A 50828-nucleotide genomic window follows, 5' to 3' on the forward strand; every position below is an offset into this window, starting at 1 on the left:
TTATTTTCTCACTTTCCAATTTAGTCCTTTTCTTTTCTTAAATTTCCATGGATGAATCATCATAAATATCTACTAACTTCTCTTAATGGTCTATTTGCCTTATAAGGACGTCAAATTTTGAATTCCATAGCTATTTAATCCCTCTAGCTACTAGAATTCAACTTTTGCACTTTATACAATTTGGTCCTTACTAACAATTAAACATGAAATCGATAAAATTTTCATACGTCTTTCCTATTATAATGCATACCATAAAATAATATTAAAATAATTTTTCTTTATGACACAGATTTGTGATCTCGAAACTACTATTCCAATTTCACTGAAAATGAGCTATTACATCACTTGTCTCTCGTGATTAAAAAAAATAGATTTTTCTTAATGGGTTGATGATTATGCAATTTGGTCTTTGCTAACAATTAAACATGAAATCGGTAAAATTTTCTTATCAAAATTTTCATACGTCTTTCCTATTATAATGCAGACCATAAAATAATATTAAAATAATTTTTCTTTATGACTCAGATTTGTGATCTCGAAACCAATATTCCAATTTCACTGAAAATGGGCTGTTACGTCACTTGTCTCTCGTGATTAAATAAAATAAAATTTTCTTAATGGGTTGATGAGTTATATTACCTCATATATAAAAATTGAGGGAAAAACGAACAAACATTTCTAACCAAATAATAATAAATAATGAATTCGTCCCTAAAATCAATCAATTTAAAAACAAATTATTCTTCAAAAACCAATACTTTAAATCTTTTTGTGTAAATAAATCTAATTAAAGGATGCTTCTTTTTACAAGGGCATGGCATTGACAAGCCCCATGTGTCTAGATTTAAAAAAGAAAGAAAAAAAGACAAATGAAAAGGACATGCATTAAAAACATTGCATGATTTACCTAAAGTATTCTAAACCCACATGGAGGGGTCATGCCTTCTCCATTAAACTCCAACAAAGCAAAAACAAAAATTACCAAACTAAAAAGCAATCTAATTGTATGGATGGCAGCCTAAATTTGGTCCCCATTTAACATATCTCTGTTTAATTAATACTTAAATTGAATTTCAAGTTTCATCTGAGTTTTTTTTTTATAATTATTTTTAATATATATTATTTTACTTTTAATTAATATTGTTGTAACACTTTTAAAACTATTATGTTATATAAGTGGTACTAAATTGAGAACTTGCATGGTAAAGAAGACTGATAGATGTAAAATATAAATTGAAACAAATAATATGTTACGAGATATTAATTTAAGGTATGGACTAAATTGTAAAAAAATGAAAAAGTAAGAAAGTGTTACAATTATTGAAGAGCTTAGAATATGGCACTTAAAATAATGAAAGTGGTTTTGAGGGTTCATTTTCCTAACTAATCCCACCATAAATCATCTCACTTTGGTCTTTTTGGGTTGGATTCTGTTGCCCCTATGCCAACAAAATTACAGAAATTTGTTTTTTTTTGTATCATCTCTTTCTTCATTTGTTATTATTGTATCTCATTTAGCGAACTCTGCGGACTTTACAGTGTACTCATAGAGAGCTAGGCACGTGTCTTCCAATGGAATTAATGACATTGTGAACTTTAATTCGACGAACTTTGGAAAGGATAATTGATTGCTAATCATCTTAAAACATCACTCGTAGCGCCACCGTCACTACCCAAAGTATTAAATCAGACTTCAATACCGATAACATTAGAACACATATCCAAGTTTATTCCCCATTATAAAAAAGTCATGCAAACAATTCACAAGAACTCATGTAAACATTTCTTCTTTCTAAATCCCCATACTTTTCGTAAACAATAACCTCTCTCCCCACTTTGATCTTTCCTCTTCCTATAAATTCATTATTTTATAAATAAATTTTAGATTTTCATAAGGTGAAAGCTATTATCTTTCGAGAAGAGACTGTATTGAAAATTCTCTTTTAAAAAAACCAAAAAAGGAAAATTGGAAAACTTAGTGAAATGAACCGGTCTTGTTAATGTCTCCTCGCAAGATTTTGTTTCGTTCTTCTTTATATATTTTTTTATAGATTGCTAAATTTTATTTATATAACTTTTTCCAATCTTTAAATTGAAAATTTTACGTCATAGACCGCATAAAGAAGTCTGCGACCAAGTCACACTCTAATGTTTCCTTTTTGTTTATTGGGGGTCATTTGGTATAATGGAAGTGACTCAAGTCCTACTTAGATCTAGCTAAATTGTAAACCTTGTATTTTATCAGGGGTAATTATTATAAATACTAAATAATAAATCTGTACGGAATTTGAATCCTTTAGGACTCTCTTATTGTAGATGAGAATTAATCTCAACTATTGTGTAATTTGACCTGTACCGTTGGATCTAGGGAAGCTCAGCTATAAATAGAGTCTTTCCCCTCCATTTGATAATTGAGTTAAAGAATATATTAAGAGTATTTACTCAAACACTTGGTTTGCGCTGTTTTCCTTTGGCTTTTTTATTTCTTGTTGCTCTGTTATGTGAGTTTGCTTCGGTGCCTTGGAGAATTTCTGCAAGAATTCTCATTTTTCGAGAGTAGACTGATTTAGGTAAATTTGAATCCAAAAAATTATCTAAGGTCACGTGATTTACCACATTAAAATTCTAGTCCCGTGACATTTACACATGCTTAAATTCATATAATTCTTAATTATTACAATAATAATATTATTAATTAAGCTAATACGTAATTAACCCTTTTTTTTCTCAATTTAGATAATTTACTACAAATTAAATAGGAAAACTGCAAAATTAATTGCTTCATGAACTTTTATTGAGTTGAGGATCGGTTTCTCAAAAATGAAATTCCATTGTATAATTGTTCTTTTTTCTAATTAATCACCAATGGTTTAAGATTTGTCCTCAAAAGGATGTGGTTTAAGATATTGGCATGAAAAAGTTCCTCAAACATGAAAAAACATATATTTATGAAAGTTTGGAGAATTTAAGAGGCAAATCTATGTGTGTATACTCCCACCCACTAATGACATTAAATTATTGCCTAATTGGCAGAGCTATTCCCATGCTGCTTCTGCACCCATTGCCTGCAATTATTTCACATTCAAAGGAATTTTTGTGTGTGGTTAATACCAGGTTTGAAAGCAACTTAATTAAGCATATAGCTTCTTCCACTTTTCATAATTTCGCAACTTTGCCTCCTTCTCTATAACCAATTTTTTAAAATTAATCTAGTTTTCGATAAGTTCATCTGATACCCCGACCCATTTTTATTTTAACTCCTAAAAAGCAACATGTTGTGGCTCGGTCAACTTTAGAGGCCGAGTATCGAAGTATTGCAAACACAGACTGTTGACTTAACCTGGTTTGTTGTTCTTCTCACTGAACTTGGGGAGCATCTGGTGTGACAATAGAGGGACAATTCAGTGCATTTTGTGCGTGAAAAGGTTGCTCAAGGTGATCTACAAATCAATCATCTTCTTCTTTATCCCTAAAAGTTAAAATAGTTTATGACACAACCTTATTTCTTTATGTTCGGAACAAACTTAGATAAATGGTCGAATAAATTTCAAAAAAGTTTTTAAAAAAACATTAACAATTTATTTTGACAGTATAGAGTAATTACAAAGAATTGTAATTCCTTAGACGTTTGGCTGATAGAGTGTAATTACATCGTAATTTCATATGTCATGTTTGGTAGTACAAATTGTAATTACAGAGTTACATAATTTACATTTTAAAAATATTAATTACTATAAAAATTATTAATATGATAAAAATAATTTGTAAATAAGTAACAAGAATTAAAACCAAGTCATCATATGTATCGTGTTAGTCTATAAAAGTAGTTGATAATACGATTACTAATAAAAATAACAAGAAAAGTAAACATCATATGCAATTTTATCTGATTGTTCTAATGCATATTTGTTGGATTATTCTCTCTTTAATATTTAACATATGCTCAGTACCATCGTCTGTTGGTCTTTGACCGAGTTCATTATCATATGAATTTGAATATGCATCAGTAAGATTATTAAGATATCCTTCTTCCATATTCTCTTCGAAGTATAGGTTATCTCAAATTCCACCTAAATTATAGTTATGAAATATGCAACATTCTAGTACAATCCAATCTTCTTCTTCTTCTTCTTTTTTTTATGCTATATTAAGGTAATGTTAACATAGGAAATATTTTTAGAACAATAAATGTCTTTTCAACCACATTAGGATTGACCTTATAATATAGTCCAAATGGTTTGTAGCTTTAATTATAAAACTTATATAAATTTAACTTGGAGAAAGAATTATGTTAGGTTATATCATTTTTCGCAATACATAAATTAAGTAAAAATAATATATAATTTTATAAAAAGTTTTATAAATTTCAGTAGCTTTCATAACACTTTTATAAATAATATATGATCAAAAGAACAATAATATTTTTCTTTATGAATAAGTATATAATTTTATAATATATGGTACGGACACATAAATAAGTTATGTCCATACTTCTTGGCAATATTTTTTATAAGTAAATATATTATAACATTTTTATAACATGCAATTTATGTTTTATAATAAACTTTTTTACCATAACTTTAGAAATTTTTAGGATTTAAATAAAATAGATAAATTAGTTTTTACAATATAAGTTTTAGGATTTACAATATAAGATTTTTTATCATAACTGTTCCAAGCATTCCTACATGTTTATGTTTATAATATATATTTTATAACTTGTATAAAAATATTTTAAAAAATTAAATTTGAATATAATTATCTATGTAATTACTCCAATTCTCACCCTGTCCTAAGAATTAAAAAATGTAATTAAAGTATTCCAATTACACCCAATTCGTTGAGACTCGTCAATTACAATAGTTACACAAACATACTACCCTGGCAATTACTACCAAATCCAATTTTTAAGACACATACATGCTTAAAATGTCTCTTTTATAATATGGGATTATTATATTTACTTTAACAAACCAAAAGGCCCAAACACATACATGATTTCAAAAAACAGGCCCAAAACTCAAATTGGGGTTTGAAGCAAAAAAGAAAGCCTTTTAATAGGCCTTGTCAAAGGTCAATGACCCAAATCAAACAAACAACTAGAACGGATCCAATGGAATCCATTTAAAATTCCACCTATAAATTTTTCAAAATTTTTTTTATTTTATGCAATTAAATTAAGGATAAATATTTGGTTAGTGCATTTTTTTATTCTAAAAAAAATTTTAAGAAATCGAAATATATATTTTTTTAATATTGTACTATATTTTTATAGTACTTGTAGAATAAACACAACCCAAAATTGTTGAAGCAAGGTAGGGGTTAATGTGAAAGAGATTGATGGTGGGTCAAAAACTTGGAGTGACAAAGTCTCCCTTAAAACAGCATGTGTGTCAGTCACACCTTTATAAAATGATGTCAACATCTAGATGCTTTTTGAAATTAGTAAATGTTTTTTTGAGTCAGAAAGGAACATGGGATTGGTCTTAGGCCTAATCGGGTATGGTTTTAGCCGATTAGATTTCAAAACAGAGATTGTGTTTTGTGTCAGATTTCGGCTATTTTCTACGCATGAATTGGGCTGCCGGATTGCTTTCAACTTCGGCCCAGGTTTTCACATTACTCCTCCTCACCCAATCATGTCGGTGGGATTTTATTTATTATTTAATCTTGGTGTGCGAAAAACGAATAACAAATCAGATTTTTATCTCTTTCCAATGGGAGAATGACAAATCAAATTTTTCTTCTAACTTTCAGCTTCTTTCTGTTGAAAAAATTTATATTCAACTAAAAATACTGAAAATCATGAGAAAAAATCTGATTTGTTATTTTCTTATTGAAAAGGGATAAGAATGACGAGAAATCACAGTTTCATATAATCATTTCTCATGAAAACACTTCAATTTATATTAAATTTTGGAACACTCGAGTAACAAAAATATATTGAAATTTATAATGTATTAAATTCAAATTTTATTTTATTATTTTATATTTTTATATAGAATATATAAAAAAATAATATTTTAATCATTATTCAATTAAATTGATGCGAGATCAATTAAGTGATTACCATAATTGAAACACTAAAAAGATAATCAAAATTGATGGAAAAAGTTAGCTTAATTTTGCAAAATAACATGTTCTCAACTGGGAAATACCCTAACTATGATCCATGAAAATTTTGAATCTGGATGTAACAGGAGATTGAAACTAATAATAATTTTCCCATGGGCCATGCAATATGTAGCAATCAAACAATTAATATTTCTTGAAAGCTTCTTCTTCCATGGTTGGACCTTTTAAATAAAAAAGCTTGAGTTTGACAATGGCAATTGAATGTTGAAATGTCGTCCAGTGCAGAGGCAACAAAGTGGCCTCCTTGTTGACCATTTGAAACCACACCCCCCATTCAATAATTGAATGCCAACTCCTAACATAATCCCATGTGCCATTGACACTTTGTTTTAGTCAGCTGCTTCTCTATTTTATGAGTATTATATATTCAAATTGGGTGGATCTTATTCTTTCTCCAACACTTCTGATCTTACATATATAGATAGATTATGCTTGTTTGACTTCCTGTATGCCAACAGTCTTCACAGGGTTTGATTTTTTTGTAAAAGGTTGAAGGTTGCATACACATTAAGACCTGAAAATGACCTACTGAAAACACTTGTGTTATAAATCAGTTGTATTTAATTTGGGATCTTTATTCGAAATGAATGGATTAATCGATTAAATCGAATTTTTTATAATAATTAGAAAACTTAAGATATATTGCACGTTTAAACAGTGATTTAGAAATGGTAGAACGAGTAGGACATGTTGTATTCTATGTACTATGTTTCTATTGTCATATGCGTCGCCTGAATTATATATAGACGGCTTTAACCCTCAAAAAATAATTAAAAAAATATTATAAAATAATTACGAGCGAAGTTAGAAGATTGTTTTAGGAGACTAAAAATGAACAAAAATATTTTAAGGACAAAGTGCAATTCATAAATATTAAGGGTAAACTATAAAAATAGTCATTTTTGTTTGCCTTAATTAAATTGCATTTTTATACGTTACGTAGTACATCCAAGTTGGCATTTAAAACTTATTTAGATTGCCACGTAGGACTGTAGTTAGGGAGGCAACGAAACTTACCAGTAGAGTTACCATTTCGTAACAAAGTGATAACGTAAATGATTAAAACGTAATATTTCAAACATAAATAACTAAAATGTAATTTGGGGCAAATAAAAGTGAGTTTACCCAAATATTAAAGAAATTAATAGATAATTATGCATTTTTTGAGGCCAAGACTATTATATGCTCTTCTCCCTCCGACTTGATTTGAATAAAAGTATTATCATTTTTTTCATTCGATTCGGTTCGAATTATTATTTATTAATTAATATATATTTATTTTAATTTAATTATAAAATATATAAATTTTTAAAAAAAAAAGTAGAAGAGGGGGAGGGCAAAGTGACGTGCACGCAAAGCGAGGGTGATATTATGTACTGAGGGGTGAGTGGCACTTTCTTAGTTTTTTAATTAATTAAATTAAAGTGATTTTGTCTGTTTGTGTTTGAGAGAGAGAGACGAACGCGTTTTAACGTTTGCCAGTTTTATTTTTTCTTTTATAAGTCGGGATAACTGTTGACTTTGACTTCTACATTTCTCTTTTTTTAATTATTTATTTATTTTAGTTTTCAAATAAATAAATAATTAATTGCAAACAAATCTCTGACTCACATTGCTAACTGCCCCATTGCCGCAATCTCCGCTATTCGTTTCCCATTCTAATTCCATTTTCCAGTCTTCCTTCCTCTTCTTCTAGATATCTTGTTTTTCTCTCTCTCTCCCTCTGTTTTTTTTTTTTTAATAATTAAGAGTGTTTTGGACACCAGAGTTAAACACGGCATAATAAAGTATATTACTTGTATTTGATCTAATTCGAATATTATTGAGTTGAGCATGAGTAATTACACTAACAAGCTTCGGTTAATAGTAGCAAGCATGTTTCATTGAATATTAATGAACCACGTGTTTGTTGCAGGATTAAGTATTTAGTTTGGCAAATCACCTAGTTTTAGGTGATTTTTTGGGCAGAAAGTAAAATTCTTGTAAAAATTTTGTAAGGCACCGAAACAAAACAGAAGCAAATACGAAAGATAACACCAAGTGTTTACTTAAATGCTCTTAATAGTATAAAGGATTACAATTAAGTGAATACGAATGAGGGGAAGACCTTTATTTATAATTGAGTTTTTCAAAAATCAATGGTATAGATTGAGTTACATTCAACGGTTGAGATTAGAGCTTATTTACAATTGAGAGTCCTAAAGGGTTTAAACTCTATACAATCTTATCCCTTTAGGATTTAAATTATTTACTCACGTAACTCTTGTTTTACTTTCACTTGGCCACCAAAACTTCAAGTAGATAGGTTTCTTCATGAATTCCATAAGTTAGACCAACTCAAGCGGGTTTAGTAAGTTAACCTCTATAGAATGTTTTGTACGCAATAATCATGAGATTTGATTCGCAACTCGTGACACATACCGTTACATTTAAGGAACCCAAACTTAAATAGGCAGCAATTACCAAGAATTTCTAAGTATTAACTTTGAGATTAAAAAAGAAGACCAATTAATATATATTAGTTATTGACTTGGTCCAAATATAAACAAGACTCTTGTGGATGTCTAATTCAAGTTGTTGGATTGACTATGCAGTCTAGTCTAGAATTTATGGTATAAAGATAGAAAGAGACTAATTAAGAAATAATATTAATAAAAAATATAAGTGGAGTATATAATAAGTATCATACAGATTAGTTGATTATTATGTTTATTTAATTTAAATTTTATTATATGCGAGTTCAGTTAAAATATTTTAATTATTAGTCTTATCATATATGTAATAATATGTTTCAATTATAAATATTCGGAAGTATATTATTTGAAATTGTAACTATACAAGTAATTGAATAAATTAATTAGAATGAAGGAATAAATCATCAGATCTCCACCCATACATATTAATATTTAAAATATATATATTAAGTAAGACGTGGGTTCGAGAATATTGGAGCGCACTATTCTCCTATTTGTGAATTGAGAAAATGGATATGATCAGAACCTACTACGTATATTATCATTAAAAATATACGTTTATGGATTATTGTTTGTTTATTTATTTCTAGAATCTAACTTTCGTATAATAATCTGTAATCAAGAGGAAGAAGTTTTCTCTTACAGCCTTCGTTAGTGGGATAATGATGTCAACATTAATCTAGAATCAGAATCATGGCACATGAAGAAAATTATTGTACAACCTAAGATTAGTTTCTTTTAATATTTAATTAATTATTTTAAAACAACAAAACAATGAATCCAAACTTGGGTTTCGCAATTCATGGATGAAAATAAATTATATTTTAGAATTAATTATACAACTCGATGAAATCACAAGAAATAATATTGAGTATACTGTTAATGAAATTTTTAGACTTGAGTTAAAGATTATAGCAAGTTTAAACCCGGATTTTTTATGGTAACATCCAACAATTTTACTATCCGAGGTGGAATAAAAAAATATTTTGAAAATCCAAACTACCATTTTAATTAAAAACTGAAATTTTACTAGTTTTACTTTCTTGCCTTGCTTGCCACGATGGCAAAATCAGTGCAAAAGCATATCATATCATATCATAAGTGGGGTATGATTTTAATTTAATTTTTAATATAATCCCATGGCTAAACCAATCATTAAGCTATGAATTTTTTTATTTATGATTGATTGATTTTTGGTAAAACTAACTTACCTTTTTTTTTTTTCAATTCAATGGGAAAACCTAATGTTTTAAATATATGAATATAAATATAGGTGTTTTATAGGAGATGATAAAAGGCTACACACTACATTTCCCTCACTAAATACGGTCCATCGTCTACATCTTAGCCATTAATATTATTGCTAAACTCATTTAATTAAATAAATAGATAAATAAAAGAAGAGAATAAAACATATATATAAAAGGATATGTTTGGGTAAAGATCAATCATCAATTAATACCATCATTAATACACTTCAACCTCTCCATGTAAGCTGGATTATAATTGAGGTACATTCAGTTCTGAAAAAAAAAATTATGAATTTGTACTGTGCTAATATGATTTAAGTTTACATACGTTAATACAAGTCCCAGCAAGAGAGAGAATAAGAATGAAAAAATGGTGGTGCAATGAAAACCGGTTTACCTAAACAAATGTGGAAGCCAAGAGGAAGGCAAGGAAGAAGGAAAGATAACAAAAGAGATTGAGAGTTAGTAAATGCTTAGGGTTGTTGAATGGCTCAAGATCCCTATTTCATCGTTCTACATGGTATTTATAGGGAGGGAGGTCTAGTGCTCAATGATGTCATGTCATTGACAAATCTGGGACATGGTGGTCGTGTGGTTGGCCAGGTGGCGGGGCCATTGTACATGAGTTTTCGTCAAGTGTGGTATAGTTCTAATATAGTATGAGGTTGTTACGCCTAGTAGTCACCTCTTGAAGTGAGTGCGTTCTCACCAAAAGGCGGGGATGGGGTCCTGGGCTATGTAAGGTGGTAGACCAACTTGGCATTCCTTGGTGGAGAGCTAAGGCTATGTTTGGATTAATAAATAAAAATTCGACAAAAAAACAGAACAGTTTTATGGTTAAAATGTACATGTAGTCCTTATACTTTTTTAGCATAGAGGTTAAAAGGAATTAAATTAAATTTATTAATATTTAATCAAAGAGGCCAAGGCTGCCTAGTGCCTATGTCCCTAACTAGGCCCTGTATTTTATTTTTGGGTAAATGTTGATCCGTAAGTGATAAATTTTCGTAAAAAATAATACATTAAATGCAAATTTTATTTAATTAATACCTAAAAAACCAACTTTTTTTTTATAAAAAAAACTATTATTATTCAAAAGCTTTGACCTTTTGACCAGGTCATGGCGTTAGCGTCTCAGAATTCAAATGGGTTGTATAATTTTAGATTAGACTTTTTGGAGCCAATGGTCAACAATAACGCAACATTAATTAACTTCATTGTCTTTTGCCCGGTCGGTGTTCGATGTATCCTAGAGTCTGATTCCCTAACCAAGCGCCCAAACTTGTCCGTCATTCTCACGCTCCTTCCTCCGTGATCCCTTTTCACAATCCCATGCACGTGAAATCAGTACCTGTTTTCAGTTTTCACACAGACATTTTGCGATTGGAAAATTTCCAGTTTTCCTTTTCTCTTTTTCGTTTCTCTGATATAATAAAATCAATTAATTTACAACATAATATTAAAATAATAAAAAAATCTGATCTGGAATTTGTTCTTAAAAAATCCCCGTAAGTGTTTCACAATGTGAAGAATTTATTTGCAGGAAAAGGAAAAACTTATTTATTTAACTTAATTTTCTCTCAAATTAAATAAATTTTAATCAAATAGAAAATGAATGAAAGTTGAAGTAGTCGTAGTTGTTTGTCGACGGCATTAGCTTGCCGGGAAAGAGGTGGGCGAGTAATTATGTGGAGCTGACGTATATATTGTGTCAGCATTTACAACGCGCTTATTTTTATTTTTATTATTTCAAGTACAAATTACTTTATTGGAAAATGCCAAAATTTGAAATTAAAAAAATGCCAAACGGACGTTTCTTTTTATTTATATATTATTGAAAATTTGAGAATAGTAATAATCAACTAAAGCGCCCTTATGCTCTTCTTTTGTTGAATAAAAAAATAAAAGATAATGAAAACTAATTTTTTAAATAAATAATTTAGATTATTAAAAATATATTAAATAATTATTAATTAGTCCCGATTATGGTAGTATAGTATAGTATATAGGAGTCTATAAATATTATGTTGCACATGGAGGCTTAAGAGTGGAAAAGTTTCATAGATTTATCTTTTCCTCTTGTCTTTCTAGGAAATTATTCTCAAATGAGTCAACAAAATGTTTAGATGATAAATTTACAAATGGGTAAATTAAAACTAGATTATCAAAGAGAACAAATTAACTCAGTTTTTAATTTAAAATAATTAAAAATCAAGTTATAGGCCTAGGCCTATAATGGTTATAAATGTGCTTCTCCCCCCTTGCAAATCGAGTTCGAGCCGCTTAAATTTCCCCTATTCAGCAATTACCGGATACCATTACTCGAAGTCGATGCTCTCACCTTTGGAGGTCTCTTTCTAGGGTATGACCCTTGTTTCGTGAGAACTTAGCCTGGTCAGTAGGAAATGACACTGGTATTCGTTGTTTGAAAGATTCTTGGATTCTGACAATAGGTCCTTTAATAACGCAAAGTCCTGCTCATGCTAATCTGGATTTGGATTGCACTCTTAGCAAATTGGTTATGCCAGATGGAGTTTGATATCTTGACATGTTTCGTGTCTGGTTGTCAAAGGATGTGGTTAAGCAAATAGGGGCTGCAGAGAGTTAGATTTTTCCTTTGGTTAACGTCTAAGAAAAGACTTCTAACTAATGCGAAGCGTACTCGACGGGGAATTGGACATAGTAGTTCTTGCCCTCTTGGTGGCCACGAAACAGAGGATACTCTTCATGTGCTTCGGAATTATTCGGCAACAAAGGAAGTTTGAACTCATATTGTCCCAATTGATCAACAGCACATATTTTTCTCTTGGACTCTTCAAGATTGGTTGGCTTCTAACCTTTATTTTCACACGAGGGGTTATTTGGTCTTGTCTTTTTGGATTAATTATTTGGCGCATCTGGAAGAATAAGAATAACTTCCAAAATATTACATGGTCAACACTTGAGATTGTCAAAGCTTCTTTTAGTTGGGCTCAGTAGTATGAGTTAAGCCATAATGGATACCTGTACAATTCCATACTTCTGGTTCTTGAGCACCCTAGTAGGTACGTGGCTACACTTATTCACTGATGGTGCAGTGGCTAGAGATACTGGAAGTGCTTCTACTGGTGGTGTGTTGTGTGACCAGCTTGGAAATCAGATCTTGGGGTTCAATCACTATTTGGAGAGATGCACACCTTTTGAGGCTGAGCTATGGGGTATTTTAGATAGTTTACTCCTTCTGCTAAGTAAAGATTTTAAACGGGCCACGATTCAGACTGATAATCCGAAGGTGGTCAGGGCCTTACAAGATAATGGGATGGAGGATTCAGGAATCAATGTGATTAGGAGGGTCTAACGGATTCTGAGATCTGAAGAACAGTGGTGGATTAGGTATGTTCCTAGAGAAGTCAATATAGTTGCTGATCGGTTGGCTAAATTGAGTTTGGTGTGAAAGACAAGTCTACAGGTTTTCGATGATGCTTCCAATGAAGTTTTTGGGATTCTACAACAAGACAAAGCCAATAGTGCTTTTGATCAATTTAATTTAATATTATCACAAAAAAAACTAAAAATATTTATGATGGAATTTGGAATTTTAATGTTAGGGTTAACGTTAACTAATCACTGATTAAAATTTATATTAAATGGTTGGCCGAAAATAGAAAAAGAGAGTCACATAAGTTTAGTTATAAAATGGTGAGACAGAAGTTGTTTCTAACATAATGAAATACTACTTATGTGAACTTACAGATTGACATGAAAATTAACTTGCAAATAATTCAAATACATCACACAAATGTGAAAAACACATGTGTATAATATATGATATTATAATGCAAACATTAGTAATCTTTGTAAAAATTATATGAATAAACTTAAAAGAAATGCTAATTATAAGGATTATTATCTTATACACTACAAGCGAGTGTAGGATGATGTCATTTTGTTTTTAGGATGTAATAAAACAAGGAAAATTATTTGATACACTGCCTATTGAAATTTTACAGGGTTAGGGGTTAGCAAGTGCACTACAAATATATAGTAAAATATTAAAAAATAAACATGCATGCCAAATATTTACCCATACAATAATGATTAAATAATTAAGAATGACACTTGACATTATTTTAAATCTGTATAATTAAGAGAATAATTATTTTAAATGTACTAATATTATATATCAACTCACCCGATTTGGATAAACGCCTGATTAGCTTAATTAATTTTTGAAAAAATTTAAAAAGTTAAAAAGCAGAACCGCGAAAAGAGACGGGCCCCGTCCACACACATAACCGGTTAAACCGGTTAGGAATACGCGTACGCAAAAGTGGACCCAAAAAAGAAGAGAGGGCGGTCCAAAAGCAATAAATGCCCTCCCAATACCCCGCTCTTTAAAATCGACACGTACCGTATTCATAATTAACCGGCAAATGGCGGTCACCTTCTTCCCAAAAATTCCAAGCTGTTATCCAAATTATTAACCCAAAAATCCATTCACATTTCACACTTGAAAAGAAACACACCCCCCCAATACAATACTCCCCCCACCATTTCCTCCCTAGTTTTGTTCAATAAAAAAGGAAACAGAATATGTGAATAGTTTTATGGAGAAGAAGAACGAGAATAATCCCATGGCGAATATGAGATTTTCCGATGAGATTCCGTCAGTCTTTGGTGGTGGTGGTGGTGGGAGCATCTTTGACATGGCAGGAACATCATGTGAAGGCAGTGGTGGAGATAAGTGGGGGTCATTGGGTTTCATGGATTTGCTAGGTATCCATCAAGATTTTGTTGCTCCTTCTTTATTCGATTCTTTTCAGCCTTCGATTCTTCCACCATCCTCACCTCCATTACCAGTGTTTCACCACCATGATGATGATATATTACACGAACCCCACACTGACTCTAAGCAGCAGCACCTCAATCATCAGGCTGGTCTTTTGTCGCCGGCTTCCACCGTGCCGGAATCTTCCGAGGTCTTGAACAACCCCGCGACGCCAAACTCTTCTTCCATCTCTTCTTCTTCCAATGAATTAGCTGCAAATGATGAGCAAACCAAAGCTGAGGATGATGAAGACAAGACAAAGAAACCGTAAGCTTTTTCATCTTTTTTTAAGCTATGGGTTTCATCATGACTTACATACATACATCATGTATATGCATATACATATACATATTTGTAAGTGGTGGTTTTTTAAGTAAAGTTTGATGGGGTTTAGGTTGAAACCCAAAAAGAAGAATCCAAAAAGGCAAAGGGAACCCAGATTTGCCTTCATGACCAAGAGTGATATTGATCACTTAGATGATGGCTATAGATGGAGAAAATATGGGCAAAAAGCTGTGAAAAACAGCCCTTATCCCAGGTATATATATCAAATTTGTTTTTCTTTTTTAAATTAGTATATCAATTTTGAATATGTTCCTTGCATACCAAGAATTCAAAATTTCATAAAGAAAAAAAGTACTTTTGAATTAACTTTTTTAATTGTGGGGTTCTAATGTATGATTGAAAAACAGGAGCTACTATCGTTGCACTACGGCAGGATGTGGGGTGAAGAAGAGAGTCGAGAGGTCGTCCGACGATCCGACCATCGTCGTCACGACGTACGAAGGCCAGCATACGCATCCATGTCCGATAATGCCTCGAGGGGCCATCGGAATCGCACCGGACTCCGCCGCTTTCGGTGCTCCATCTTTCATTATTCCTCAACCTATGTACTTAAACCATCAACAGCAGCAGCAACAACAATTACAACCCTATATATATAACTCAACCCCTTCTTTGAACATCACCACAGCTAGCTCAAACATAATCCATCCCCCGTTCCCTGGTTTTCTTCAAGAGAAACCACGATTCAGTAACCCAAATCCTTCAGCTTTATCACATAGAGACCATGGGCTTCTTCAGGATATTGTTCCCTCACCGATGAGGACAGAAGCAAAGGAAGAAGATCAGTAGGAAAAAAAAAGGGTTTTTAATTATGTGTTTACTACTGGTATGTCGTTTTTCTAACCAACTCATCATCAAGAAAGAACCCCCACTTTTCACCATTTTTATGTCGCTTAATTATATGTTAATTATCTCTGTACAATTATTAGATCACTAGTGCTTTTTAGGAGTAGTTTTTTGTACTATTGGTTTTTCTTGTGGCTATTCTTTGTATTTAGGGAGTATTCAATCATATGGAGATATATTGTGTTTCTTTTACTTTTTTGCTTTCTTATAGCTTCAATGTGTGCACCCATGCATATATGATCATCACATATAGATTATTATTAAGCTAGAGAGAGAAAGACTTTAGGGTTAGGGTTTTTCTTGATGAGAAAAGTAGTTATAATTACTTATAGTTCCTTTTTGTATGGGGACATATCAAATTGTTCAACTTTATGGGGAAAGAAAGGGGGCATTTCTACAATAATCAAGATGAGAAATCGACCCTAAAGGTAGGAGATGGTAGGGCAATGAAATTGAACAGATAATGTGTTTTGAAAAGTTTATTATTATGATTAGTAGACTCCAACTTTGATATTTTTCAGAGTGTTAATGACTACTACTCTAGTAACTAAGCCAACCCATATCGGGTATTCGGGTGTAATATAGCAGGTATTGGAGTACATACAATGCATGGAGGGTTCAAAGACATGAATACAACAGTATAACTTTTAACCATTCCTCCACCATTAATTAGCTTTTTGGATCTTCCTTTTTAAGCTAATTAACAGGGAAGAGATGGAGGGTCAATAAATGATGGAATATGAACAACTTAGCAAGGAAATGGATAGTGCTATAATCTCTAGATATTACAAGGAATGGCGAGAGATTTTTCCCATATATCACTGTCTCAGCAATATTAAGCTCTAGGAACAAGGTACAGTACTCCTCAACATGCTAAGCTACTTATATATATGTATATATATGTGTGTGTGGTCATACGTATAAAGATATTGTATTTAAAGCAGAGTTATGAAGAAAGTTAAACTTTCGGAATACAAATAGCAATAGCTCATATATATAATATAGGGCAATATTCAGTTTGCATGCATACCTTTGGATTTCATTTAAAAGAATATTTCATACCCACCATAAGCTTATATTCTTTTGTTGAAATTATATATGCACTAGCATTATATATACATATATGTATATGTGAGTGTAATGTATGTATGTTTACATGTGTATCATTGCATATTTGCATTATATACATAATTTATAACATCAGTTTTGAATTAAATCACGGAATAACTCTTAATTGTTATTCTTTATCAAATAATCTTATTATCATTACACTCGTGAAAGATTAAATTGATTAGTTCAAGTTGTGTGAATAAAAATAATAATTTGGTCTGTTAGAGCATATTGTGGAAACATGTATTATATTCATCATGTAAGAATAAAGATAAGGTACGTGAAAGAATGATTAAACTTTTTCTTTCAAAATTGTCTTATCAGTATCTTTTATTTAACGTCTTCAAATGTGGGATCCTTTTGGAAGATTTTTGCACATAACAGCTGGATTGAAATGTTGTACACTTATATATATATATATATATATCATTTCTGCTTTGCATATACGTATATTTCAAGCTTTTTAGAAATGCTTTGCATATTGATACGTGTATGCACTTTACATATAATACGTAAAGAAGTAGTATAATTAAATTTAGAATTATCACTTTAAAGCACTTTATGGAAAATATATACGGGTAAACTATGAAGATAAAAATTGTTTAAGAATCAAACTCAAGACTTATGTTAACCGGAAATTTTAATATGAGTCCTTTACTTTTATTGTCATGATTCAACATGTTTGAAATTTAAATGTTTTTTCAAAACATGTGATTTAAAGAAGTAGAAAACATAAGATATGAAATGGAAAGTCTTTGGGCATATATAAATAATACATTGCGCATGCATACTTGTCATAGAAAGTAATGGTGAAATGATATATATGAGAGGAATTCAAGTTGTACATAAAATTTTCAAACTTTAAAGGTAATATTTTAAAAGTACGATAAATAAATCAGATCAATTCGAGCAATTATAATAATAAATTATTTTATAGAAATGTATAAAGTGTGAATTGTATGATGGTGCTTGGAAAGAAGATGTATATGTAGAATGTAAACATAGGTTGGTCACTAGTTTACTCAAACGTCACAAGGAAGAAGAGATAGGATTCTTGCCTCGTGCTAATGAACATTTCCTCTATTGGTGGGCTAAATAGGGTTTGCTCAAACATTGCTGGAAAGTTAAAAAGATAGAAAGCTTGGTTGTTTCCTTAGAAAAACAAAAAGTTCTATCTTCTTATCCCAAATTTTCTGATGTAACAACTGTCATTAATCAAATTAGAAAGTAATGAAGCTAAAAGAGACATCAGTCTATATCCATGAGAAACGAAATAGCAGATGTTGTGATTCGAATTTTTATTTTATTAAATATAAGATAATCTTGTACAACTTTAACATCGAATGACTGCATAAATTTTTTAAAATTTGATTTTTTAATAATTTAAAATTTTGTTATTGAAAGGTATAATCCCAAATTTAATCTTTTAGTTAGTTATATTTTTTATTATCAATTTTACCTTTTAATTTTATTAAAAAAGTTGAATTTGACCATCAACATTCCGAAAGAGTTGAATTGTTTTTTTAACGAAATCTTGACTAAAACGTTAAATTTTTAAACATGAAAAATCGCATGTACTTCATTCTAATTTTTTAATTTTATGAGGTTTTATAATTTTAAAATTATTTATTGACATGACATGCAAGACAAAGAGTGACATGTTAATATGAAAGTACATATGGGCTATCCTGCAGGTTGTCACACTAACATCATTAAAATATTAATGTTTTAGTCCGCATTCCTGTTAAAAAAAGCGATCTGACTTTTTAAATGTTAATGATCAAATTTAACTAATAAAAACCAAATTGATGAAACTATAAACAGTGAAGGCTAAATTTAATATAATAATATATTTGAGAAAGAATATTGGAATTACATAAAAAAGAAGAAGGTATATTAATAGGAGTAGAGACATAAGTATAAGGGGTGTATGATTGTAGATGAGGTTCAACATCACATCTTGTCATCCCATTGTAAAAGAAATTAATAATTGAGAATTTGAGAGAATAAATTTGAGTTGTCTTTTTGAATTTTGAGCACTTAGATGCTATCTTGAGTTGTATGGGATCAAAATTATAGGTCTTTTTACTCTCCTACCCCCAAAAATATTATCTCTCTTACAACAAAAAAGAGTTTAAATTTTAATAATATATGTGTTTCGAGTTGTATGTATTTTTCTGATCTGGGGTTCGAGATGCATGATTCAATGTTCAAATTTCGAGGTTCAGGGTAAAAAATTATTAAAATTATGTGTCAATGACATGAAAAAAATGATTGAAATGTCATTGAATGATTAGAAAAGAGACCATGGATGATGTGGTGGGATGGATCCATAAAATAATTTCTCCCCCGTCCCCTTTTCTCTTGTATAAAAAAGTATAATCTGGCAAAAAGTATGAACCTTAACATTCTGCTTATATTTGTAAATAATTAATTAATTTTATTTAAATCGTTTTAATTTTTTAGAAATATGTTACTTTTATTAATATTTAGAAATTTTATATTTTTAAAATTAGATTTTATTTTATTGAAATTTTAAGTATAAAAAATTAATATATTTTTAATATCTATATTATAATATTATATAATATATAAAAAATAAACCAAGCTTTTGACTTTAAATATCAAAACTTGATTTCAGCCTATATTTTCAACAGGTTTATTGAAATGAGTTGGGCTTTATCCTTTAGGTGTTTTACAAAATCAATAAAGATGCGACCAAGACTCACAATTTATCTGGGTTACATTGTCTTATAGCCAACCTACTCTTTTACTGAGCAGATGCTTATGTTTTGGGATCTGAGCCCATTACATTTGGGTTTAGACCTATTAGGGTCTACCTGTCTGCTCGAAATTTAGGAGAGTTCGGACAAAAATATTACGCTCGAAAATGAGCTTGGGTAAAAAAAGTAGGCACTTTAAAATATGGGTTGGGCTCGGATTTAAACATTCAAAGCCTGAGCCCGACCCATTTTAAGTTTATAATACTTTATATTATGTTATTTTTATATATTATGTAATTTAAAATACATTGAAAATAAAATTATACTAAATATATAATACTACTCTAATGTAAACATTAAAATAATGTTGGGATGACTATATAAAAAATTTCAATACATAAAAATTGTATAAAATTGTTAAATATTAAAATAAAATAAAATATTTTTAAAAAAAATTAAAACAATATAGGCGGGCCTAAAATGAGTTTGGATTAAATTTTTTTACAAATATGGGCAAATTTGCCGAGTTTGAGCAAATATAAAATATATTAATATCATACTTAGACCCAACCCAACTCGGTCCATGAGCACTAGTGAGAGTTAAATAACATTAACATTTCAACTAAAACTTCATTTGAATCGTATATGAATTTTTAATAAAAAAAAATTTTAACCAACATCATAGATGTACTATAATCTACAGCAGCTTGCCCTTAGAGCTTCTCTTTAATACTTGAAAAAGCTTTCAATCTGCAGCAGCACATGGCGTTAGGTATTATATTGTTACTCTCATGACGAAATACACCAAAAACTTGACCTCTTCCATTGCTTGACTGCTTCTTCCTTCACGTTTAAACCACCCCCTTTGCCTCAATTCATATATATATGATCTTTAAGTTGCAGTTTGTAAGTAGTAAAGAGTAGAAAGATGGCCAAGTGTTTGGTTTTGTTATTTTTATGTTTGGTAATGGTTTCCATTAATGTTGCAAACACCATGAACGAAACATGCGTCGACGACATTAGTATAGTGTTGCAGATCGACTTGTATAAAAATAGCTGCCCGGAGGCAGAGTCCATCATCTACTCTTGGGTTGAAAATGCAGTATCACAGGACTCTAGAATGGCAGCTTCGTTGCTTCGGCTTCATTTCCATGATTGCTTTGTTAATGCAAGTCACACTTTTAATTTATGCTACTAATATTTATGTATTCATGTACAAATAATTGATGTTGGATGTGAGTTGTTTTTTTTGGCAGGGTTGTGATGGCTCAGTGTTGTTGGATGATACTGAGGATTTCACTGGTGAGAAAACCGCACTGCCGAACTTGAATTCTCTGAGAGGATTTGAAGTAATCGACGCTATTAAATCGGAGCTCGAATCTGTTTGCCCTCAAACTGTTTCTTGTGCTGATATTCTTGCAACAGCTGCTAGAGACTCTGTCGTTATAGTGAGTTATATATACATCCGTATCTAATACTTATACCCGAGTCTGAGTAATGAAAATATAAAATTTGGGAATGCAGTCAGGGGGTCCGAGTTGGGAAGTGGAGATGGGGAGAAAAGACAGCTTGGGTGCTAGCAAAGAAGCAGCAACAAACAATATTCCAGGTCCAAATTCAACGGTGCCAATACTTGTTGCCAAGTTCCAAAACGTTGGACTCTCATTCAATGACATGATTGCACTTTCTGGTGATGATTTTTTATGACAATGCACCTTGTATTTGTAAATGTCTCAATTACATAACCATGAAACCAAGCATTGGCATTGTTTTTGCAGGTGCACACACGTTGGGAATGGCTCGATGTTCGACATTTAGTTCACGGCTTCAAGGCTCAAATGGTCCAGATATTGACCTTGATTTCCTTCAAAACCTGCAGCAGCTGTGCTCACAAACGGATGGGAACTCAAGGCTTGCGCGACTTGATCTGGTCAGCCCTGCGACGTTTGACAACCAGTATTACATTAACCTTCTTTCCGGAGAGGGATTGCTGCCATCTGACCAGGCGCTTGTCACTGATGATTATCAAACTAGACAGCTTGTACTATCCTATGCTGAGGACCCTTTGGCCTTCTTTGAGGACTTCAAGAATTCGATGCTGAAAATGGGAAGCTTAGGGGTGCTAACAGGGACCGATGGCCAGATTCGGGGGAATTGCCGGGTTGTTAATTAATCAACTTCTTTGTTGCCATTGCATTTGCTTTGCTCGACTTTGCATGGTTGTAACATTAAGAAGTTATTATGTAGTTATGGTTTAAGTGCATGTTTAGGAGTAACCTTATTTGGAATCTTAGTAGAATGCAATCTAATTATAATTGTCATTACAGAATGTCGATTTAGAGCAAAAAGAAGGATCTATTTCTAACTCTTTTATTATTATATCAATTACGTTACCCATTTTTATGACCAAACTAATCAAGTCGACGGATTGCTTATGTGCCAAAAAAAGAAAAACATTTTTCTTCTACATGAACTCCAAGAAAAAGAAATCGATTCGAAAACAGGAATATCTTCGGGGGCACATGAAGCAGAGATTTCACAAAATAAGATCTCAAAAAGCAAAAGGATTCCGCATTCAGTGAATAAGCATATCCCACTAGAAGTGTCTAAGGATTGCAATGGATCAAATTACAGAGGAGAGAGTACTATCATAGAAAAAAGCGAAGTTATAAAACAAAAGACCACCACAATTAGTATACATTAAGTTGAAAAAACATTTGTTAAAATACAGATATGGGTGATATATAAGTTCTATCCATGTAAACAAGCAGAAGTTGTAGGCATTTAATTAGGTAAAGCGAGAGCACCGTTGAAGAAGCTGTTTGAAAATGCTATATCTACCCTATAACCTCTTATAGATACAAGTTTTTGAGAAACACAATTATGCATACACTCGGGCTTGGGTAGGAGCATAGGAGATGGGAATGTTAAATGCTTAAAAAAAAATGAAGAGTCAAAGCAATATAATAAACAACTTTTTAGGCCCAAATCAAAAGAAGGTTTAACCACCAACGCCTGGCCCTAGAGACAGCTTACCAGTCGGGTGATGACAGATTGGTGTAGTAACTCAAAACCATTTACCTGCCACACAACAACCATCCTCGGCAACCTAGCGAAGGCCAAGCCTCCGACTAATCATAGACCTATAAGGTTGTGTTAGCTGACCCTCCTGAGGACAATTAACCTCCCCATGTCAATATCCCCTAGTCCTCTCAAGACACATCAAGGAATACACGAGAAGACAACGAACCCTCACGCATGTCAACGAATCCTCCCACAACAAGTATAGCTAATGCCCACCTATTGGCACGCTCGTAGCAAGGATCTTACCAAGAAGGGTATACATAAGTCACTCTTACCACCTTCATACTCAAGACTTACTCCACTGTTACCCCTACCATACGGAACTCTCAATCTCGCCCACCTCCAATCACCATGCCAACCTCGAATCACTCCTTAAGGCTCTTGGCCACCATGCAAACCTCCACCCCCGGTCAAAGGCCTCAACACAACTAATAAGGTCTATCATAACCAAAGAACTATTGACATATTATGTAAACAAGGATCTCTTGCAATAGGATGCATGATATCACATTTCAAAGTCATTTATGGCACACAAGTTCAATCTACAAGTTAATAATTAGCATGAAAGATTTAAACCAAGCTGGTTCAAGGTCAAATCTAAGTTTTGTCAGTATCGTAGATGGAAATGTAGTTCAAGGAGGACATCTACTTAATGTTAATCTAAGTCCTTGTTTCTTTCTAAACAAGAAATCAATTTGGGGTCGGCTGAAACTTGAAAACCATGATAAAAAGCAACACCTAGCATCATACTAAGTTATAATTCAACAAGCAAGATTAATATTAACGTCAGAAAGAAGTATTGGTCTCCATGATTATAGTTTACTTGCATCACACAGAGGTGAACTTCTCTAGGATGAATGAAACAGAGACATTCTTAAAATGATCATCAAAGTCACAAACAACAAGAACTTAACAGAATTGCAAAACCATCAAATACAAAAGAAATAATATCATTTATCAGAAAAATTTTCAAACTTCAATGGATCAGCATAGTATGAAATCCATATCCATGAAGCAAAAGAAAGCGTGTTAAAGAGTATCTAATCCAGACAAAAAGGAACCCTTCACTAGCCATTGAAGCAAAACACTTAAAACCCTTCATTTTTCCAGTCTTCCAGCCTACCAATTCCAAACTTGCAATACCCTCCCCAATTCAAAACTAACATAAGCATCAACACAAGCATACTGGATTTGCTCTAAAGAAAGCCGATAATCATTCCAATTACTGACCCCAATACTTTGAGGCTTCCTAACATCAGGAGCACCCAAAAGTATCTCAGCCAACTTCTCCATAGACAACTGTGAACTCAACCCATTTCTCTCAGCAGCAACATGACGAGCATCAACCACCCTGGAAACTGAAAGCCTATGCTCAGACCTCAACAACATAGCTATGTCACTATGGTTCCAAACTCCGACGAAAGTATTACGAGGATCACTCAAGAAGCGACGGAGAGATAAGGGCACGGTATCTGCATGTAGGAGTTGGAAGATGAGGCATTGATGTCCGATGCAAAGTTGAAGAGTGGCTGCTGCAGAGTGGGCGAGGGAAGAGTAAGGGCTCCATTGAACCCCGAGGCCGACGACGAGCCTGTGGCGACGGATACTGTGGAGACGAAGGACTCTGAAGAGCCAGTTGCGGACAACAGATGGGGTGGTGGTGACTGTGGTGATAATGGGAGTTGAGAAGAAAGTTACCGTGTAAGTTCGGAATCTGTATGGGTCTGGGTTGAAATGGGGCGAGATGGTGATGTAGTCATCATTCATGGCGGATTTGGGGACAATTTTTTAAGCCTATCTGAAATGGGATTTAGGTCAAACCTGTGGAAATGGATTGGTTAAAACAAGGCAGCGGTTAATAAGGACGGAAATTTGAGACAAAAGTTGCTATATTTCCTCCTTTTATTTTGTGAATTTAAGGAGAAAATATGAAAATAATGTAATCGCAAACTGCTGTATATCTGACTTCCTCTGCAAGTAACCTTTGCCTCGGGGATATTTAAGGGTAAATTTTTGTCCGTGACCTTTAATTTTTGTGTTTATTCCATTTCTAGTCATAACTTTTGAATCATTTCATTCCAATCTTTTATTTATTAAAATGATCCCATTTCCCAATTATATCACGATTTTTAAGTTAATTGGCCTAAGATTTAATAATTACAAATTCATTCTCCCTTCCCCATTTATAATCTAATTGCTTGCTTTAAGAATTGAGAAAAATAACATGGAAAACCACTCTTTGGACCCAAGTGAATTAAAAAAATATAAAGATTAATGAGTTTGAATTTTATAACTTGAATGTCCTAAAATCTAAATGACAAATTTATGTGGTTTGTGTTATGAAATAAAGATAAAAGAGTCTAAAGAACAAAAGGACTATGAATTTTATTGATAAATAGAGATGTTTACAATATTTTTCTAAAGTTTGTAAACTTAAATTGATCTCGACGACATTTACGATAAAGTGGCGACTTTCTATGATGAGATATGCCACTGCCGCCATTTCACTTGTTTCTTCCACTGTTGGACGTGCCCCCAATAAACATCACATGCTCATTCAATAAAACCCAACGCATCTCTGAAAAATCAATCAGAACAATGAGCTTACAACACCTGGAAATCATTGATCAATTAGAATACCACTCCACTCTTTAAGTTCAACATTGACCTCCATTGAAAATTCAATAGAAAACCCCTCTGGCATAAGCAGCATCAACAACAGAATTGGGCTCAGTGAAACCATTATTGAACTAAAAAATCTTCCATGTTGAACCACCAGGAGGACATAACAATTGTTTCTATTTGTACCCAACACAAAGATAAGGCATTTAGGGCAGGTTGCATCTAAGGAAAAAGTCGCCACTTCGAAGAAGAGAGGTTCCCCTAAATGCAGCAGCTGAATTACTTCAGTTGAAAATGGAGAGTACAAAAAGAATGACATTTTTCCTTGTTCTAAATAATCTAACACAGTGAAAAGAACCCACCCGTATTAAGGAAAACTCAACTCTTTTCCCCTCTCACTGATTCTTCTGCAACGTACTCTCCAGAAAGAGGATCAAGCAGTCGACACTCACCAGATACTTGAAAATTCAGGGGATTTCTTTATGAATGGCGGAAATATGGCAATTAAGGACTGCCCATGCCTTGCAAACGCCTTGTATCCAGATCCGATCAACCCAACCCAAACGTCTAATTATATCTTCAAAGATGTCGTGAGGGAGATCCGACCAATTAACACTCATCCCTCCTTCCGTTTCGGTTGCTGAGATAGTAGAGGTTGGATTCGTGGAAGAGGAGATGGCGGCGCCGGAACCGAACTGGTTACAAGGGCTAAGACTTAAGACGGAACGTGTTATTTTTTTTGGTTCTCGTCTGGTGAATAAATCACAAAGTTGATTTTAAAAGGAATAAATTACACGTGTATTTTTAGAGGTATGAAAGGAACAAACGCTCATCAACCGCCTTTTCTCTCTACGTGTCACTCTCAATAGACCCTAAACTTCCCTCCATCTCTCTTCCTTTTTATTTATTTTTTATTTCCTTCCCATCTCTTTTAAAAAAAATTAAGCACAGCACAAAAACCAAACACACACAAAAAAAGAAAAAAAAAAGAAAAAAAGAGGAAGAAAATGAAAGAGGAAAGATCACTCTCACTTCTTCAGGTATATAAAATGAACCTTACCCACATTTTCTTCACTTATATTTCATTATTTTTGTTATTATCTTTATTCTTTTTTCCATTAAATTATTTTTCGTTGGTGGAATTTTTTAGTTAATGGTGAATGAAGGACTGGTGCCATCTCCAGAAGAAGAAGAGAATAGGAAAACTTTCATTGAAAAACTTAAACAAGTATGCCCTTTGATCCTTTCATTTGATTGTTTTAATCATTTTTATTAATCTTTTATGGCTGAAAATCATGGTTTTTGCAGATTGTAGTGGCGTGGGTTAAGCGAGTAGCTTGGCAACGTCGGCTTCCTAAACAAGACATAGCCGTTAGCAGTGCTACCTTATTAACATATGGCTCTTATGGCCTTGGGGTTAGCTCATTTAATTTCCTTTCCAAGTGAAGCTGTAGCTTTCTATATATGCATAGCTTGCCACCCACAGGATTTGTCTAGGAGTAAAATTGTAAATGAACCTGGGTTTGATACAGGCGGTTTAGGAGTGAAATGTTAAACGCGCCAGGTCAACACGAGATATTACTTAGTTAAGATTATAGAGAAAAGGGTAAATAAATATAGCTTGCCAACTAAATTTATCAAATTGATGATCAGGTTCTTGGTTTAGAGTCCAACATTGATGCTTTACGTGTTGGTCCTTACTCATTTTGACAACTACTATGTGTTGATACAAGAGAGTTTTTGCTCGAGACTATGTGGGAGGGAAATAGGTTCTGGCAAAACGGTACTCAAATTGTATTACCAGGGCAAACAAAAGAATAAATAAACGTAGCTTGCCAACTGAATTTAACAATTTATTGATCACATTCATGGTTCAGATTATGACATCGTGTTTTATGTGTTGATATTGGTCCTTACTGATTTTAACAACAATTATGTATTGATACGAGAGAGTGCATTGTTGAGATTACCTGAGGCAATAAGGTTTAGGCAAAATGGTATTCGAATTGTATTAACAGGGAAAAGAGAAGAATAAATAAACATAGCTTGCCAACTGAATTTTACAATTTATTGATCAGGTTCATGGTTCAGAGTACTACATCAATGCTTTATTGGTTAGTCCTTATTGAATTTAACAGCTGTTATGTGTTGATGCGAGAGAATGCATCCTTAAGATTACCTGACGGGGGAGAGAATTAAGTTTAGGCAAAATGATACCTGGATTGTATTACCAGGAAAAGAAAAAAAATAGAATAAATGAACATAGCTTGCTAACCGAATTTTAACAGTTTATAGACAGGTTCATGGTTCAGAGTCTGACATCTATGCTTTATGCGTTGTTCCTTATTGAACTTGGCAGCTGTTATGTGTTGATACGAGAGAGTGAATCCTTAATATTACCTGAGAGGGAATTAAGTTTTAAGTTTAGGCAAAATGATACCCGGATTGTATTTTCAGGAAAAAACAAGAATAAATAAGCATACTTACTGACTGAATTGTAACATTTTATTGATCAGGTTCATGGTTCAGAGTCAGACATTGATGCTTTATGTGTCGGTCCTTACTTTGCCACCATGGTAGTAAGTAGATTTAATTGCTTCATAAATTTTCCTTTTTATTTTATTTGAAGTTTCGAATTAGTATGGTTTCAAATATTGGTAATTGTAACAATACAGGATGATTTCTTTATTGTTCTATATAACATGCTTAAGAGCAGACCTGAGGTATCTGAGATTTATTGTGTAAAAGATGTAAAAGTCCCACTAATGCGTTTTGTGTTCGATGGAATCTTGATAGATCTTCCCTTTGTGCAGCTTAAAATTTTAGTTGTTCCAGAGGTGAGCTTAAGCATTACTGTTTTGCATTTAAATATTATGTCACGGAAAATTGATTAGCTTTAGCCTTTGGAGTGCAGAATTTAGACATTTTAAATCCTGTGTTTTTGAGAGATATTGATGAAACTGGTTGGAAAAGCTTGTCCAGGGTGCTCGCAAACACACAGATTTGTCGGCTTGTTCCGGACTTGAAGGTACTTACTACTTCAGTTTCTTTTTTTCTTTTTTTGGTAATTTGATAATATTTGGAAATACTATTTTTTCTTGGAATGTTGTGCACTTTCAATATATGTGAATCTAATGCTTAGTGTACTTTAGAAATTCCAGTCAATGTTACGATGTGTCAAATTTTGGGCAAAGAGACGAGGAGTGTATGGTAATGTAAGTGCTACGTGCTTGCTATTGCTCTTATGGTATACTTCTGCTTGATTTCATCTTTTCTTTAGTATAAGATTATTTTGCTGATTATACCAACTAATGATGTACTGGTTGCAGCTAAATGGGTTTCTTGGAGGAATTCATTTGGCAATTCTTGCTGCTTTTGTTTGTCAATGTGATCCATTTGTGGGTTTGAGTGCTCTAATTTCACATTTCTTCAAAAAATTTGCTTTTTGGCCTTGGCCTAGACCGGTTGAACTGCAAGATGAAACGTTACATCCTACTCTAAATCCCACAGAGACGCGGTTATATATGCCCATTCGATTGCCATTTAGTTCTTATGAATATTGCCATTCAAACATCACTAAAAGCACATTCTATAAAATCAGAACTGAGTTTCTTCGTGGCCATAACTTAACCAAGGTACAATTTGTTCTTTATTATTCCTGTTCTTTTTTTTTTCCTTGAGCACCAAAATCCGAATGAGAGGAGAGTGAAATGGAAGGAAATAGTTGAGATTGGTGGCATGAAGGCTGGACCTATACTGAAAAGGCAATGTTCAGAAAGATAAACAAGAATAAAATGGAAGGAAAAGTATTATATTTAAGAAGGATACAACACTTGATTGGTAGCTTTTGCCTTCGATTTCTTTTCATCAACATTTGGCTGAAGCATTAGAAAAATAATTCTTCTAAATCTTTCCCTTCTAAAGTGTGATCGTTCCACCCCTTTTCATTGCCTTTCAATACGAAAACTTTTTATCTATTTGTGTTGTTTGTAGAATAGTAAGTCTAGTTCTTGAAGATGAATGTGAGAGGAAATAAATAGAGTTATTTGGATTTTCTAAAGTGTTTTTTTTAAAGTATATCAACTCATTTGCAACTAATTAAAAACATGTTTTGGTATTGCAGGATCTTCTGAAGTTTGATTTTGATTGGCACAATGTATTGGAGCCTTTTCCTTACACAAAGAAATATGCTTGGTTTCTCAAAATTTTTCTTTCAGCTTCTAAGCAGGATGAGCTTGGAGACTGGGTGGGTTGGATAAAGTCTCGCTTTTGCTGTCTTCTCTTCAAGGTATGTATCCTACAGTGCCCTCTTTTTTATTAAAAGGTACAATAGAGAGGAAGTGGGATGTTGTTGGTAGGACTCGATTATATATCCTTGATGCATCTAGGGTATAAATCAATGAGTCAAATGCGAAATAACATAAACTCTCTGTTGTCATCATTCTCAAAGTTTATGGTGAATAATGGTTATCTATCACATTTTGGCACGTCAGTTTTTTAAGTTTGAAAGGAACCCCTCTGACCATTTAGGTCTAGGGTTTCACCGGTCGCATTTGCAAGTCTTATTCTACATGTGCCAAATTCTTTCAGTACTTTTTTTGCTGCATAATGTTTCTCTTATTTACAAAATCCTAGTTTGATTTTCCGTATATTCCATATTTTGGTATAGTCTCTACCATTTGATGAGGCTCTTACTTATTACAGCTAGAGGAGGTACAGGGTCTTTGTGACCCGAATCCCACAGAATACATCGATGTCAACATAGCAGATCCACATGTCATTTTCTACTGGGGCTTACAAGCAGGCAAAACTAATGCCATAGACATCAAATCCGTGAAGGATGTTTTCTGGAGGAATATCAGTACCGGGTATCAAGGCCCTTTCGGAAAAATAGAGTTATCTATTGTGAAAGCCTCTCAAGTTCCCAAGTCTGCTCAATTCGATACCTTGAGCCAGAAAAGAAAAAAAGCTTGTTGGAAGATGATGGACTACCATCAACGAAGGATCCCTATATACTCGCAGCATGTTCCGCAATATATTGTTGGGTACGTATCGACAAATGGGGACCCTGAGTACCCAAGTGCTGGGGTATAGAATTTAGCTACCCTGATTTTACAAATTGGCTTTTACATTTTCATGGTTGCCTAGTTCATATGAAATTTATAACAAGATAGGGAAGTGTATGATTGTGTTTTACTGAAAATGAATGCTGAAGGCTAGAAACCCAAAGGGGTATCCTTTTGTTTCTTTTGCACTTTTACACTTTCCAAAATAAAAAGAATACCCTTCGGGATTGTCTCCAATATTTTCTTTATAATGTTTTATATGTTAAATATTGAGAAATTATATATTTCTAGATAAAAACACATTTCAATAACATTGATTGAAATAAGTTTATATTTTTCTTAAATCATTAATTAATTTAAACAAAAATTAAAATTATAAAAATATTATAATATTAGTGCACAAACAATCCGTGCATCACCATACTTATAAAAAAACAGAAATAAACAGTCACGTTATACATGACATCCACATGGTATCGAATTGAGCAGACTTGGGAACTTGAGAGGCTTGCACAATAGATAACTCTATTTTCCGAAAGGGCCTTGATACCCGGTACTGATATTCTTCCAAAAAACATCCTTCACGGATTTGATGTCTATGGCATTAGTTTTGCCTGCTTGTAAGCCCCAGTAGAAAATGACATGTGGGTCTACTATGTTGACATCGATGTATTCTACAGGATTAGGGTCACAAAGACCCTGTACCTCCTCTAGCTGCAATAAGTAAAAGCCTCATCAAAGGTAGAGACTATACCAAAATATGGAATTTTGTAAATAAGAGAAACATTACGCAGCAAAAAAAGTACTGAAAGCATTTGGCCCATGTAGAATAAGACTTGCAAATGTGACCGATGAAACCCTGGACCTAAATGGTTAGAGGGGTTCCTTTCAAACTTAGAAAACTGACGTGCCAAAATGTGATAGATAACCATTATTCACCATAAACTTTGAGAATGATGACAACAGCTAGTTTATGTTGTTTCGCATTTGACTTATTGATTTGTACCCTAGATGCATCAAGGATATGTAACCGAGTCCTACCAACAACATCCCCCTTCCTCTCTATTGTACCTTTTAATAAAAAAGAGGGTACTGTAGGATACGTACCTTGATGAGAAGACAACGGAAGCAAGACTTTATCCAACCCACCCAGTCTCCAAACTCATCCTGATTAGAAGCCAAAAGAAAAATTTTGAGAAACCGAACATATTTCTTTGTGTAAGGAAAAGGCTCCAATACATTGTGCCAATCAAAATCAAACTTCAAAAGATCCTGCAATACCAAAACATGTTTTTTAATCTGTTGCAAATGAGTTGATATACTTAAAAAAAAAACACTTTAGAAAATCCAAATAACTCTATTTATTTATGTAACACCCCAAACCCGGTCTAAACGTTATGACAGAATCTGGCGATGTCACATTGTAACACCCCTTACCCGTATTCGACGTCGGAATAGGGTACGAGGCATTACTAGAAGACATACATTTGTATACGTATTAAACCGAGTTACAAAATTTAATCCGAATTAAAACTTTCAAATTATTAACGTGTTTTTATAATTCTTTACAACATATCATCGAAATATTATATTCATAACAAATAGGGCCTATGAGACCCGATATTTACTCATGTAATTCAAAGCTTCATTTCTATTTCATTCAATTCACAATTTCTCATGTTCACAATTCAAATAAATTTCTCAATCCAATATATATATTTCAATCATCTAATAATATAATTCAAGTTACACGAACTTACCAGGCTAAATTGCAGAAATACCAAAATTTAGGGACATTTTGGTGATTTTCTATTTTCCTCGAATTTCCACCCAATCTTGATATAAATTAATATTTCATTTAATTTATTAATTTAAATAATAAAACAATTCATTTCGTGCAATTTGGTCACTTTTTGAGATTTTTACAAAATTACCCTTAAAATTTTACTTTTATTCAATTTAGTCCCTGAACCTAAAACATGTAAATTAGCTATTTAAAATAAACTCATATTAGCTGAATATTCACATATATTTTCCTCCTCCTCCACTTCATTCCACATCCTTGATATAATAATACCACTATTAACTTGTTTACTCATAACAAGCTGTTCACTTGAGTCATAGTCACTAAATTAATTATATCTTAAGCTACAGAATTTCGAATTGAGATCTGAAAATTTTCTCTGAAACTAGGCTCACATACATTCTCACTATAAAATTTTTATAATTTTTAGTTTAGCCAATAAGTACAGTTTATTCTTTAAAGTTTCCCCTATTTCACTGTTTGACAGTTCTAACCCCTTCTCACTAAAAATTAATTATCTCTTTGTACAGAATTCAGATGATGTTCCTGTTTGTTTTTATTGAAAATAGAGTCATTAAGGATTTTAAACATATAAATTATAACCCATAATTATTTTTGTACAATTTTTAATGATTTTTCCAAGTCAGAACAGGGAACCAGAATTCATTCTGACCTTGTCTCACAAAATTTATTATATCTCATGATTTACAATTCCATTACTTACACAGTTTCTTCTATGAGAAACTAGACTCAGTAAGAATTATTTCCATATTTTATTTATACTCTAATTCTATTTCCACAATTTATGGTGATTTTTCAAAGTTAACCTACTACTGCTGTCTAAAACTGTTTTAGTGCAAAATGTTGATTACTAGGTGTATAACTCTTTTATTTCCTTTTCTCTATAATATTTTCCATCACTTTCACTTATTTATCTTCACTAATATATCAAGAAAATAAGACCTTATATAAGAAAACTCTACTATAACATTATTTCTATGCTTTTTCAATAATATCAAACTTAAAAATATATTGAAATCTTGATGTTCTTACCTTGTGTTATTGATTTCAATCTTTAACTTGATTTTCTCTCTCCTCCAGCTTCTATTTCTTGAATCTAACTTGATATTCTAGCTCCCCATTGTCTCCTTGTTATTCTTCTCTCTTGGAAGCTATAGAAATTCTTTTGATTTCTAGGTGAAAATGGTAAATTTTTGGTGGAATGACCAAATTGTAAAAAAAGTAAAACTTTCTTTCTTCTCCTCTCTTTCACGTTAGTTGCATGGAAATATGGTGGAATGGATGATTCTTCATCTTCCTTTTCTTATATATACTTTTTATACTAATAAAATAATAAAATATCATTTACAAATTAAATTAAAATATTAATAAACTAATATTTATTTAATTAATTAATATAAAATATCTCCAACATCATCATTACCTTCTAGATTTATCTCTTCTAATTGACCATTCTGCCCTTTATAATCTTTAAAAATTCCATCCTTGAGTCATTACTTAATTTGATAAAATTATGATTTAGTCCTCAAAATTCTTCACCTTTTCAATTTGGTCCTAATTCATCCATTTTCCTTAGTTTCTAGATTATTCCACCCTTAAAATATTTACTCTATTGGTCCTTCAACTTTTTCGTATTTAAACTTTAATCTCTCAAATTTTAAATATTTACTCTTGGGCAACAAAACTTTTCTCACTTTTGCGATTTAATCCTTTCTTGAATTAATATGTCATAATATAATTCCCAATGTTACCATAACTCAAAATTTCCCTTTTTGTCACTTTATTTCCTTATTTTACTATCAAGGATACCTACTTTCTTACTGTAGTAATTTTCGAGATATTACAATTTGCTGTCACATTCATCCTCAAGAAGTAGACTTACTATTCTACAAACAACACAAATAGATTAAAAGTTTCTGTACTGGAAGGCAATGAGAAGGGATGGAACGATCACACTTTAGAAGGGAAAGATTTAGAAGAATTATTTTTCCTTCTACTTCAGCCAAATGTTGGTGAAAAGAAATCGAAGGCAAAAGCTACCAATCAAGTGTTGTATCCTTCTTAAATATAATACTTTTCCTTCCATTTTATTCATGTCTATCTTTCTGAGCCTGTCCTTTACCGTATAGGTCCAGCCTTCATGCCACCAATCTCAACTCTTTCCTTCCATTTCACTCTCCTCTCATTCGGATTTTGGTGCTCAAGGGAAAAAAAAGAACAAGAATAATAAAGAACAAATTGTACCTTAGTTAAGTTATGGCCACGAAGAAACTCAGTTCTGATTTTATAGAATGTGCTTTTGGTGATGTTTGAATGGCAATATTCATAAGGACTAAATGGCAACCGAATGGGAATATATAACCGCGTCTCTGTGGGATTTAGAGTAGAATGTAACATTCCATCTTGCAGTTCAACCGGTCTAGGCCAAGGCCAGAAAGCAAACGTTATGAAGAAATGTGAAATTAGAGCACTCAAACCCACATATGGATCACACTGACAAACAAAAGCAGCAAGAATTGCCAAATGAATTCCTCCAAGAAACCCATTTAGCTGCAACCAGTACATCATTAGTTGGTATAATCAACAAAATAATCTTATGCTAAAGAAAAGATGAAATCAAGCAGAAGTATACCATAAGAGCAATAGCAAGCACATAGCACTTACATTACCATACACTCCTCGTCTCTTTGCCCAAAATTTGACACATCGTAACATTGACTGGAATTTCTAAAGTACACTAAGCATTAGATTCACATACACTGAAAGTGCACAACATTCCAAGAAAAAATAGTGTTTCCAGATGCCATCAAATTACCAAAAAAGAAAAAAAGAAACTAAAGTAGTAAGTGCCTTCAAGTCCGGAACAATGCGACAACTCCTTGTGTTTGCGAGCACCCTGGACAAGCTTTTCCAACCAGTTTCATCAATATCTCTCAAAAACACAGGATTTAAAATGTCTAAATTCTACACTCCAAAGGCTAAGGCTAATCAATTTTCCGTGACATAATATTTAAATGCAAAACAGTAATGCTTAAGGTCACCTCTAGAACAACTAAAACTTTAAGCTGCACAAAGGGAAGATTTATCGAGATTCCATCGAACTCAAAACGCATTAGTAGGACTTTTGCGTCCTTCACATAATGAATCTCAGATACCTCAGGTCTGCTCTTAAGCATGTTATATAGAACAATAAAGAAATCATCCTGTATTGTTACAATTACCAATATTTGAAACCATACTAATTCGAAACTTCAAATAAAATAAAAAAGAAAATTTATGAAGCAATTAAATCTACTTACTACCATAGTGGCAAAGTAAGGACCGACACAAAAAGCATCGATGTCTAACTTTGAACCATGAACTTGATCAATAAAATGTTACAATTCAGTCAGTAAGTAAGCTTATTTATTCTTGTTTTTTTCGTGGAAATATAATCCGGGTATCATTCTGCCTAAACTTAAAACTTAATTCCCTCCCAGGTAATCTTAAGGATTCATTATCTCGTATCAACACGTAACAGCTGCCAAGTTCAGTAATGAACAACGCATAAAGCATAGATGTCAGACTTTGAACCATGAACTTGTCAATAAAATGTTAAAATTTAGTTGGCAAGCTATGTTCATTTATTCTATTTTTTTCTTTTCCTAGTAATACAATCCAGGTATCATTTTGCCTAAACTTAATTCTCTCCCCCGCCAGGTAATCTTAAGGATGCATTCTCTCGCATCAACACATAACAGCTGTTAAATTCAGTAAGGACTAACCGATAAAGCATCGATGTAGTACTTTGAACCATGAACCTAATCAATAAATTGTAAAATTTAGTTGACAAGCTATGTTTATTTATTCTTCTCTTTTCCCTGTTAATATAATTTGAGTACCATTTTGCCTAAACCTTATTGCCTCAGGTAATCTCAACAATGCACTCTCTCGTATCAACACATAACTGCTGTTAAAATCAGTAAGGACCAAGATCAATACATAAAGCACCGATGTCGTACTCTGAACCATGAACTTGATCAATAAATTGTTAAATTTAGTTGGCAAGCTACGTTTATTTATTCTTTTGTTTTCCCTGGTAATACAATTTGAATACCGTTTTTCCAGAACCTACTTCCCTCCCACGTAGTCTCGAGTAAGAACTCTCTGGTATCAACACATAGCAGTTGTCAAAATGAGTAGGACCAACACGTAAAGCATCAATGTTGGACTCTAAACCAAGAACCTGATCATCAATTTGATAAATTTAGTTGGCAAGCTATATTTATTTACCCTTTTCTCTATAATCTTAACTAAGTAATCTCTCGTATTGACCTGGCGCGTTTAACATTTCACTCCTAAATCGCCTGTATCAAACCCAGGTTCATTTACAATTTTACTCCTAGACAAATTCTGTGGGTGGCAAGCTATGCATATATAGAAAGCTACAACTTAACTTTGAAAGGAAATTAAAGGAGCTAACCCCAAGGCCATAAGAGCCATATGTTAATAAGGTAGCACTACTAGCAGCTATGTCTTGTTTAGGAAGCCGACGTTGCCAAGCTACTCGCTTAACCCACGCACAATCTGCAAAAAACCATGATTTTCAGCCATAAAAGATTAATAAAAATGATTAAAACAATCAAATGAAAGGATTAAAGGGCTTGTTTAAGTTTTCCAATGACAGTTTTCCTATTCTCTTCTTCTGGAGATGGCACCAGTCCTTCATTCACCATTAACTTAAAAATTCCACCAACAAAAAATAATTTAATGGAAAAAGGAATAAAGATAATAACAAAAATAATGAAATATAAGTAAAGAAAATGTGGGTAAGGTTCATTTTATATACCTGAAGAAGTGAGAGTGATCTTTCCTCTTCCATTTTCTTCTTCTTTTTCTTTTCTTTTTTTTTTGGTGTGTTTGGTTTTTGTGATGTGCTTAATTTTTTTCGAAAGAGATGGGAAGGAAATAAAAAAGAAATAAAAAGAAAGAGAGATGGAGGGAAGTTTGGGGTTTATTGAGAGAAAAGGCGGTTGATGAGTGTTTGTTCCTTTCGTACCTTTAAAAGTACACGTGTAATTTATTCCTTTTAAAATCAACTTTGTGATTTATTCACCAGACGGGAACAAAAAAAAAATAACACACTCCCTCTTAAGTCTTACCCCTTGTAACCAGTTTGGTTCCGGCGCCGCCGTCTCCTCTTCCTTGAATCCAACCTCTACTATCTTAGCAACCGAAATGGAAGGAGGGATGAGTGTTAATTGGTCGGATCTCCCTCACAACATCTTTGAAGATATAATTGGACATTTTGGTTGGGTTGATCGGATCCGGATACAAGGCGTTTGCAAGGCATGGGCAGTCCCTAATCGTCATATTTCCGCCATTTATAAAGAAATCCCCTGGATGTTGACAAAATTTAGTTGGAGCCCAACCAACAAGGGTCAGAATTTTCAAGTATCCAGTGAGTGTTGACTGCTTGATCCTCTTTCTGGAGAGTACATTGCGGAAGACTCGGTGAGAGGGGAAGAGAGTCGAGTTTTGGGTCTAGTTTTTACCATATACGACTCGTATTTGACTTGTATTTGCCCAGTGTGTCGCTTATTAAGCTGTCTCCACTATTTTTTTTATTTTTATTTTTGTTTTAATGCAAATTCTATCAGAATACTATGGTACATAATTTTTGGAACATGCCATTTCAGTATTTTTTTAATATTATTTAAGTAAAAAATCCTACTTTTTCGATTTGTTAATAACTTTTTGAAAAAATCATTAAAATTTTAAACAAAAACTAATATTATAAAATTATTATAAATTTAATATACACAAATGACCCGTGCATCGTATAAAAATACAAACTAATAATTATATAATCATGCATCGCATAAAAATACAAATTAGCAATTATATAACCCGTGCATCGTACAAAAATACAAACTAGCAACTATATACCTTTTCACTTTGTTGCACGAAAAAGTTTAAACTAGAAAATAGGCTTAAAATTTACATTTTGTAATATCATATATAATTAATGAGTATTTTATATTAAAATTTATTTGATTGCAAATATTTTTCATATATATTAAATTTTTTAAAATATTGATAATTCAAATTGAAATGCATTAGGAAAAAGTTAAATTATGCTTTTAGTCCATTTACCTCAAATTAGTCATTTTAGTCTTTGTACTTTTAGAATTTTTAAATTTTATTTATGGCCAAATAGTAGCTATTAAATCAACTAAGATAAGTTTTGTTTTTAAAATTTGATACGACAAATATATTATCACAAATATAATGTCATGTCAGTTTATTATTTTTATTTATTATTAAAAAATAGTTAATAAATTTAACGATTATGATTTGTATTAAGATTGAAATATCGAAATTTAAAAAAAAATAGTGACTTAGAACAATCCAAATAGAAAATATGGACTAAATATACAACTTTACGCATAATATAATATTACTAGTAGAATTCAATCAAACAAAGTTAATTGCTACCATTCAGTTAGGACTAAATATTTAAACTGTCATGTAGGACTGCCGTTAGAAGATAACGGAATTTAACGGTAGAGTGACCACTTTGTAATAAAAATTTCTATTTTTAACAAAAATTTCTAATCAATTTAACGGAATTTCTATTTTCTATCATCTGAGTTAAACAAAAATTTCTATTTTTGTAGTTTAACAAAAAATTAAAGAATGGATTCTTGGATTATGTTTAGTCGTATTTTTCTCTGGATAATTAGGGTTTAACAAGATTAGGATTCAGGATTTGTTCTTCCTCTTCGTTTCCCTTCATCGCTGCTCTTTTCCTACTTAATAATTGCATTATCTTTATGCAGTTGCAATAAAATTGTAAAAATTGTTCTGTTTTTTTTTGGGGACTTTTCTTTCAATTCATTTTAAGAGATTCTAACCTACCTGCTAAAGTTTGGGCCTTTTGCTTTTCCCCCTTTCGTTTTAGTTGTCATTCTCATTCCCCGTTCGCATTCATTTTCTTAACTTTCTTTCTTCACCTCATCTAATTTTATGGTTTTCTAATCAATTGATTCGCTTCCTTGAGAAAAAAGGATTGCTCAACTGTTAATTCACAACTGTTTTGTCCTTTTTTTCATGTTCACACGCACACAAAGTTAAATATAATATGGATGTGTAGGAGGAGTTGATTAGATTCAAGATTTGAAATGGAGAGGGTGAAAATTTCAAATTAGGGTTTGTAGATGCTTGTTTTTGGTTACTAATTGTTCTATCAACAAATGGAAGAAAACAAGGAAGGATCCACAAAATTGAAAGCCCAGGATGAGACTAGGAACCGACCCTCCATTTTTGTCATTGGATGTCCCAACGTCGGCAAGCGCACCCTGATCTCCCGTAACTCTCATTTCCTCTTCCAATTCAATTCTTCTTTAATTTTCTTATTATTGTTTTTTTACTGAAAAAAAAAGAGAATCTACTTGTTGGGAAAACAGAGTCATGGTTGCTATGCTTTTATCAGAAATTCTGGTATATTTGATCAATTTTATTATTAAAAAAAAAACCTATGCAGGGCTTGCTTCTGTGGAGTTCGAAGAAGAAGATAGCTCCCAAGTGGTAGTCCATGGGTCTGAATGCCTTTTTTCTACTCACTTTTAACTTGTTTGTTTGTATTAGTTAAAATAAAACCAAACTCTGTTGGCTGATAATTCTACCATCAACAGCTGGACTATCAATACGAAATACTACACTGCTGATGTTTCTCTGTGTATGGCTCATCTTCAAGATGGATTTTCAGCTCAAACCCTCCCTATATTTAACCATTCAACCGCCTTGGTCATGGTTTTTGATATGTCTCATGTAATCATCTTACTTTTCCCACTTCTTGTTCTGTTCCTTCTATTTCTGTTGCAATAACTCGAGTAGTATTTCTATATATATTTGTTCTATGCCCTCACCTTCCTTTTCGACTTTTTTTCTCTCTCTCTTGCAGCTGTCAACTTTTTCTGCTCTTCAGGATTGGATATCTTACACTGATATCCAAAACTTGGAGATTTTAATCTGCATCGGAAACAAAGTTGATCGAGTTCCAGGTCATCCTGTCCATGCTGAATACGCAAAACGCATACACAAACTTGATGATTCCTCTACTCATCCTTCATCTGACTTCACTCGATATGGAATTTCTGAAGCTGAAAGAAGCAGTCTATTGGAAAATGAAGACCCATCTTCCGACATTCGCAGGAAATGCTTGGAGTGGTGTATTGACCACAACATTGAGTTCATCGAAGCTTGTGCTTTGAATGCTGATTTTGACAAATGTAAGCCCATGTTTAGTTTCTGCATCATCATATCCACTTCACTTTGTTGCTACACTGTCTATACACTGAATTACTGGTATGGAATAACATGCTTTGATGCGAAATTTCCAATATACAATCATGATAAATTGTATTAATCATCACATCCTGCTCAGCAAAATGTATTTTGCCTAAAACAAGTAAAAAAGATGTGCACATGTATAATTGTGAGAAGTTTTACTTGATGTTCCCACATGACCTAGCAAATTTTTACTTTTCTCATGGAATGGGTATTAAGGTGACAATCAAAACACACAATAATGAACCTTAAATGATGGTCATGTGTAGGTTAGATATTCGTATGCTTATTATTGCTAATGTGAACAAAGAAACTGGTCCTGGCAGGTTTGTCAGTTGATGGAGATTTACAAGGAGTTGAACGTCTTTATGGTGCTATTTCTGCTCATATGTGGCCTGGAATGGTTCTGAAATCTGGTGATATGATAACTGAACCTTCGCTACCTGAGAAAGAAGGTTATGTGTGATATCTTGGTTGTTCTAATAAAAGTTCGTCCTGATTAATTACTTGCTAAAGATTATTGTTGTCCCTGTCCAGATTCATCAGAGGAAGAGCCTGATTATCAGTTTGAATATGAAGTGTTATCTGCGGGTTCAGCTGAACCAGGGAATGGCATTGTTGAAGAATGGATTTCTGCAAGTCCGGCTAACACATTCCTGGATATAGGGAAATCAGTTGATGCGGGAAATTCTGATTCAGATTGTGTTCAAGGAAACATAACCAGATGTGAAAAGGAAGAGTCACATACCTTTCCGACAGGTTCTGCTTTAGGGGAGAAAATTGACAGAATGGAACCCAATGCTGAAGAACCAGGTCGAGCTTCAGCTTCAGAAGTAGATGATGGCCCCCATTATGAATTTGAGGATTTGGAACAGTTGATGTCGGAGATTGGGAACATTCGCAGCAACTTGAGGTTAATGCCTGACTTTCAAAGGAGGGAGATGGCTGCCAAGCTGGCTATTAAAATGGCTGCCATGTTTGGAGGTGACAGTGATGATGAAGAGGAGATATGAGTTACTACTGGGACATAAGAACTTTTATATTGTTCAGAATTTTGGAAGTTATTGACATGTAGCTGAAATACAAAGTTAACTAAAAAAGGAGCCTTCATTGAAAATGTATGCTTAATTGTAGGTAAATAGAGATTTTTAGTGCAGAGAATGAAGATCTGAGTTTTGGCAATTTGACTAGTTTAATCGGGGCAAGGCAGGGCATGATGTTGGGAATTCTTTTGAAGTTGAGGCATGACGGATACAGTAGGTGGGATAGGGTGGTTGTGTTGCGGCGTGATATCCGAAAATTGACTGCCTCTTTCTATTTGCCTAGTTGATGACAATTACTTTTGAAATTTGTTGATGAGATAATTTCAAAGATGATCACTGCATTGTCCTAGTAATGTATTTATGAATAAATGTATGAATGTAAATCATTAGTTTAATCAATACTTTTTTCCTACTGTGTAACCCTATTCCTTGTTAAGCCTTGAAATCCCCTCTTTCAGGCCAGCCGGCTGTGAACCTTAAACCCTTGGCTCCTCCCTTGAGAGAGGTTCTTTCAGTTGACGAGGGCTCGTGTTTTCTCGATCTCACTATAACTCAAATAGAAGTTTAAGGATTACGGTTCAAATTTACTGGTATAGGAATGTATAATATAGGGCTTTTCTCCGAGACAAGTGTGTCTGTTTCTGTTTCTAGCCACTGTAAAATAAAGGTCAAATTACAATTTGGATCCCTCTACTATGCTCAGATTTAAGGTTTAAAATTTATATTTTAATTTGACCTAATTTACAATGACTAGTTAACACAATTATCCTAACTAAAATGAAGTGATTTTTTTTCTTAAACCACATTTCTAACAAAATCTTTTTCAATATTATAAATTGAAATGGATATTTCTAAGAAAAATTAGACATCAACATTTTAACCAAATAATTAAAGAGTATAACTATTTTGACTAACCAACCATGTGTCAGGTAAAATAATAAAAGCACATTACACTTCTAAAAAGAACACAACTTCGAACATTAAAAATGAGGAGAAACAACCATAAACCTCGCAAAGGAAAGGATTGCTCTTCACGGACTGTAAAACAAACATTAAAGAGACATTGATCATCATACCAAAAAAAATATATATTTAGTCTAACTAATGATACTGTAAAACTACTGAACCCAAAATATCTTTAATTAAAATTCATAGAGAAAGGAATCAAAAGGTAACCCCCCATAATAGTTTTACATATCGAAACAAAGCCCTAAAGAATCCAGTCTCCAGCAAATGGCAAGCAGCAAAAGGCAAGGGCAACGACTTGGCTTCTCTTTCCAGTGAGGTGTTGCAGATTCTTCTTCAGAATATATGCACAATGTCGTAGGCAAATCTGTTGAAGTTAAAGAAAGTACCAATAGGCAAAAACGATGTAGAAACAGATAAATCAGAGAAGCAGCAAAAACGACTTGGCTGCATTTTAGCAATTTAAACAAAAAAGGGACACGGACATTCATCTCAAAAACATAAAACAGGCAGATAATACGATTTAACTAGGGTTCGACAGCAAGTGCTATTGTGTGTCCGTGTAGCACTGCTAGAAAGAAAGGATACGTCCAAAATAGCACGAATGACTGCAAAAATATAATAGAACATCATTAGCTTTAGATGAAAATTTTGGCTAGACTGTTCACAAAAGAACAAGGAATATGTACGTGCAACTCATAAACATAAAGAAGCTTACCATAAGACCGCCCATGAAACCATCGAGTATAATCCGGTTCCAGCTATCAAAATATAAATGGACTGAGAACTTTGCCTTTGCTATGAGTCCAATTGAAGTAATTGCCATGACAAGAAAATAAAAGATAAACCCCATAAAGCCTGTGAACCCTAAAATTCCAGCAATAACTCCTCCGATGATAGACATAAACGTTCGGCTGCAAATTAAGACAAAGCTTAGATACTGGCATTCGACACACGATTTCACATTTCTGTAACCATGAAAAACAAACCTGTAATATATAACTTTCATGTTATTTTGCATATTCTCCGTGCTAAAGGTCGGTACGTCATTCATGGCTTCACTTGATTTCTTTTCAGACGAACTTGAATCACTATGTCCAGCCATAATGTATTCTTGCTCTGGTCTACAACTTTCTGGAAACAAAAACATAGATAAAACAATTAACCATGAATTCGATATAAACCACCAATAATCTTGATTCCATAATGTTAAATAAACAAATAAAAAAAGCAGAGCCCATATATTGCAAGGCAAGGGCGAAACCAAAATTTTATGTTAGTTAAAAAAATTGGTTTAACTATGCCACAAACCCTCGTACTATAGTTAAGTTTGAGCTTTAATCTCTATGCTTAAAACGTTAAAATTAAATCCTCCTACTTGTTTGATTTTAAAATGTTAGTCCAATCATTGACAGCATTATTAATTTCCTTTAAAAATTGCTGATACGGCGCATTGATTAACAGAAAAACATATGTCATGATATATGTTGGTATGATGTAGTATACATTAATCCACATGCCACATTTGCAATTTGTTATGCAAATTAGTAATGTTGTTAATGATTCGACTAACATTTTAGCATTTTAAGTATAGGTTCTAGATTTCAAACATAACTAGAGAACAGGAACTTGTGTCATATTTAGACCAAAAATTGAAGGATCAAGGAGATCCAATAAGCCAAAGAGGGCTAATGCCCTTTCCATTCGCCCCTTGGATCCGCCTATGTTGCAAGGTGAATTACCTAATGAAGCAGATGATAATTACTCGGAACAAAGCATAGGAACATGAAATCCAAGAATTCACAATGGAACATTAACAAGGTTTTTCAAATAAACTCGAAGAAGCAATCGAAAAGCCCTAACTGTGATAAACTAAAACGACCGATTAAGCATTGCCCACTGCACAAAACAGATATATAAAGCATTGATCTGAATCCTATTGACTATGATAGATAATCTCAATAACTGAGATTTGCTCAAGAAATAACCGTGGAAACGAAAAAAACCCGCTAAACTTCACTATTCCAATGACCCCAAAAAAATGGAAGCCGGCAGCTTTTAGAGATTTGATTCCGAAAAAAGAACATATATTATCTAATAATTCCACTATTTCAACTAATTAAAACGAAAGAAAATAAGAAAATTTAACATACTTTTTTCACATCCAAGATAATTTAAACGTAAGGATGGTATTAGATCTAAGCTTGGAGAAATCATTCAAAAACTAACAAGGAAATACAATTTAGATAAATTAAAAGTGGATTTTGATTATTAAAGCACTGTATTACAAACATAAACAAAAAAAATTAAGAAAAAATCGAAAACAAAGACTTACCCAGAGGATCGAAGAATATGAGACGGAAGACCTCTTTTTTCTGTTCTGCTACTGGGAATTCACTTCGAGATAGCAGACAACGTTTGTTTTGCAGTTTAATATTTTAACCTCAATAACTTCTAGTAAATTCCTCGATTTCCCCTCAACTTTTTTATAATTACAAAAACGTCCCCGTATATTTATCTTTCTTTCTCTAGTATATTCTAGTATTATTCAAATATTTGACTCTCTTCAATCCCGTCTTAATTCATTTGTGAAATCATTAAGTTTCTTTTTTTTTTTTGGATAAAATAACATTTAGTTCCTGAATTTAACAAGATTTTCCAATTTGACCACTAACGTTTGCATGTTTTGTCAAAATGGCCCTAATTGTGTTTTTAAGCCTTTTTTGGCCATCAAACTTTGTTATTTTTTCAATCTACTTTTTCTAACAGATTTAATGAAAGTACCGTTAAAAAAGTTAATAGAGATAATGTGAAATTTCATATGTACAATATTTTGAATGAGACGTGATTTTTACTAAGGTAACCTAATAAGATAATTACATGAGAAAAATAATAAAATAAATAATACATTAAATTATAAAACAACTCTTAGTTTAAAGTAAATAAACATAATTATCTAAAAAATTAACTCAATAGAAAAATTTATCAAGAAACAAACATATGAAAGGTTGAAACTTTTGAAATAAAAAATTGAAACCTTGAATTTATTCATTAAATCATTAGAAAAGCATATTGAAAAAAGAATAAAGATTGATAGCCAAAAAGCTCAAAAATACAATTAGGGCCATTTGACAAAACGTAAACGTTAGTGGCCAAATTAATCATTAAACGTAATTTTTTAACCACATTAATAGTTGTACTTGGATTTTTTAAGACATGTTTTTCTTTTACAATGTTTTGAAAATAGAAGACCAATAGAAAATTGACACTTGTATATATTTGGTCAAATTTTAATTTAATTTGAAAACTATAATAAAAATATTTTCAATTTGAGATATAAGAAAAAATGTAAAATGGATCTACTCTCCTTTTGGAAAGGGATGGGTTTTGATAATAAAATTAAAACCAAATTAAGTTTTTTTTTGAATTAAAATAATTTGCTTTTTATTTTTATTAAAATATTCAACTGTCTTCTCACTAACATGGAACCCGTGAGGCGAGACATTGGTTAGAAAACATCTTGCTCGATTTGTGGTCATGTTAAAGAAAGCACTCTTCATGTTCTCAAAGACCGTTCTGCGGTAAAAGAGGTGTGGAGACAAGTAATTCCTTCAAGCCATGATAGCAAGTTTTTCACTTCCAACATCTCGTATTGGTTCATTTCTAATTTACAATCTCATGAGATGTTGGGCTCCTTAAAAGTTAGTTGGGCAAGCATATTTTGTCTTATAGTGTAGAGAATTAGGAAGAATAGAAACATTTTCGTATTCCAAGGATTAACGTGGGAAGCGACTGAAATTATTAAAGTTTCTATGCAAGACAATTTTGGCTTACACATAACAAAAGACTTAAATCGAATACATGCCACTGTTCAAAGGAACTCTCTTTCGATAAATTGGATCCATTTGCATATCGATGGTGCAGTTAATTTGAGTGCAGGTTATGCATCTGCCGGGGGTGTGATATTGAATCATCAAGGGATCTGGATTATGGGTTTTAATCATTATTTAGGGATGTGTTCGGCTTTTGACGTTGAGCTGTGGGGTATATTGGATGGTTTGACTCTCCTACAAGACCGAGATTTGAATAAGATCTTGATTCAAACGGACAACCTTGAGGTAATTCATGCTTTGTAGAGGGATGATTCAACTAGTTCGAGATCAGCATTGATTAGACAGATTCAATAATGGCTACTATTTAGCATTGGGTGGTCAGACATGTTCCAAGGGAGGTCAATCTAGTCGTAGATCGGATTGCTAAGATGGTATTTGTTGATTTGGAGGGAGTTAATGTTTTGGCAACTACTCCTACAGATCTGTTAGAAGCTCTTGAAAGTGATGGAGCTACTGATGTTTTTTATTTTGTCAGTGTAGTTTAATTTTTTAAGTTTTGTTTTTTATCACAAAAAAATGTGTTATCAAATCCAAGTTAAAGGACTAATGTGGAAAAAGAAAATTCAGGAATGAAGCCGAAAAGACAACAAGTTCAAGGATTAAATATTATTTTTTATAAAGTAAGAAATATTATTATGAGAATATTTATGTCTCATTCTTTTTACAAAATAAAAATATTGTTATTATAAATATTACTACGTGTTTATATTTATTTTATATTTTTATATAAAATTTAGGTTTAATGGTATTTTTAGCTCTCAAACTTTTTCAAAAAAATCAATTAAACCCCTACGAATTTTTTGCACTCAATTGAGCCCTGAAGTAACAAAATTGGCCAAATAAGGAAATTGAATTGTAATGATTTGGTTTCTAGTGGTGTCGAAAAATGTACTTTCAGGACCTCATTTCCATTAACCGAGCTCATAAATATTAAATAATGATATTTTACAAAGTTAGTGTATAGATGAATTGAAATTTGGTTAAGCGATTTAACCGAAATTGTGAGTAATTATGACTCAGGGACTAAACTGTAAAATTTTAATCGCTATAGATATTTAATTAGATTAAGGCTTGCGACTTAACTAGCAATTATCCAAAGGACTAAATGACTAATAGACCAATTTTAAATGGATGATTGTGGGATTTGTTGTTAAGTGTCATTATATTAATTAATTAAGGATTAAAGTTTAATTAAGCATGATTAAAATAATTAATTAGGTTTAATTAAATTTAATCTAAGTATATAAGTAAATTAAGTGGGGAAAAAAATGACAATGTCATCATCTTCTTCCCCAAAGCCACCGTCTCCATTTTGAGAAGGAAAGAGAAAGCTTTCAACCTAGTTTCATATTCGACCCTTAATTTCAAGTAAGTCTCTATCCATTTTTATTTTGTTTTTATGGAAATTGAACCATGAGAGCTTGATTTAGCTAGCCCATGCACCAATTTGTAAAATTGTTAAAGCTTTTAAAAGTTGTCATTGTTGAGAATTAGATGAAATTGATGTGAAATTGTTAGAAATTAAGCTTAGTATATAAAAATGACTAAATTGTAAAGCTTAATTGTTAGGGACCAAATTGAATAACATGAAAAATTGTCATGAAATGTTGGTAGGTATAGAAAATAAAAGGCCCCTAATGAGCTATGGTGAAATCAGATTCTAATCCGAGACCCTAAATTGAAAGTTATGTTGTCCCGATTTTAGAGACTAAATTGAATAAATTGCAGAATTTGTGTAAGTTGGTATTTGATTATGAACTGGCTGAAAATTGATTGTATGGTATGTTTTGTGATTATTCAAAGTTAATGACAACACCGAACTGTCAAGAGGAAAAGGAAAAGAGAAAATCATTGACGAGTGACGCACGAATCTCGGTTTGTATTTTATGATTTAGAATAGAAATATTTGATTGTATATGCATGCTTATTGATTGATTAGTCATTGAGGTGAGTCTATTGTGATATGTGGAATGGAAATTGAGTAGAAATATATATAAGGTATGATATGAAAACATGTATATAGATGATGATTTGAATTATAATATGTATATGACTGAAAAATGATATATGTATTGAATTGTATATGAAACTGAATATTAGCATTCTATTAACTAGTCGAGCTGAGTCGGATATAGTTGGCATATCATAGGACGGATTGTGTGCGGGTTTATGTGCTTATGCGCCAGGATGCACTTCGTGTGCCAAGATGCACTTCGTGTGTCAGGATGCACTTCATGCGCCAATATGAACTTTACGTGCTAATTTCCCTTACTTCGATTTATTTGATAATGCATTTTGATGCCAATCTGGTGTGTTGGTTGGACGATCTGTGTATCCGTCTGAGTTTGAGTTAGGTTAATAGGGGCCATTAATGATAAGCTTAGTAATTTGTATCAAAAGGAATTGGTATGATACTAGAGAATCAAATAAGTTTATATATGAATTAAGATGAAGGCAATATGTATCTTATTATGCAAAACAATTAAAAATAAGCCCTGGGGATCAAAGTGAATGTGAATGAGTCGGTAGAATCCAAAATCAAATTAAATGGTAAGTATAAGGTAGGTAAATGAATTGATCATGGAAATTTAATTGAAGTAATGCCGTTGACATGTATGTATTTTTGTTATATCTTGATTGAGTATAAGTTCTAAATGATAATTGAAAGGTAGGTAGCAAAAGAATGGAATTGATAGGAAATGTTGTATTGTTGAATAATTTGGCTTACCATTTGGTATATGGATATCTTATATATGATCATACAAAGTTTACATTATGAGTTCATATGCCTTATGCCATGCTACTTATGCTATATTATGATATCTTGAATCATGAAAGTACCACCGAGCCCTATTGCTCAACATACGGTTTGTTTTCTCCGTGCGCAGGTTTAGGTACTCCTTGAAGTCCCGAGAATTGAAGTCAACATCCAAACCGTTGTTTTCGACTCAACAAAGTATGTATAATTCATTCCATTTTGGTCTTGTGGCACGTACCTAGGGACACTTTACTAAATGTTTCAAATGGTTAAGTTGTACATGTTGTGATTTTATGCAAATGTTTAGAAATTGTGTTTGGATATGTTCATATGGTTGATTTGGAGTCTCAAGGTTCATGGTTATACAATTGTTAGAATTTTTGGTTGGTTTTTTTAGAGTATAAATGGTAAAAGTTAGAATTAGTAGTTAATGTTTTTGGAGACTACCATTTTGGCATATTTTGTCTTGCTTCCTCTTGGCAATTTGATGATTTGGTGGTTTGGGAATATGTACACATGATTTTAAGTTGCTTAAACTTGTAACAAGTTGATTTTGAAAGTAACAGTTTGTCATGTCGCGATGAAAACCCCCAACATCGCGATGAGAATTAGTTTAGGGCTCACGTTGCAACAATGTAGCCTCGAGGTCACAACAAACCCTAGTCAGTGAGTCATGTCATGACGAGGAAACTCCTAAAGTCGTGAGGTCAACTCGAAACTTTGTAATATTTACAATTTGGTCCTATTTCGACTCCGAATTAGAAAAAAGAGCTTTTGTAAGCTTGTATAAGACCCGAAAATGATAATGCACTATATAATTAAAAAAAATTTAAAAAAAGTATAATTATATATTATTGATCTACAAATTTGAATGATTTAAGTGTAAAGAAAGTGTAATTCCATATTTTTGAAATTTATCTAGTTAATTTTTTAGTTTTAATATAATAATAGTATAAATAAAAATAATGCGTAATTCAAGATGAATATAAATAAACTTAAATATTTATTGAATATTATCTATTTAAATTTTTAGTTTTGATATAATAATAAGTATTTTCTTACATTTAAATAATAAAAAATTAAAACAATAAGATATTACTTATTTATAAATTCAAGATGAATACAAAGTACAATTCAATATTTATTTATATTTAGTGCAATACAATAATTAAAATAATAGTTTACATTAGGTAAAATGTCAAATTTAACATTCAACATTTACATATTTTATTAATATAACCATTATTCTTTTTTGAGCTAAATTTCGTTATCAATTTAAAAATAATAATTTATAATCCAATAATAACCCTAAAAATAGTTTTCGATTTCACCTTACTTCAAGATGTCAAACGAAATTGACTCTGCCTAAAGAAGCACCACTTATGAAATTACTTTCTCGTTTATAGAAATAGGCTCAACAATTGATAATCGAGCTTGATTCTTAAATAGATTATCTGGACTTCCATGTGCATCTCCATGCTGATATATGCATTGGGAAATCCTAGCCATATTAATAGCTGTTTCTATATAATGTTTTGAAAATGGGGAGC

At 32.4% G+C, this 50828-nt stretch overlaps 7 protein-coding genes and 1 long non-coding RNA gene across 12 annotated transcripts; 4 read left to right on the forward strand and 4 right to left on the reverse strand.

The window, feature by feature from the left end:
- The first annotated feature begins 14291 nt into the window (after positions 1-14291).
- LOC105796916 (probable WRKY transcription factor 48) lies at positions 14292-17112 on the forward strand. 3 transcript variants are annotated; one of them, XM_052628062.1, is made up of 4 exons: positions 14292-14933; positions 15061-15204; positions 15359-15837; positions 16443-17112. In XM_052628062.1, the coding sequence occupies exons 1-3, from the start codon at positions 14446-14448 to the stop codon at positions 15798-15800; spliced, it is 1074 nt and encodes a 357-aa protein (XP_052484022.1). In that variant the 5' UTR covers positions 14292-14445; the 3' UTR covers positions 15801-15837; positions 16443-17112. The 3 variants fall into 3 exon arrangements, with proteins under 3 accessions (XP_052484022.1, XP_052484021.1, XP_012482217.1); XM_052628061.1 differs by having other exon boundaries at positions 16446-17112; XM_012626763.2 differs by lacking the exon at positions 16443-17112 and having other exon boundaries at positions 14293-14933; positions 15359-16049.
- Positions 17113-20507: 3395 nt separating this feature from the next.
- LOC105796917 (peroxidase 40) lies at positions 20508-22048 on the forward strand. Its single transcript, XM_012626764.2, has 4 exons — positions 20508-20858; positions 20947-21138; positions 21215-21380; positions 21469-22048. Exons 1-4 carry the CDS (start codon positions 20619-20621, stop codon positions 21861-21863), a joined length of 993 nt encoding a protein of 330 aa, XP_012482218.1. The 5' UTR covers positions 20508-20618; the 3' UTR covers positions 21864-22048.
- Positions 22049-23705: 1657 nt separating this feature from the next.
- LOC105796098 (3'-5' exonuclease) lies at positions 23706-24656 on the reverse strand. Its single transcript, XM_012625725.2, has one exon. It carries the CDS (start codon positions 24539-24541, stop codon positions 23894-23896), a length of 648 nt encoding a protein of 215 aa, XP_012481179.1. The 5' UTR covers positions 24542-24656; the 3' UTR covers positions 23706-23893.
- A 479-nt stretch (positions 24657-25135) lies between these two features.
- LOC128039743 (uncharacterized) lies at positions 25136-25906 on the reverse strand. The gene is made up of 2 exons (XR_008194238.1): positions 25759-25906; positions 25136-25657 (listed from the first exon to the last, which is right to left on the reverse strand). It is a non-coding gene; the product is annotated as an uncharacterized LOC128039743 (long non-coding RNA).
- Positions 25907-26140: 234 nt separating this feature from the next.
- On the forward strand, positions 26141-30699 carry LOC105796918 (nuclear poly(A) polymerase 3). Of its 2 annotated transcripts, none has more exons than XM_012626765.2 (10): positions 26141-26436; positions 26547-26624; positions 26705-26812; positions 27913-27975; positions 28072-28233; positions 28311-28424; positions 28549-28611; positions 28726-29031; positions 29520-29684; positions 30101-30699. In XM_012626765.2, exons 1-10 carry the CDS (start codon positions 26404-26406, stop codon positions 30488-30490), a joined length of 1482 nt encoding a protein of 493 aa, XP_012482219.1. In that variant the 5' UTR covers positions 26141-26403; the 3' UTR covers positions 30491-30699. The 2 variants fall into 2 exon arrangements, with proteins under 2 accessions (XP_012482219.1, XP_012482221.1); XM_012626767.2 differs by having other exon boundaries at positions 28558-28611.
- Positions 30700-30987: 288 nt separating this feature from the next.
- LOC105796922 (nuclear poly(A) polymerase 3-like) lies at positions 30988-37639 on the reverse strand. Its single transcript, XM_052628818.1, has 9 exons — positions 37501-37639; positions 36750-36853; positions 36384-36512; positions 36191-36289; positions 36052-36087; positions 35329-35490; positions 34532-34837; positions 31570-31734; positions 30988-31176 (listed from the first exon to the last, which is right to left on the reverse strand). The coding sequence occupies exons 1-9, from the start codon at positions 37637-37639 to the stop codon at positions 30988-30990; spliced, it is 1329 nt and encodes a 442-aa protein (XP_052484778.1).
- Positions 37640-38958: 1319 nt separating this feature from the next.
- Positions 38959-42060, forward strand: LOC105796919 (uncharacterized). Of its 2 annotated transcripts, none has more exons than XM_012626776.2 (6): positions 38959-39637; positions 39813-39867; positions 39964-40099; positions 40233-40560; positions 40945-41073; positions 41156-42060. In XM_012626776.2, exons 1-6 carry the CDS (start codon positions 39523-39525, stop codon positions 41629-41631), a joined length of 1239 nt encoding a protein of 412 aa, XP_012482230.1. In that variant the 5' UTR covers positions 38959-39522; the 3' UTR covers positions 41632-42060. The 2 variants fall into 2 exon arrangements, with proteins under 2 accessions (XP_012482230.1, XP_012482232.1); XM_012626778.2 differs by having other exon boundaries at positions 39548-39637; positions 39813-39856.
- Positions 42061-42615: 555 nt separating this feature from the next.
- Positions 42616-45122, reverse strand: LOC105796921 (uncharacterized). The gene is made up of 5 exons (XM_012626780.2): positions 44963-45122; positions 43617-43761; positions 43346-43541; positions 43216-43235; positions 42616-42994 (listed from the first exon to the last, which is right to left on the reverse strand). The coding sequence occupies exons 2-5, from the start codon at positions 43730-43732 to the stop codon at positions 42964-42966; spliced, it is 363 nt and encodes a 120-aa protein (XP_012482234.1). The 5' UTR covers positions 43733-43761; positions 44963-45122; the 3' UTR covers positions 42616-42963.
- Between the last annotated feature and the right edge of the window lie 5706 nt (positions 45123-50828).

Source organism: Gossypium raimondii, chromosome 3 (assembly GCF_025698545.1).
Source record: "Gossypium raimondii isolate GPD5lz chromosome 3, ASM2569854v1, whole genome shotgun sequence".
Taxonomy (NCBI): domain Eukaryota; kingdom Viridiplantae; phylum Streptophyta; class Magnoliopsida; order Malvales; family Malvaceae; genus Gossypium; species Gossypium raimondii.

Bases quoted from the DNA above. Each gene is read 5' to 3' on its own strand.
- LOC105796098 (XM_012625725.2), bottom strand. From the start codon at position 24,541: ATGAATGATGACTACATCACCATCTCGCCCCATTTCAACCCAGACCCA.
- LOC105796918 (XM_012626765.2), top strand. From the start codon at position 26,404: ATGAAAGAGGAAAGATCACTCTCACTTCTTCAG. The intron at 26,437-26,546 runs GTATATAAAATG...GGAATTTTTTAG, and splicing joins GATCACTCTCACTTCTTCAG to TTAATGGTGAATGAAGGACT. The intron at 28,612-28,725 runs GTAAGTGCTACG...TACTGGTTGCAG, and splicing joins GACGAGGAGTGTATGGTAAT to CTAAATGGGTTTCTTGGAGG.
- LOC105796917 (XM_012626764.2), top strand. From the start codon at position 20,619: ATGGCCAAGTGTTTGGTTTTGTTATTTTTATGTTTGGTAATGGTTTCC. The intron at 20,859-20,946 runs GCAAGTCACACT...TTTTTTTGGCAG, and splicing joins TCCATGATTGCTTTGTTAAT to GGTTGTGATGGCTCAGTGTT. The intron at 21,139-21,214 runs GTGAGTTATATA...TTGGGAATGCAG, and splicing joins CTAGAGACTCTGTCGTTATA to TCAGGGGGTCCGAGTTGGGA.
- LOC105796919 (XM_012626776.2), top strand. From the start codon at position 39,523: ATGGAAGAAAACAAGGAAGGATCCACAAAATTGAAAGCCCAGGATGAG. The intron at 39,638-39,812 runs GTAACTCTCATT...AAACCTATGCAG, and splicing joins CAAGCGCACCCTGATCTCCC to GGCTTGCTTCTGTGGAGTTC. The intron at 39,868-39,963 runs GTCTGAATGCCT...TACCATCAACAG, and splicing joins TCCCAAGTGGTAGTCCATGG to CTGGACTATCAATACGAAAT.
- LOC105796922 (XM_052628818.1), bottom strand. From the start codon at position 37,639: ATGACGATTAGGGACTGCCCATGCCTTGCAAACGCCTTGTATCCGGAT. The intron at 36,290-36,383 runs GTATTCAAATTG...TTCATGGTTCAG, and splicing joins AAGTAGGTTCTGGAAAAACG to AGTACGACATCGGTGCTTTA. The intron at 31,735-34,531 runs GTACAATTTGTT...TTGGTATTGCAG, and splicing joins GTGGCCATAACTTAACTAAG to GATCTTTTGAAGTTTGATTT.
- LOC105796921 (XM_012626780.2), bottom strand. From the start codon at position 43,732: ATGGCTGGACATAGTGATTCAAGTTCGTCTGAAAAGAAATCAAGTGAA. The intron at 43,236-43,345 runs GTAAGCTTCTTT...ATATTTTTGCAG, and splicing joins GTTTCATGGGCGGTCTTATG to TCATTCGTGCTATTTTGGAC. The intron at 42,995-43,215 runs GTATCCTTTCTT...TAACTTCAACAG, and splicing joins TCATTCGTGCTATTTTGGAC to ATTTGCCTACGACATTGTGC.
- LOC105796916 (XM_052628062.1), top strand. From the start codon at position 14,446: ATGGAGAAGAAGAACGAGAATAATCCCATGGCGAATATGAGATTTTCC. The intron at 14,934-15,060 runs GTAAGCTTTTTC...GATGGGGTTTAG, and splicing joins GAAGACAAGACAAAGAAACC to GTTGAAACCCAAAAAGAAGA. The intron at 15,205-15,358 runs GTATATATATCA...ATTGAAAAACAG, and splicing joins AAAAACAGCCCTTATCCCAG to GAGCTACTATCGTTGCACTA.